The 64063-nt window shown below is 38.6% G+C and overlaps 2 protein-coding genes across 2 annotated transcripts; both read right to left on the bottom strand.

Moving 5' to 3' along the window:
- Positions 1-4426: 4426 nt before the first annotated feature.
- Positions 4427-12840, bottom strand: cpb1 (carboxypeptidase B1 (tissue)). The gene is made up of 11 exons (XM_062992032.1): positions 12714-12840; positions 12537-12612; positions 11904-12028; positions 11096-11195; positions 10910-11011; positions 8804-8908; positions 8588-8698; positions 8086-8176; positions 6950-7152; positions 5721-5805; positions 4427-4734 (listed from the first exon to the last, which is right to left on the bottom strand). Exons 1-11 carry the CDS (start codon positions 12776-12778, stop codon positions 4550-4552), a joined length of 1248 nt encoding a protein of 415 aa, XP_062848102.1. The 5' UTR covers positions 12779-12840; the 3' UTR covers positions 4427-4549.
- Positions 12841-15697: 2857 nt separating this feature from the next.
- agtr1b (angiotensin II receptor, type 1b) lies at positions 15698-33218 on the bottom strand. The gene is made up of 2 exons (XM_062992031.1): positions 33159-33218; positions 15698-17103 (listed from the first exon to the last, which is right to left on the bottom strand). Exon 2 carries the CDS (start codon positions 16983-16985, stop codon positions 15885-15887), a length of 1101 nt encoding a protein of 366 aa, XP_062848101.1. The 5' UTR covers positions 16986-17103; positions 33159-33218; the 3' UTR covers positions 15698-15884.
- Between the last annotated feature and the right edge of the window lie 30845 nt (positions 33219-64063).

Genomic DNA, 64063 nt, shown 5'->3' with positions numbered 1-64063 from the left:
GCCAGGGTCGACCAAAGAAGTTGAGTCCACGTGTTCGGCGTCATATCCAGAGGTTGGCTTTAAAAAATAGACACATGAGTGCTGCCAGCATTGCTGCAGAGGTTGAAGACGTGGGAGGTCAGCCTGTCAGTGCTCAGACCATACGCCGCACACTGCATCAACTCGGTCTGCATGGTCGTCATCCCAGAAGGAAGCTGACGCACAAGAAAGCCCGCAAACAGTTTGCTGAAGACAAGCAGTCCAAGAACATGGATTACTGGAATGCCCTGTGGTCTGACGAGACCAAGATAAACTTGTTTGGCTCAGATGGTGTCCAGCATGTGTGGCGGCGCCCTGGTGAGAAGTACCAAGACAACTGTATCTTGCCTACAGTCAAGCATGGTGGTGGTAGCATCATGGTCTTGGGCTGCATGAGTGTTGCTGGCACTGGGGAGCTGCAGTTCATTGAGGGAAACATAAATTCCAACATGTACTGTGACATTCTGAAACAGAGCATGATGCCCTCCCTTCGAAAACTGGGCCTCATGGCAGTTTTCCAACAGGATAACGACCCCAAACACAACCTCCAAGATGACAACTGCCTTGCTGAGGAAGCTGAAGGTAAAGGTGATGGACTAAACCCAATTGAGCACCTGTGGCGCATCCTCAAGTGGAAGGTGGAGGAGTTCAAGGTGTCTAACATCCACCAGCTTCGTGATGTCATCATGGAGGAGTGGAAGAGGATTCCAGTAGCAACCTGTGCAGCTCTGGTGAACTCCATGCCCAGGAGGGTTAAGGCAGTGCTGGATAATAATGGTGGTCACACAAAATATTGACACTTTGGGCACAATTTGGACATGTTCACTGTGGGGTGTACTCACTTATGTTGCCAGCCATTTAGACATTAATGGCTGTGTGTTGAGTTATTTTCAGAAGACAGTAAATCTACACTGCTATACAAGCTGTACACTGACTACTCTAAGTTATATCCAAGTTTTATTTCTATAGTGTTGTCCCATGAAAAGATATAATAAAATATTTGCAGAAATGTGAGGGGTGTACTCACTTTTGTGATACACTGTATATATTATTTGTGGTAATGAATGTCATAAGGTCAAGCCATATGTTTAACAACCTTACTAAAATGTGCACCACTAATAATGGTGTATCCTGTCTAATTGGGCGGCAGGGTTTGGAGGTTAAAGACCTGTTGGGTAAAAGAGGAGGAGGACTGTCTAATAGGTGAGTGAGCTATATGGTGTGATGTAGTCTCTGTGGTTTTGTAGCCCTAGACTAAAGCTGAGCTGACTGAAGCCTCATTTGTTTTCTATTTGAACTGTTTTTCTAGTTTTCCACAGAGACTCTATATACTGTTTGTGGTTCTGAACACTTTAATAAACAAAAAATCACTGGGATTCATTGCTAAGCTGTGGTGAACCCACGCTTCATATTTGTTCTTGGTCACGTGTCCATACTTACTAACAGTAAGTGTAGAGCAATGCCCTACAAAGACCAGTCACCACCACACCTGGACTTTGTGTGAGCAAAGAGCAATGCAGTGTGGGGCAAACACTGTTTTATCAAATTGTTGGATGATACTGAGGGCTGCTCCTGTTCAGTTTATAAATAAAGAGAAAGAAATAAAAGTAGGAAAGCACTAAAATCTCATACGACCAGCGTTGTTGGGTTTCCAGAAGGCGGTCATATTCTTTGGTAAACCTTATTATAATCCTCACGAATCAATAAGTCCATTCAGCTTTTGAAATCGATTGAGAATGACAAATTTAAAATGAGATCATCTTCCCATTCTTGTCTTTTTGACCCCTCTGCTACTGCTTTGCTCTTATTGTCTCCATTAGCCAAACTGATTAATCAGCTTTTGACATTGTAAAACATGACATACTTATTTCGAGACTTGCATCATTTGGTTTTGCACATCTAGCTCTTGATTGATTCTGGTCCCATATTTACAGGTATAAACAACTCATCTACCACTACAGTTGCTCAGCAAGTGACCCATCCTATTTATACTATATATACTATATATATACAGTGCCTTGCAAAAGTATTCAGCCCCCTTGAACTTTTCAACCTTTTGCCACATTTCAGGCTTCAAACATAACGATATGAAATTGTAATTTTTTGTGAAGAATCAACAACAAGTGGGACACAATCGTGAAGTAGAACGAAATGTATTGGATATTTTAAACTTTTTTTAGAAATAAAAAACTAAAAAGTGGGGCGTGCAATATTATTCAGCCCCTTTACTTTCAGTGCAGCAAACTCACTCCAGAAGTTCAGTGAGGATCTCTGAATGATCCAATGTTGACCTAAATGACTGATGGTGATAAATAGAATCCACCTGTGTGTAATCAAGTCTCCGTATAAATGCACCTGCTCTGTGACAGTCTCAGAGTTCTGTTTAAAGCGCAGAGAGCATTATGAAGACCAAGGAACACACCAGGCAGGTCCGAGATACTGTTGTGGAGAAGTTTAAAGCCGGATTTGGATACAAAAAGATTTCCCAAGCTTTAAACATCTCAAGGAGCACTGTGCAAGCGATCATATTGAAATGGAAGGAGTATCAGACCACTGCAAATCTACCAAGACCCGGCCGTCCCTCTAAACTTTCAGCTCAAACAAGGAGAAGACTGATCAGAGATGCAGCCAAGAGGCCCATGATCACTCTGAATGAACTGCAGAGATCTACAGCTGAGGTGGGAGACTCTGTCCATAGGACACAATCAGTCGTACACTGCACAAATCTGGCCTTTATGGAAGAGTGGCAAGAAGAAAGCCATTTCTCAAAGATATCTATAAAAAGTCACCTGGGAGACACACCAAACATGTGGAAGAAGGTGCTCTGGTCAGATGAAACCAAAATCGAACTTTTTGGCCACAATGCAAAACGTTATGTTTGGCGTAAAAGCAACACAGCTCATCACCCTGAACACACCATCCCCACTGTCAAACATGGTGGTGGCAGCATCATGGTTTGGGCCTGCTTTTCTTCAGCAGGGACAGGGAAGATGGTTAAAATTGATGGGAAGATGGATGGAGCCAAATACAGGACCATTCTGGAAGAAAACCTGTTGCAGTCTGCAAAAGACCTGAGACTGGGACGGAGATTTATCTTCCAACAAGACAATGATCCAAAACATAAAGCAAAATCTACAATGGAATGGTTCACAAATAAACGTATCCAGGTGTTAGAATGGCCAAGTCAAAGTCCAGACCTGAATCCCATCGAGAATCTGTGGAAAGAGCTGAAAACTGCTGTTCACAAACGCTCTCCATCCAACCTCACTGAGCTCGAGCTGTTTTGCAAGGAAGAATGGGCAAACATTTCTGTCTCTCGATGTGCAAAACTGATAGAGACATACCCCAAGCGACTTGCAGCTGTAATCGCAGCAAAAGGTGGCGCTACAAAGTATTAACGCAAGGGGGCTGAATAATATTGCACGCCCCACTTTTCAGTTTTTTATTTCTAAAAAAAGTTTAAAATATCCAATAAATTTCGTTCCACTTCACGATTGTGTCCCACTTGTTGTTGATTCTTCACAAAAAATTACAATTTCATATCGTTATGTTTGAAGCCTGAAATGTGGCAAAAGGTTGAAAAGTTCAAGGGGGCTGAATACTTTTGCAAGGCACTGTATATATATACACCGATCAGGCATAACATTCAGTGTTATTAACTTCACCTGTCAGTGGTCATAATGTTATGTATCTCTTCGCTAGGCCAGATCATGTGTAATCATGGCCTTAGGTTACACTGTTATGCAGATAATATACAGCTCAACATTAACACCATGTAATACGTTACCGATTTAAAACACTGGTTAACTAATAATTGCTTGCATCTCTTTGTGACTGCTCTTCTATCTCTTCCTTCAAAGTTCAACTAAATACATTTCTCTTTACTGCTCACTATTGTTCTTCTCCACAGTATTATTATTATTATTATTATTTGCCTCTACTGCACTGTGTCTTTGGATATGTCAAAAGGTGCTATATAAAAGGAACTTATTTTTATTAGGTTTGTGACCTGCTAGATTCATAGCATCACTTTTTGGGTGATAGAGCACAGCTAGTCTAGTGCTGACACACATGAGGCCTAAGTTTGAGCCCCACTCCAGGTGACTGTACAGAAAAGGTACTTCACCACCTAAGTAATTAGTACCCAAGTTCAGAAAATAAGAGCGAATCGACTACTATGCATGTTGTGCTTTAAAACCACCACCAACCATTACAGAAATAATTAGCCGCTCACAAATGGACCCAGCTTTTTTTTCTTGCCCTCTGTTTGTATGAGCTTCACTTTACCTGTAACAGACTAGTGTTGGCATTCTCTAGTCTCACATTGTTTACTCTTGGTCTTGATAAAAACATTAAGAAAACATGTAGGCAGGTTATAAAGCCAGTACTATAAATGGATATAAAATGCTTTTGACTTAAACATTATGTTTTATTATTCTTACTGATCATTATTACACATGCTCTTAACAATCTGTTAAATGCTTCTTACATTTTTATTGCTTTTTAGAATTTATTTTTAGGATGCTCCTTTTTAAAGGTTTTTCAAAACATGGGCGGCAATGTATTTGACAGCCAGCATGGTCTCCTCACAGGTGGGCTTGATCTGAGACTCAGGCAGCAGGAACCCATAGCGGCCAGTGTCCCGCAGCTCGAATGTGTATGAATACTTCACTCCCAGATCATACGCCCAATCATCAGATCCACCAGCAGCAGGGTCTGCGCAGAGAAAGTAATGAAGTAATGAAGCATGATACAATGTGTGTGGGGTGACTGTTGTACAAAATGCATTAACAGCACTTTTTCTCTGTAAGACTTTCAATAAGACTTTTGGTATATGTGTAAAAAGTTTTGCTGATTTAGTCAAAAATGAATTTGTAGTGTCAGACACTTTTATTAAATGAAAAGGGTTGGCTTACAATCAACAATCCACATTCCAGATGAGTTCAATATGACTGAGCACAGGGCTCTGTGCAGGACAACAAACTTATTCTCCACACCAACTAGTCAAGTCAAGTCAAGTCAACTTTATTTATATAGCGCTTTTTACAATAGACATTGTCTCAAAGCAACTTTACAAAATCCAGGACCAACAGATACAAAAACCCCTGTTGAGCAAGCCGAGGGCGACTAGTCAAACCATGTTTCTGTGGTCCTTGTGCATTGGGGCACAGTTATCATGCTGTCATGCTGTGCTAACTGTTGCCAAAAAGATGGAAGCATAACATTTTTTATGTTAACAATGGGTGTGTCTAAAACACCTGAACTCAATTTGAGGCATGTCCAAATACTTTTAAACATATAGTAAACTTAATGGTATCACATTAGGCCCCACATAATTCTGGGCCAGCAGAGGGCGTCATTGCATCAGTTATGATGAATCCCTGTCCGGCTCCCACCCTATATGAACAACAGCCAATTGTTGTTCATGTAAGCACCTAGCCTGCTGGATAGCAGAGCTAAGATTCAAAATGTCAGCTCTGCTGTGCTAGCATGTTTTACTGCTTTGCCTCTGTGATTTTTGAAAATATTAAGCACATTTTCCCGTGAATTTAGTGAATTTAGCCCTAATTATATATGATGGTAGATAAATGTTTAAAATAAGGACAAACCAAATTATATTGTCATGCAATGTCAGAATTGATGTATCCAAGGCTTTGGTTAATTGACACCATAACAATGAAAGCATTGTGTGTGATACTTACAGATAGTGGTAGCGCCGGGGCCGCTGGTGTAGCGGGTGCCATACAGACTGCGCAGGGCCTCTGAGGCTCCTTGTGCCACACTCATCTATCACAAACACACAAAGACACAAATGTAGAGGTGAAAACAGTAGCAATGCTACAAAACATGTAGAACATTGGCTATTGATAAATACAAAAATTAGCACAACTGGCAGTGTTGGTGCTGTGTTTAAGGACCTGGGTTAAATTTTTATTCCCAGTTAATCTCTGTGAGATGCTTTAGATGTTCTCACAGTGTCTATGTGGGTTTCTTTTGGGATCTACGGTTTCCACCAGGCTCTCAAAAACAAGCAGAAAGGGGAATGACTGACAAATTGTCTATTTGAATGTGAAGTAGGTGAATAAATGAGTGAATAAGTAAGTGAATAAATGAGTGATGCCCTTTGATAGACTGTTTTACTGTCCAAGCTTTATTCAGTTGGTGCTAGACACACCACCTTAATAAGGGGGTAGTAACTTAATAAGGTCTGTTAGTAAAAATGAATTAATTAATATTTTAACAGTCTTTAGGTGTAAAAAGAAGATTTTGTTTAGTGCATTCACACCTAGACTAGAGCAACAGTTCAGTTTTCTAATCTTAAGGTCAGGTCTCTAAATGCATTTGAGTGGCCCTGCAAAAGCCTATACATCAAACATCTCTAGAAAGGCCTAAATATGGTAGTTGAACGAGTTAGAGGGGCTCTGCCATTAAAAATGGGAAAAACTGCAGGACAAAAAGACTTGCAGCTGTAGCTGCTGCCAAAAGGGGCTTCTACAAAGTACCGTACTGAATAAAGTATCTGAATACTATTGTGAATAAGATTTTAGTTTTTGATTTGTCATTATTAGTAATTGAGTCTCAATTAGTGGGTATAAATGGCAATAATATCCATTTAAAATTAAATTCACAACACAAAAACATGCAAAAAAGTCAAGAGGTTTTAATTTCTGAATCTACTGAAACTAATGAGAAAAGCCCCGTTTGAAATTCCTTAGATGTTTTAGTGACATTATACACCCTGTGGAGTAATTTAAAGGTTTCATCAAAGCTAAATTTTAGACTGTGTGCACTTTCTTAATTCTAAAAGAAAATGTGAGATGAACCTCCTTTTTGTGACATGATGAATATATGCATATATGAGGAATTAATGACAACACTACTGGGAAATTTTTAGTTCATTAGCACGTATTATGCGTGTGTGGAGTAGTACCAGTTCAGCGTGGTCCTTGGCCAGGTCGTATTTGTAGGAGTAGGGGAAAAGGAGCAGCTGGGAGTACGAATGGACTGTCAGGTAGGCCTTAATGATGGACTTGTTGTTCCGGATAAAGTTTGCAACATTCTTCACCTCGATCTCAGACTCAACAGAAGCTCCACAGTATGTATCACTGCAGGGGTTACTGGATGCTCCCAAAGCTGTGGGTAAGAGACGGTGACAAATATATTTTATTGCTGAAATCCTTCTTCTAGTAGTAGTATTGTTCCATACATTCATTCATTTTTCTTTTATCCACTTATATTTAGTTACAACTTCACCTTAGTCAAAGAACACAATAAAAAGGGTATAAAGGAGAAAAACCCCTCAGCAGAATAACAGCCTATTGCAGGGCAACACATTCTAACTGACTTGCTGTTAACTGAGGGTAATTCAGGCTATTTGTTTATTTAATTTTTGATAATGTATTTATTTTTTAAATCACAGTCTTAACATCTAAAGAATATTTTCTAATACAGTACTATTTTCTACAACAGTTACAGTATGTAGTGTGTACATGAAACGGTATTACATTTTTTTAACACTAAGATGCATTTCAATTACACAATGTGTCATGATGTGTTCTCTTGTCCAAAACGTAATAATTAGACAAACTAAAATCAAGATTAATTAGTGGTCAGAAATCTCAAACTAATTATTCCATTCAATAGAGGCAATGTTTGTGGTTAAAGTAAACCAACCCACTAAGTTTGACCAACTTGACCAAGTTTATTGTGGCATTTCAGAAGATTTACTGAGTCAAAAAATACACATTTAGGTGCCCAGGTGGTGCGGCAGGATATTCCGCTAGCACACCAGCGCAGAGATTCTGAACACCCCGGTTCGAGTCTTGGCTCTGCTACCGGTCAGCTGGGCACCATCTAGCGGGCACAATTGGCAATGCCTGCAGCAGACAAAATTGGCCACCGAGTCTACTGTGTGGGAAAAGGGCCAGAATAAGTGAGTAGGGTCTTCAAACACTGTGAAAGCCCCCTGGTTAACAGACTGAGGTGCCTGTGAAGAGGTGGATGAGCCTTATGTGCAAATCCACCGAAGCACAGGCAAAAAATAAGGGGTTGAGGTAAAGTACTTACTGCACCAGCCAGCATCAAAGTTTCTGTTGGGGTCAGCACCGATGCAACTGGAGCCAGTCTTGCGAGAGCGTGTCTTCCTCCACATTCTGTCCTATAGATCCAAATAATACAAAATGTTTTATATGCTAAAACACTTTTCTTGTAACATTTAAAAAGTGTTATTATTTAAAACAAGTGAAGCTGTTATTGTTGTTAATTCCTATTTAACAAGCCCTATTTAACTGTGCACAGAAAAGTCACTAGCAATAAACTGCTCATAAACACTAATAAGAAATAAGGTGGCCATGCCACAAAGTTATCTACCAGTATTGAACCATTTCCACCAATTTATAAACTTGCAACATGTATACTTTTAACACTGCATATTTCTTCACTTTCCAGTATATCAAAATATATTTTTTAATAATTCCAATTCAAAGTATGTCTTTTTTAAAAATAGTTGAATTTGTTTAAATGATTTAATGTTTTACAATGTATGTAAACTTCTGACTTATAGACGTACACTCTTGACGGTGTGTTCGTAACCATCGATGTTGAACACAGGCAGCACAAAGACATCCATTGTGTTCAGCAGGTTGGTCATCTGAGTGTCTGTTCCATAGGTGGACACAGCCTTTAAAAGACATTGCAGTATCATCAATCACAATCACAATCACAGAAAATTGCATGCAGTGCATCAGCATGTTATAATCATTATCAAAACATAAGTTGGCTTTACCTCCTTGACAAACCACTGGCAGAAAGCAGGGGAGATCCACTCTCTGGCGTGGATACCACAGTCCATGAAGATGGCAGGCTTGGTGGAGCCAGTATTCTTTCCGATCTGTAAGTGGTGTATTTATTAGCCAGCATTCATTTCAATTAAATATAAGCAGAATGCATTTATCATATCAGAAAAATGAAAGCAGCATTGTGGCAAATCTGGCAAAGTGGGTGTCACACAGCAGCATGAGTACTGAGGACCTGGATTAAATCTTTGCTGTAAACATTTTAAACCCGGATACACCAACACATGGTGTATGCATTTCTCATGCAGAAATAAGGAGATTCTAACAAAAAAAGGTTCATAGTTGTGCTTTAAGTAGCAATTGGTTCACATTTGAGATGCAATGTTGATTCTCATCCAACATCAGTGCTTGTTTCACAAATCCTCTTTTTATTTTAGCATTTTTTTTTTCAATTTTCCTCCCATCTAGTCATATCCAATTACCCGAATGCATTACGCCTTCTCTCTACTGATGCTGATTCCCACTGCTGATTGAGGAGAGCAAGACGTCACACGCCCCCCTCCGACACGTGTACACTCGCCGACTGTATCTTTTCACCCTTCAAAATCTTCAAAAGCCTTCCCAAAAGAGTGGAGACTGTTATGTCTGAAAAGGGGTGCTAATTTTATACAAATGCCCTAATGTTTCAAGTTAGGATTTCCAACAAGTTAAGAGTTAGGTGATCAGATACTTTTGGTCATATAGTGTATATGACTGCTTATGTCAGTGTTATGTTGGAAAGTTTATTGCTACCCATCAATCTCTCCACATAAAAATGACTAATGATTAAAAAAATGATTAATTTTATGAACAGCTTTATCCTGGTCAGGGTCACGGCAGGTCCAGTTAAATTAGAAACACTGTGCACAAGGCGCTAATCCATCGATGGGCTTCAGCCATTCATCCCCCTCAGACATACCCAATCATGTCTGGGTTGATGCCCGACTGGCCGATACACAGCTGAGATTCGAGCCTGGATTGTGGGCTAGACTAATAGACCACTGCAGCACTATAAATATGACAGTATAAAATAAATAATAATGACTTAATCACACATTTGCTTTATGCTTTTCAGACTGTGTGCTTAATAAGATATGCCATTATTTACAGATTAAATGCAATCTGATCAAACTTGTTTTATACTGCCAGTTTTATTTGAGCTAAATGCTTGTTCTTAAAAAGAAGAGTCAAGGCCTGTGTAGAGAAAAATATTTTTTAATAGCTCTACTAAGCAAAAAGCTGGTAACCTTGGGGATGTAATACAGACGCAGGTAATTTCCATAAAGTGAATGGTGTGTCCACTATATAATAAATGTTTTCCAATTAAACCCTTGTTATAGCCCAGTATAAAAATGCAATTCACTTTTACTTAACAATCATTGTTGTTTGACATTCATATAGTTTTCCTTAAATGCTATAGTTATGCTATTCGTTTATGCATTTTTCCTAATTTTCCTCCCAATCTAGTCACATCCAATTACTCGATTGCATTACACTTCCTCTCTTCTAATGCTGATCTCCACCCTGGTTGAGGAGACACTCTCCCTCCGACACGTGTGCAGTAGCCGACTACATCTTTTCACCTGCACGAGGCGAGTTCATATGCGGATCAGCTTTGTGTACAGAGAGCCACACCCTGATCAACACATTATTCCTAGTCTCTGTGCAGGCACCATCAATCAGCCAGCAGAGGTCGTAATTGCATCAGTTTAGAGGTCCAGTCCGGCTCTCACCCTGTATGAACAACAGCCAATCGTTGTTCATGTAGACGCCCAGCCTGCCGAATGGCAGAGCTGAGTTTTAAAACGACGAGTTTGAAATGTCAGCTTTGGTGTGCTAGCGTGTTTTACTGCTGCGCCACCTAAGTACCCTAGTTATGTTATTTAAAAATTTTTTTTTATTTACTTTATAGTAAAAAGAAATCTGATATTTGATTCTGGATTGAATGCTGTTGCACATTATGTTTTCAACTTTTAACTTGTCGTGTGAAGTCCCGTTATGTGTCCAAGCTGGTTTATAGAAAAATCCCATAATAACATTATGGAGCATATTTTTACCTTGAGCAGGTGCATGGCTCGTCCCTCATATGTGTTCCCGATCACCATCTTGCTGATCAGAGCAGAGTTGGCTGAGGTTATAGAGGTGATCCAGCCCTCAATCTGTCCATCACATAAATAAGTCATCAGAACACACATGCACTCACAAACTGAGAAATTGTATTAGATGTTATAGTAAATTCTTACCGTGGCCCAGTTGTTGTACTTGGTGTAGTCATGGGCTCTGGGCTGAATCCCACTTTTCATCTGACCATAAACAGCACTTTGCAGATCCTCAATCAGCACCCTGTAAAACAAGACAAACAATAGAGTTAAAGTCAGAAGGGACAAGTATGACAACGTTTACGTCAATTGTATCACTTTGGAAGAAAGCACCTAAAAATGCTATAAATTTGAATGATATTAGCACAGACAAATCACCAGCTTTAGTCAATTGTAATTAATAATTATAATTAAAATGGTCATGTGTCAAAGTTAATAAAAAAAAAAAAAAACTTTTAAAGGGTCTTTTGTGTGATTTACTGTGGAAAAATATCTCTTACCTCAAGCAATTTACGTTCTTCTCTTTGTGATAGATTATGTGATGCATGTGTTCGCAGACTTGTTAGTAAATAATCCTATCATATAATCTGACACTGACTACACATGATATTGCACAGTGTGTCATATACAGACTTTTTGAATAATCTTATTTAGTGTGACCAATAATGATCTTATAAACCACTAAAAACCTACAGCCTACATATTTACACTATCTTTAGAATTAAAAAAATAATGATGTAGACTGTTCTAAAATGAACTTTGACAAGGGATGCAAATTTTGTCACAGCTTTTGAATAAATCTTTATCTTTATACAATGAAGATACAATACAATACTTTTTACAGAACTGTGCTTGATGCATCAGATGACCTAATGACATGCATTTTTTTCTCAAGGATATTTTACATTTGTTACGCCGCCAGTGTTGATGGGTGATATTTTGCAGTACTTACTCATATTGCATTCCACTCTGCTGCAGCTGTACTAAAACCATGTCATTGTGAGAAGCTGGAATATGAATATCGACATCAGAGTTAACCACCACCAGGCCAGCGCTGTCAGGACTCCAGAAGTCAATCTACAAACACACACACACACACACACACAGACAAACACTTGTAATGTGTTGTAACCATTGTGGGGTATTTCTATTGACATAATTACTGTATAACACTAATTCTCTGTTAACATTATCATGATGATTTCTACTACTACTAATTAGATAACACTTGATTTTATGGGTAAAGTCAGTTTGTCAATTTGTTGCATTAATCATTCATCAAAAACTCCAAGGTTGTCATGGCAACATTTTATATGCTATATACAAATTCCTTAACAAATGAAAGTGATACTGTGTCATCAGTTTGGAATAAGCTATTCATGTACCTGTTACACTTTGCTTTACCCCCCTACCCCAACGCTGACATAATAATGGCATAAATCTATCATGCAAGCTTTTGTTACACTGTTATGTTAACAGTAGCATTAAATGTCACAATAACGTGCACACCTTTAAAGAAAATTACAAATTATTTCAAAAGATTATTGAATAACAGATGACATTTGTTTAAAATAAATAATTGTACATTCATGCTGTTGGCCAGCTCCTGGATGAATACCACATGTTCATTGGTCTTAGGCAGCAGACGGAAAACTTTATCCCTGCAGAAAAACAGAGAAAAACTTGTTATATTTAGTTAAAACTAGCAATAAATAAATAAATAAATGCATTAATTAATTAATAAATAAAATAGTGAGATTACCCATCATAGCGGATTGGCTCACAGAGAGCCACTGCTACCAATCCCAAAAATATAAGGGCCTTCATGGTTCCTGATCTGGCTGTGATCAGGTATGTTACATCTCGGTCTTTATAAATCAAGGTTGTCAACGGCTGTCCAATCCCTGTGTGCTTTTCCATCTACATGTCAAGTTCCTAGTATTTGGTCAATTAATGATAAACTTTTAAAAATGTCTATTTATAAATGTTCCAAAAATACACAAAGATAGAAATAAAGTGCGTCAATCCAAGGCCACATCAAGCGTGAGAACAGACCTTGTTTTACAGCTTGCACTTTTAATATTTTACTATTAAACACCAGTGAATAAAAAAGCTAATGAAGATTTTTCACCTAAAACCCTTTATTTATTCTTTACAGTATATTCTCATCACAGATGTACATGTAATAAACATACATTTACATTCTATAAATAGGACACAACACAACAACATACAGCAACACAATTACACTACTTAAAAGTATATTAAATATCTAATCAAGATCCCACAGCCTTTTTTGAGATTGTCTCTGATAAAAATGCCTTTGCAGTTTTTTCCAGCATGATGTCCAGCAGTTATTAGATTTAAGCATTGACAATAACATAAGCTGTGGCTAGTGGCGGAAAGCTGATTTGTCCTGCTCTTTGAGAGAAATAATAGGATATTTTATTAATCATTCATGTGTTGCTGATCAATCTTAGTCTGTAAGCTCATGTGTATGGATAAAATGTAATATTTTCTTCCTGCATTAAGAGCTGTCAACTGAATTTAAAAGTATGAAGCAACACAATTGGAATGCTGTGGTTCTGTGTGGCAGCAAGGTCACCAACAACACTATTAAATATATCCTACCCGCTATTGTGGACCCATGTGGACCCATGATAACAGCACAGCAAAATATAATAGTGTATGCAACACTCCAAAATTTGGCAATCCTATATACACCGATCAGCCATAACATTAAAACCACCTCCTTGTTTCTACACTCACTGTCCATTTTATCAGCTCCACTTAGCATATAAAAGCACTTTGTAGTTCTACAATTACTGACTGTAGTCCATATGTTTCTCTGCATGCTTTGTTAGCCCTCTTTTAGGCTGTTCTTTAATGGTCAGGACTCTCCCAGGACCACCACTGAGTAGGTATTATTTGGGTGGTGGATCATTCTCAGCACTGCAGTGACACTGACATGGTGGTGGTGTGTTAGTGTGTGTTGTGCTGGTATGAGTGGATCAGACACAGCAGCGCTGCTGGAAATTTTAAATACCTCACTGTCACTGCTGGACTGAGAACAGTCCACCAACCAAAAATATATCCAGCCAACAGCGCCCTGTGGGCAGTGTCTTGTGACCACTGCTGAGGGTCTAGAAGATGACCAACTCAAACAGCATCAATAGATGAGTGATCGTCTCTGACTTTACATCTACGAGGTTGATCGACTGGGTAGGAGTGTCTAATAGAGTGGACAGTGAGTGGACGTGGTATTTAAAATCTCCAGCAGCGCTGCTGTGTCTGATCCACTCATACCAGCCTGGAAGCAGGCTTAAAAAGTATGTAGAGAAACAGATGGACTACAGTCAGTAATTGTAGAACTACAAAGTGCTTCTATATGGTACGTGGAGCTAATAAAATAAACAGTGAGTGTAGAAACAAGGAGGTGGTTTTTTTGGACCACTCAAATACAGTAAATCTGCTCATTATGTATGTATAATATTATACCCAAGTTTGCTTTACAAGGTCAAGGAAGATCATCATTGTAAAGCTTAGCTTACTCGGCTGCAGAGAACTATACTTGTGTTTCAGCAGCACTTAATTCATTGTAATTCTTTGAGTACATCTGACCATCTGTACATATTTCCTGACCAATATAATTGTTTAAGTGTTTGTACTGCTTATCTTAGCTGCTTAATCTAGCAACATTTTAGCAACATCAAGTTAGAAATAACTTCAGACATTCCTGGTATAGAATCTATGATCTTCTTTCGAAGATTTTTTTAAAATGTTCAATCTTCTCTGTATGGTTTATGATCTCCTTTCCAGGACCTTTTAAGAAATTTGCAAGCTTTCCAATTGTAATACTAATGACTTAAAATAATGAATGCAGCTGAACAAGCCCTTTTAACAGGGGACAGTGGTAGCCTAGAGGGTGAAGCTTTGGGCTGTCAACTGAAAGGTTGAGAGTTTGAATCCCAGCTCTGCCATGCAGCCACTGTTGGGCCCTTGAGCAAGACCCTTAACCCTCTCTGCTCCAGGGGTGCCATACGATGGCTGACCCTGCACTCTGACCCCAGCATCCAAACGAGCTGGGATATGTGGAAAAAGAATTTTGTTGTACTGTACATCTGTATATGTATAAATGACAAAGGCATTCAATTTTTCTATTGGCACAGTGACGTCTCTAGAAATTGAAGAGAATTGCTACAAAACTAATTATGTAATTAACACCTACAACAAACATTAAATGACAAAGAGATATGTGTCCCAATTAATGAAATTATTCAAATTCTCAACCACCATAACATGCATGTCTCTTACAGAGGTATATAAACTACATTATAATATGTTTTAAGGCACAAGTTAAGTCTGGCCAAATTGGCCAATCTAGTTCCCAGCATGGTTTACACCCTTCACATTTAGTATCTAGAGATCCTGATACTTGAAATGACCTTTTTTTAAAATACTCAACAGGCATTTTAGATTCTATGCCTATGTAAATCAGGACATGGAAATCTACAGTATATGTAATAGATTAACTTGACCATCATGTGTAATATAACATTTAATTTTGAATAAGTTTGGAATAATATATGTACAGTTGATGTTACAGTCTTACATGTGTAATTTAAGTAAATAAGGAAATCGATTTATATTTTGCTTTATTTGGATAAAGCCGATTGGAGATACATTTAGTAATTATGTAAATATGAATGGAGCCCCGTTCTACTCAGGGCTAGTAAAATAATCCTTATATTTCCTCCCTCTATGGCACCCATGCATACTAATTGCTTCTGCATGGTAGATGTACCCAATAAAATGGTTAATAACTCAATGTACAACATAAATAAACCAAAAAAATTAAGCTTAGCACAACACCGTGTAGGCCCCTTTGTGTACCATTTTCAAATGCAAAGGTGACAAAGCAAAGGTAATCATTTCATGTGGATTGAAGCTCTTTCAATGTGCAAGCATTATGTTCCAAGTCCTTCTTGCCTGAAATGTGCAGCACCTCAGAAGCTCTGTTGGACAAAGAAGTCATCTTAGTGCTGATATTGGAGCGATTTGTAACCTGATATGAACCACAGTTGAACAGCCTCAGCAAATTCTTGCGAAAGTTACGTCCTACAGAGCTATACAAAATAGGGTTGACAGAACTGTTAAAATAGGCCAAGCATATGCTAAATGGCATTGCAGTGTCAATGACATCCAGTTTGTGGCAGTCTTTTAACACCCCTAGCATTGCCAGAAGATTCATGAAGTGCAAGATTTGGTGAGGAGCCCAGCATACAAAAAAGGCCAGCACAGCAGCGGCTAGCATGCGCAGCGTTACATCTTCTCGGGAACGTGAACTTCTTCTCAACAGCCCTTTAGCTCTTAGCAGTGTGCGACCCATCAAACAATAGCACGTAATAATGACAAGAAAGGGCACAAGAAACCCTAGTACACTTTTAAGGATACTGAGAGACACCATAGTGACTTGAATCTGCTTGTTGTCCTGCCAGACACCACAGATTGTTGACTCATGGTCCTTGATCTTGAAGATGCTCCTGCTTAGGGCAGTGGGTATACTTAGAATAAAGGCAAAGATCCAAATCAGAACACAGGTAATTCGGGCATAGAGCAGTGTCCGATGGTGGCGTGACCCCACTGGGTGTACGATAGCCAGGTATCGATCCACACTCAGTGCTGTCAGGAAGAAGATGCTAGTGTAGAGGTTAAAGATAGCCAGGCCAGCACTGGCCTTACACAGGAAGCTTCCAAATGGCCAGTGGTAGCCCAAAGCAGTAAAAGTGGCCCACATGGGCACTGTTACCAGGAATGTGAGGTCCGACATGGCCAAATTGAGAACAAATACATTGGCTACAGTTGGCCTCATATACTTGTGGATAACAGCCACAACCATGCTGTTACCTACAATTCCAATAACAAAGTTGCAGACATAAACTACTGGGATGACGGTGAAGATAAATTCATGTGTGCCAGTCATGTTGCATTTCAGTACTGGAACCACAGTAGATTCTGCTGTTATGTTCTCCATTTCTACGTCTTTTCACCTGGCTTGGTTTCAAAGGTTACAAGATCCTAGGTTTGCTGACTGGGTCCTGAATCCATGGGGTACATCTGGCTGAATACTACTCTTCCACCTCTTCTTTCTCCTATAAAAAACCACATAAATGTAAATCACAGGCCAGGACAGAGGACACATCATTACAGCAATCCCTTCATGCTAATCATGGTTGATGGTTAAATGTAAAGTGTTTATGGACTGGATTGACCATGCGACCGGAAGGAAAAAGCTTTCATTTAGTGATTTGAGCTGCCATAATAAAGACAGCAGGCTACAAAGTATCCCCGAATGACTATGCTATTAAGCATTTAGAGGTTCAGGTAAAGTGATAGATACACAGAGTAATGTTTGTCGTTTATCAGGCTGAAGCTCAGCATGTGAACTTCTAATCAGGACACAGCTAAACAAACACCAGGAGTCACTAGGAGTCTAGACAGTGGAAACTTGTGAGTAATCGAAGATGTTTACTCGGAAGAATAAACCCACAGCTCTGGTTTGAAACCCTTATTATAGGAAATGATGGAAAATGTGGAACATTTGTGATCTTTTTTACTTTAGGACAGGATTAAACAGTGGTAGTTCAGTGGTTAAGGTACTGGACTAGCCACTGTTTGGCCCCTGGGCAAAGCCACAGGTTATTAGTGGGATTTTAACAAACTTAGTAGTTTACTGGCATGTTATTGGGAAATGATAGAAAACTACAACCCATGCAGATATAGGACGAATATGCCTATACAGACAGTGACTGAAGAATACATTTTAAGATAAGACCTTGTTGACAGTAGCAGAATGTTTTGGTGTGTACTGGCCATGCATAAGTGTGCGCTTAGGTGAAAGTAGTGGACTCGACGCATAAGATATAAAACCTTTTTGCAGTGTACTCAGTCACAACTGTAAGTATATGGTTAAAAGTGTTTGCTGAATGCTCTAAATAAAAGCATGGCATTCATCATGTGATAGTGACATTTTACAACTTGATTGACGTTCTGTACATATACATTTTAAGGTTATTTGAACTGAGGGTGATAAGATGTGTAACTTTGCACAATGGCTATTTTTGTTTTGAGAGCACTATAAAAATGACAAAAATAATGTTAAACAATTATATTAGTAAAAGATCAGTATTTATAATTGTAAAACTTTCTTGGGAAGAATGACAATCACTGATGACTTACCTACTACACAGTAGGTAGGTAGGTAGAAAGGTAGGAAGGAAGGAAGGAAGGAAGGAAGAAAGAAAGACTGTGTTCAGCTCTCTTTGTACCATTTCCAAGAGTGACAAGGCAAAAGTAATCATTTTATGTGGTTTAATTTTGTTAGGTCCTAATCTACTCCAGCGTGATAGCATTATGTTTTAAGCCCTTCTTGCCTGAAAGGTGCAGCACCTCAGAAGCTCTGTTGGACAATTAATCTTATTAGTGCTGATATTGGAGCAATTTGTAACCTGATATGAACCACAGTGGAGCAGCCTCAGCAAGGCACCACCACCGATCACTGGTGCACCTTTACTGATGACCATAATAAAGAAGACTTTTAAGAAATGCAATTTTGCAATAAAACACAGTAAACATAATTTTAAAATATCTAATAAAAACGTTGTCTTAGGTAAGCAGAATAATGTTCAAATCATTTTTTGTAATATTCATTGTCACACACAGGGAGACAATCTACAAATAAAAAATTCATTTACCCAGTCACTTACATATAAGGGCAATATAAAGTAATCATTGAGTGTCTCTATATGAAAACCATAGTACAATTACTGCAGGAAATCACATTATGACAATAATTTGATTATTGGGTTTACATGCACTTTAATTAGCCCATTAAGGGAAACCTCAAAGAGCAAGCTGCTCAGTACTTGGCTTACCAAATAAACTTTATATTTAAATGTACAGCAGTACATTAGTGGACAGATGTAGCAACTCATAATGTAATTACTACATGTAATGTAATAACTGAACAGAATGTAATAACACAAATGTAATAAAAGCTTATAATGTAATAAATTGCGTGTTTTAAATTAATGTCTGGAATATGTACATCTAATTGGATTGATTTGTCAAGCAAAGGTCTCAAACATTATATGGGGCACTATATATACAGTATGCAAAGAGAGAGAAAGAGGTAGATTGATAATTTGTATTATATTATAATATTATATATGGTTATATAATATATTACATTATAGTATATCGCCTACTATATACTTTATTGGAATGGAGCTTCATTTGTACTCATTATAAATATTCTTCATAAGCACTTCCAATTTTGAGTTAATTATGAGTTGAAGTATTACATTATTTTTTTATTTTATTGTAACTCAATTTATAATGTAATAATGACTTACAATTGTAACTGTATGCAGTTCAAGCATTTAAGGGTTAGAGGTCTTGCTCACAAGCTAAACGTGGCAACCGGGCAGATGTGGGGCCAGAACCAGCAACCTTTTAATTACTTATCCATATCCTTTGTTATTAGCAGTTTGGTCATGCAGTGTTTTTTCATAGCTTGACTTGTGTTGGTGGTTTTCTATTCAGTATCTGTGTGTTTTTGTATGTGTATTCACTTCTAGTGATCTATAACCAATGTCCAGTATTCTTCTTTTGTTACAATTGCTATTACTCAAAACCAAAACATTCGGACATATTATGTACCCACAAACAATAAATACAATCCCACACATTAATGCACAAAACATCCTAATTATTAAAGTGCAGTAGCGTTCTCTTATCAGGTAAACACAAAACTTTTCATTGCAAATATGTGGTGATAGTCAAGGTTTGGATGAACTTGTATGGATGTACTAATGATGTGGATTTAGACAACATTATAATGTAAATACCAGCCCATTAGCTCATAGTGTATGTCGTACACTGTTTACTTCTACACATAATGCAGTGTTTACTATATCCTGGAAAACCTCCATACAGATGGTAACTGAAGGAGAGTTTTTAGGATAGGTCCTTGATGACAGTAGCAGGATGTTTGGTGTGTACTGGCCATGCATAAGTGTGTGCTTTGGTGATACTAATTTGCTTAAATTGCATAGCTTATATCACCTTTTAATGGTTTCTTTTTAAACACAAAATTGATTGAAAAAAATGGTTATAAATTTTGGATATGAATAAGCTAATTGTGGATTAATAATGGATTAATTATGACAAACAACAAAAAAAAACAATTAAGCCTCAACACAAACAAAACAGATATTTTTTTATTTAAATAATATAAAGTCTAATAACGTAAAATGTTATTTAAAGTTTTTGTATAGAACTCACAAACACACTCATTTTTTAAAAGCTGGCAAAGATTTGGTTGGTTATTAGAAAGATAAGTTTTAGTACTTTAAAGCAGTATAAAAATCCATTGTACAGGGTACGTCGGAAAGAAGAGCAACAAATACAACATAAATAGTGATACCTGATCACATACTTTCTAGTAAATCAAAATAAAATGAACCTCAGATATCTGACACTATTTTCTTTTTTTGTAAATGTTACAGTATATGACAACAAGCAGGAACTGCCACTAAATTGCAGTGATGTTAAAGTAATTTACTGAGAAAAATAGCTAACGTCACAAAAAGGTAGAAGAAAAAAAAGTTCTTAGATGGTTATAGCATGAATCAAATATATACAAGGGATATTTAAAAAGTTTCCACACTTATATAACAGTGAGGGCGGAAGGCGTAGTAATTGGTCACATCTAAGAGACTGAGAGAGAGCTTATAGTCTGGATTTAGTGCCATCTGATTTCCACCTTTTTGGACCGCTCAAAGAAGCTTTAAGGGGAAGAAGATTTTCATGTGATGATGATGTGAAAGCAGCGGTGCATCAGTGGCTATGTGCTTAACCAAAAAATTTTTTTGCTGATGGCATTATAAAGTTGGTCAGCGATGGGAAAAGTGCATCAGAAGGTGACTATGTAGAAAAGTGATGTTGTTTGTTTTTGACATTCTTTATAAATAGAGTTAAAAAAGTGCAGAAACTTTTTGAAGAACCCTCGTAATTTTGCAGTCTCTTAATTTTTATATATATATAAATATATGCATATGCAATGTTACATGACACTAAATTACCTTTTTTGCTCATTTTTTCCCCCAACTGAAACACTTCTAAAATGCCTCCTTGTGCAAAAAAAACCCCTCAACTTTCTTATTGGATACAGATGTGGTGTTTGTTACAGGGGGAGAACATTGGGGTGGGGGGAAAAAACAACATAAATATGATATAACACTCTGAGTTTCCTGCACTAGACCCTGTATCCATGCAGATGTTCCAGGCCTGCTTCCAAACACAGAACAAGTGTTCACAACAAGGACATGCAATGTGCTCCGTCTGATTTCACAATGTGCTAGGGACATCTGTTGAGAGTAGCCAGACCACTATCCAAATGTTTTTGGGAGAAAGGAGGAATTATGAGGGCCAAAAAGACGAGGAACAACATGCCAAACGACTTACACACTGTAAGAGAGACAAAGGATCAAAATAAGGTCATCAGAACACCATCTTGCATGATACCATTCTGTGCCAATATGTCACCCCTGTTGGATATGCTGAGCCACTAACCACTTTACAACCACAGTAATCTCTCAGAATATATTATTTTTACTTTCTAGCTCAAAAATGTGTTTCACTTCTTTTAATTTAAAATTTAAGTGGTTATCTGCATCCCTGTAATTTGTTTTCATCTAAAAATGGATAAATCATATTATTATTATTATTATTATTATCAATATTGAAAGAAAGAAAGATATCCTTTATTTGTCATATATACAGTGTATCACAAAAGTAAGTACACCCCTCACATTTCTGCAGATATTTAAGTATATCTTTTCATGGGACAACACTGACAAAATGACACTTTGACACAATGAAAAGTAGTCTGTCTGCAGCTTATATAACAGTGTAAATTTATTCTTCCCTCAAAATAACTCAATATACAGCCATTAATGTCTAAACCACCGGCAACAAAAGTGAGTACACCCCTAAGAGACTACACCCCTAAATGTCCAAATTGAGCACTGCTTGTCATTTTCCCTCCAAAATGTCATGTGATTTGTTAGTGTTACTAGGTCTCAGGTGTGCATAGGGAGCAGGTGTGTTCAATTTAGTAGTACAGCTCTCACACTCTCTCATACTGGTCACTGAAAGTTCCAACATGGCACCTCATGGCAAAGAACTCTCTGAGGATCTTAAAAGACGAATTGTTGCGCTACATGAAGATGGCCAAGGCTACAAGAAGATTGCCAACACCCTGAAACTGAGCTGCAGCACAGTGGCCAAGATCATCCAGCGTTTTAAAAGAGCAGGGTCCACTCAGAACAGACCTCGCGTTGGTCGTCCAAAGAAGCTGAGTGCACGTGCTCAGCGTCACATCCAACTGCTGTCTTTGAAAGATAGGCGCAGGAGTGCTGTCAGCATTGCTGCAGAGATTGAAAAGGTGGGGGGTCAGCCTGTCAGTGCTCAGACCATACGCCGCACACTACATCAAATTGGTCTGCATGGCTGTCACCCCAGAAGGAAGCCTCTTCTGAAGTCTCTACACAAGAAAGCCCGCAAACAGTTTGTGAAGACATGTCAACAAAGGACATGGATTACTGGAACCATGTCCTATGGTCTGATGAGACCAAGATTAATTTGTTTGGTTCAGATGGTCTCAAGCATGTGTGACGGCAATCAGGTGAGGAGTACAAAGATAAGTGTGTCATGCCTACAGTCAAGCATGGTGGTGGGAATGCCATGGTCTGGGGCTGCATGAGTGCAGCAGGTGTTGGGGAGTTACATTTCATTGAGGGACACATGAACTCCAATATGTACTGTGAAATACTGAAGCAGAGCATGATCCCCTCCCTCCGGAAACTGGGTCGCAGGGCAGTGTTCCAGCATGATAATGACCCCAAACACACCTCTAAGACGACCACTGCTTTATTGAAGAGGCTGAGGGTAAAGGTGATGGACTGGCCAAGCATGTCTCCAGACCTAAACCCAATAGAACATCTTTGGGGCATTCTCAAGCGGAAGGTGGAGGAGCGCAAAGTCTCGAATATCCGCCAGCTCCGTGATGTCGTCATGGAGGAGTGGAAAAGCATTCCAGTGGCAACCTGTAAACCTCTGGTAAACTCCATGCCCAGGAGAGTTAAGGCAGTTCTGGGAAATAATGGTGGTCACACAAAATATTGACACTTCAGGAACTTTCACTAAGGGGTGTACTCACTTTTGTTGCCGGTGGTTTAGACATTAATGGCTGTATATTGAGTTATTTTGAGGGAAGAATAAATTTACACTGTTATATAAGCTGCACACAGACTACTTTTCATTGTGTCAAAGTGTCATTTTGTCAGTGTTGTCCCATGAAAAGATATACTTAAATATCTGCAGAAATGTGAGGGGTGTACTCACTTTTGTGATACACTGTACATATACAGATGTACAGTACAATGAAATTCTTTCTTCGCATATCCCAGCTGGTGTTGGAAGCTGATGTCAGAGCGCAGGGTCAGCCAACTTACGGCGCCCCTGCAGCAGACAGGGTTAAGGGCCTTGCTCAAGGACCCAACAGTGGCTACATAGCAGAACCTGGATTTGAACCGCCAATCTTCCGGTTGATAGCCCAAAGCCCTACCCACTAGGCTACCACAGGCCCCATGAAAAAGCTGTAGGACTAGTCACATTACAGTAATGACTTACATTGTGTGGGTAATTTTTTATTATTATTACCAAGCCCTCATGCTCTTCCATAAGTATATAACAATAATGCACTTACAAACTATTATAAATTTTGCCTGCCTGCCTGCCTGCCTGCCTGCCTGCCTGCCTGCCTGCCTGCCTGTCTGTCTGTCTGTCTGTCTGTCTGTCTGTCTGTCTGTCTGTCTGTCTGTCTGTCTGTCTGTCTGTCTGTCTGTCTGTCTGTCTGTCTGTCTGTCTGTCCGTCCGTCCGTCCGTCCGTCCGTCCGTCCGTCCGTCCGTCCGTCCGTCCGTCCGTCTATCTCTCCATCCATCGTCTGCCTGTCTGCCTGTCTGTCTGTCCATCCATCCATCCATCCATCCATGCATTTAAATATATGTAATAAAATGTAATATGCACAGGGTACATTAGAACAAAGGACAACAAATACATCATGAATAGTGATACCTGATCACAAATGTTTTAGTAAATCAACATACAATATGAACCTCAGAAATTTGACACTAATTCTATTTCTAATTTATTTTTGTAAATGGTAAATGACAACAAGCAGGAACTGTCACTTAAAAGTAATTTACTGAGAAAATGGATAGTGTCACAAAAGGGTTGAAGGGGAGAAATGTTCTTAGATGGTTAAAGCATGAATTGAATTTATAATTTTGCAGTTGTCTCTTTGTTTTTCCAGAGCTGTACATGCATTACTACATGAGGATTACCAAGGGCTGGCTCACTTTTCCCAAAGTGAAACGCTCTTAAAACGCCTCCTTATGCGAAATTGGTTACAGATGTGGTATTTGTAAATAATAAATCTAATATAAATCTTTCACGCAGAACTTTGTCTCAGCATCAGGATGGGAAGGATTTGTCATGGAAAAGATTTAGGATCAAAGGGTCATTAAACCTCAAGAGTCTTGTAGCATATGCAGCAGCAGCCTGGCAGCAACTATACATATTTATTTAACAACATTTTTATTTAACAATATATATATACTGTGTATATATATATATATATATATATATATATATATATATATATATACATATATATATATATGTATATAATGAAATATTTGAAATAATGAAATATTTGCAGAAATGTGAGGGGTGTACTCACTTTTGTGATACACTGTATATATATATATATATATATATATATATATATATATACAGTGTATCACAAAAGTGAGTACACCCCTCACATTTCTGCAAATATTTCATTATATCTTTTCATGGGACAACACTATAGACATGAAACTTGGATATAACTTAGAGTAGTCAGTGTACAGCTTGTATAGCAGTGTAGATTTACTGTCTTCTGAAAATAACTCAACACACAGCCATTAATGTCTAAATAGCTGGCAACATAAGTGAGTACACCCCACAGTGAACATGTCCAAATTGTGCCCAAATGTGTCGTTGTCCCTCCCTGGTGTCATGTGTCAAGGTCCCAGGTGTAAATGGGGAGCAGGGCTGTTAAATTTGGTGTTTTGGGTACAATTCTCTCATACTGGCCACTGGATATTCAACATGGCACCTCATGGCAAAGAACTCTCTGAGGATGTGAGAAATAGAATTGTTGCTCTCCACAAAGATGGCCTGGGCTATAAGAAGATTGCTAACACCATGAAACTGAGCTACAGCATGGTGGCCAAGGTCATACAGCGGTTTTCCAGGACAGGTTCCACTCGGAACAGGCTTCGCCAGGGTCGACCAAAGAAGTTGAGTCCACGTGTTCGGTGTCATATCCAGAGGTTGGCTTTAAAAAATAGACACATGAGTGCTGCCAGCATTGCTGCAGAGGTTGAAGACGTGGGAGGTCAGCCTGTCAGTGCTCAGACCATACGCCGCACACTGCATCAACTCGGTCTGCATGGTCGTCATCCCAGAAGGAAGCTGACGCACAAGAAAGCCCGCAAACAGTTTGCTGAAGACAAGCAGTCCAAGAACATGGATTACTGGAATGCCCTGTGGACTGACGAGACCAAGATAAACTTGTTTGGCTCAGATGGTGTCCAGCATGTGTGGCGGCGCCCTGGTGAGAAGTACCAAGACAACTGTATCTTGCCTACAGTCAAGCATGGTGGTGGTAGCATCATGGTCTTGGGCTGCATGAGTGTTGCTGGCACTGGGGAGCTGCAGTTCATTCAGGGAAACATGAATTCCAACATGTACTGTGACATTCTGAAACAGAGCATGATCCCCTCCCTTCGAAAACTGGGCCTCATGGCAGTTTTCCAACAGGATAACGACCCCAAACACAACCTCCAAGATGACAACTGCCTTGCTGAGGAAGCTGAAGGTAAAGGTGATGGACTAAACCCAATTGAGCACCTGTGGCGCATCCTCAAGTGGAAGGTGGAGGAGTTCAAGGTGTCTAACATCCACCAGCTCCGTGATGTCATCATGGAGGAGTGGAAGAGGATTCCAGTAGCAACCTGTGCAGCTCTGGTGAATTCCATGCCCAGGAGGGTTAAGGCAGTGCTGGATAATAATGGTGGTCACACAAAATATTGACACTTTGGGCACAATTTGGACATGTTCACTGTGGGGTGTACTCACTTATGTTGCCAGCCATTTAGACATTAATGGCTGTGTGTTGAGTTATTTTCAGAAGACAGTAAATCTACACTGCTATACAAGCTGTACACTGACTACTCTAAGTTATATCCAAGTTTTAGTTCTATAGTGTTGTCCCATGAAAAGATATAATAAAATATTTGCAGAAATTTGAGGGGTGTACTCACTTTTGTGATACACTGTATATATATTAGGGCTGTCGAAGTTAACGCGATAATAACGCATTAACGCGACCTCAATTTAACGCGATTAAAAAAATTAGTGCCATTAACGCAAATTCTAGTTCATGTTGACACTTGACTGGTAGAACAAACGTTTTAATGTCGGACTTGCCACCGTTTTTCATTTGCGGTTTGTTAACATAATGTAACCGATCGTGGTAGTGATGCACTTGCATAATAAAGAAATAAATACACGCTATATTCACAAGTTGTCGGGAGCAGAACACTTTATTACACTTAATTAACTTCTTCTTCTGTACCGAATACCGGAAAGCTGAGTCGAGCACGTTAGTTCATGAACTATGGAAGCCCCAAAGGGTCAAAACACACTCACTTCGTGTAGAAACGTCCATCAAACCATCGTCACGATACAACCACAGAAAAGTCTGTTACAATAACTACGCCTTATCCCACCTAAAGCACCGCTGATCTACAATGTTTGCTGATGGAGAAATTCTAACCTACAATCTGACATTTACTGCCTAGTATGTGAGTAAATAAACTCCCTTACAGTTTTCTCTTGTCCCAGCAGTTTTTAACATAAGTACATTTAGCATAAAATGTGTTCACCATTTTAATTGTAACATTTCACTTAAAAATCCTTGTTTTCTATAACATTTACACAGATTTTTTTTAATGCGATTAATCGTGATTAACTATATGAAATTCTGAGATTAATCGCGATTAAAAATTTTAATCGTTTGACAGCCCTAATATATATACATTTATGGCAAACCTGCTTTTTGGGTGGATGTTGGATTACATCTGACCAACCAGAAAAAAAATCCCTAGGAATAAGGGCATGGTTTTTTTTACCAAGGTTTGCTTCATAGTTGTTTAATTATGCTATCAATCTAGACCTATTTAATTAGTCATACTTAATTATAATAACAAATAAGGATATAGAAAGGTTTATTAATGGTCAATTTACATTGTAGGACTTTCTATACTACCAAATCAATGATCTGACATTTTGTATGTAACCTTGTGTAATTTATTTATTTATTTCCCCAATTCTTTCAGTGTTAGAGAACATTTAGCAAAATATGATTTCCCCAATAAGTCTCTGCAAATAAATATCCCATAGCTCCTGATATTTAACATTTAGGGTAAGGACCTGTAGACATACAATAAAAACAGATTTAACTTTTTATTATTTGAATATTTGAACAGTTTAAAATCAACATATCAGCTGCCCAGAAGCCAATTCAAAGTTTGCATAAAATATGTCATAGCTGGACAGTCGTATATGACTCCAGCTTGCAACTACACACCTCTGGCACTGACTGGGCAACCACTAATCACAAAGCCTCCAGTCAATCGAAGAACACTATGAGCTTCATAATTCCTCTTCAACATCTTAAAAATATTTATTAAATTCCTCAAACTCTACTAAGAACACAATGTGACTTTTCATCTGAGAGGTTTTATGTAGTTCAGATCTAAACAGTGACCAAACTATCCACGCTTCTCTTAAAAGCAACGGTTGTTAACACCATCTGGTGGAGAGAGGCGCCAGGCACAACAAAGTGCTTCATGGCCGAGTTAATGAGTCATTAAATCCCAAGTCTCCCACAGTGCAGAGAACTGGGCTCAAAATGCATCACATCAGCACAAATGTGACCAGTATGAAAACAATTATCTACTCCTGCATCATGATGAGGAATACACAGCACAGACCTGACATCTGTAGAATAACCACTTGCATTTAGCAGCAGATGTGATGCTGAGGACATCAGTGAGCACTGTAAAACCTTAATTTTCTCTTCACTACGGGTGTTACGGAATGATCACTTTGTTGATGTAGCAGTAAATTTACATTCACGTTTTACATTTACAGCACATATCAGAAGCTCCCCTCTAGAGTGACTTAAATAGATGCCTTTTTCAGTAAACATTTCTTCAGTTCAAATAGAAAACCAAAGATATACACCAATCAGCCATAACATTAAAACCACCTCCTTGTTTCTACACTCACTGCCCATTTTATCAGCTCCACTTACCATATAGGAGCACTTGGTAGTTCTACAATTACTGACTGAAGTCCATATGTTTCTCTGCATGCTTTGTTAGCCCCCTTTCATGCTGTTCTTCAATGGTCAGGACCCCCACAGGACCACTACAGAGTAGCTATTATTTGGGTGGTGGATCATTCTCAGCACTGCAGTGACACTGACATGGTGGTGGTGTGTTAGTAAGTGTTGTGCTGGTATGAGTGGATCAGACACAGCTACTAGATTTGTTTATTCCCCTCTAAACAGATGATTAAAAAATCTTAGACAGCATTAGTATCTAGTTTATCAGGTGATAAGTACAGAAATGATTTTGAGTTCTGTGCAGTATTGTACTCCTATGCCAACTTCACACTACATGACTTTCAGAGCTGTCAGATCACTGTACAGTTCACACTACACAACTTGATCTCTTGTAATCGGGAGTCTTTTAAGTTGACTGATCAGCGATAGGGGGTCACACACTACACGATCTATCACTGGGAGGAAACTCAGACGAGTCTGGTCTCCCAAACTATGTTTTGTCACAAAAACACACACAAGAAGTGACAAGGGGTTTAGTGATACCATGTCCAAAAATGCACGTCAACAAGTTTATGCACTGATGTGTAACGTAACAGCAAGTAGGAAAAATAAATGAATCTGGCTGAAGGAGTGGGTTTGGCTACACAGCCAGCGGGGATAGTCTGCTGGCTTGTCTGTCTCATTGTCTTTGGTTCTAACAGGGTTTTCAGCAGATTTGTATTCTTGAACTGTTGTTCACTTAAACTAGAGTAAGATAATGTTCACTATGGAAGCACTTTTGCATGTCACTCTGAATAAGAGTGTTTGCTAAATGTTGAAAATGTAAATATTCTGCAGAGAGAGTTGGAGGTCAAATAAACATTTTTTGCAATGCAACGTTGGTATTATGGTTTGGCGTGGACAATAAGGTCACAGATACTGTAAAGCTTGTGTGCCGATGTATTTTGATAAAAATGATATTATGCCCCTGTTCCACACATTTATAACTCCTCCCCAATATTTCCCTTCTGTATCTTGCGTTAGACAATTAGAACCTGCTTGCAACACCTTTCACGCTACATGATTTTAAGGCGCCGACAGGTCCAGATATTTAACATGCTAGATATTTTTCTTGAGTCTGCGAGCGATCGAGTCATTGAACAGTTGACACATAGCGATCGCGAGCCGATTTTCGAGCCCCGAGCAAACGCCGAGTTGCTTCCGAGCTGCCACATCTAGTGGCGACCTGACGACTAAAATCAGGGCAAAAATCGTGTAGTGTGAACTAGGCATTAGCTGTTTTTTATGTTTTGTAAATCATTCTGCTTACTGATTAGATGCCCTGTGAAAAAATTACAATTACTAACATAAGTACTATTTTGTAAATCTGTTGTAGGCTTTTACTGCTTTTAGAAATCAACAACGATCCAATTTTCTTTTGGAATCGTTTTTAATAGCTCAAGTTACTAGAGTTTTTCTAATAAACATCCTAGTTCAAGTGCTTCAGTGACATGTAATTTTACAGAGCAGTTTGCAGAGAAGCAGTCTCATGTAATGATACTCTAACCACTATACTTTTTACTGTGGTTATAATGTTACTGGGATCATACATTTAACACTTTCTCCCCAAATATGACTAGCTTGTTTCTATTTAACCATTGTTCTGATTTGTTCTAATGTTCATGTGTAAATTTTAGATGTTAAAAAAATTAAATAAATAAATAAAGTTAGTGAAGATTATAGTGAAGTTATTTTTCACAGATAGCAGCTATAGCAATCTTTAGGATATAATCTTTAAGCCAATGTCTGCAGAATTATTGAGTAAAATGATTATACAAAATAAAAAGAATGTTTTTTTTAATATTATTTTGCTACAAGAAAGCAAAATGTGCAAAACCTACATTGTTTTACAAAATACAAGATTATACCCTAAGAACTGTGCTTTAAGTTAGCAATAGGATAGAATGGGACAGTATAGTAAATGGTGCATAATGCAACTCAAGTACCTAGATTAGATGTTTATTCCAGTCACTGTCTGTTAGATTTTTTTAATGTTCTTTTCATGTATACAAGCATCTCCTCTGGGTTCGCTGGTATTTCTCATGCCTACCTAATACAGAAAGTAAATTGGCTGCTCAAAATTGCCCCTAAGTGGGAGTAAGGGAGTGACAGTGTTTCCCTGTAATGAATTGGCAGCCTGTCTAGCTTATATTTCTGCCCTGTGACCAGTGATCTGGGTGGTGATGTATACAGCATTTCTCTTCATCAGAATGGATCAGTTAGTAAAAACAAATGATGAATGAATAAGATTAAAAACTTGGAACAAGTAAAATATAGCAGCTTTAAATAATCTTTGGGCAGGGTATCACAACCCCAAATCAGAAAAAGTTGGGACAGTATAAAAAATGCAAATAAAATAAAAATGCAGTGTTCCTTACATTTACTTTGATGTTTGATTGATTGCAGACAGTTTGAACCCACAATATTTAATGTTTTGTCTGCTCAACTTCATTTCATTTATTAATTTACCTCCATTCCTGCATTCCAGGTCTGCAACACATTCCAAAAAAAGTTGGGACGGGGACAATTTAGGGCTAGTAATGAGGTGAAAAAACTGGGTCTGAGTTTTTGATGAGCAAAGATGATCAGAGGATCTCCAGTTTATCAACAAATGTGTGAAAAAATGATTGAAATGTTTAAAAACAATGTACCTCAAAGAAAGATTGGAAGGGATTTAAATATTTCTCCCTCTACAGTGCATAATATCATTAAACGGTTTAAGGAATTAGGAGTAATTTCAATGCGTAAAGGTCAAGGGTGCAAGCTTAAGCTGAATGCCCGTGATCTTCGAACCCTAAGATGGCACTGAATCCAGAACTGGCACTCAACAATAGCTGATATAACCACATGGGCAAGGGATTACTTTGGCAAACCTTTGTGAAGTACTACAATATGGAGTTACATGCACAAATGCCACTTAAAACTTTACTGTGAAAAAAGGAAACCTTATGTTAACCATGTCCAGAAGCGGCGACATGGCAACATTACAAAGAGGTAAATGCTTTACTGTCCCAAAGGCAGTTTTTATTTTATTTTTTGCATTTCCCATGCTGTCCCAACTTTGGGGTACTACAACACAGAGTTACATGCACCACTTAAATACCACTTAAAACTTAACCATGAGCCACTATGTTAACCATGTCCAGAAGCAGCATCGACTTCTCTGGGCTCTGAGGCATCTAGGATGGACCATCACACAGTGGAAACATGTATTGTGGTCAGATAAATCAGTATTCCAGGTCTTTTTTTTTGTAAAAATGGACGCTCTGTGCTCCGGACCAAAGACGAAAATGACCATCCAGACTGTTATCAGCAACAAGTCCAAAAGCCAGGGTCTGTCATGGTATGGGGCTGTGTCAGTGCCCTTGGCAAAGGTCATTTACACATCTGTGATGGCAGCATTAATGCAAAAAAGCACATTGAGATTATAGAGCAACGTTTGCTGCCTTCAAGACGTCATCTTTTTACAGGAACGTCCATGCATTTTTCAACAAGACGATGCAAAACCACATGCTGCACACATTACAAAGGCATGGCTGCGGAAGAATAGGGTACGGGTACTGGACTGGCCTGCCTGCAGTCCTGATCTGTCCCCAATAATGTGTGGAGAATTTTGAAACAAAAAATGCAACCACGACGACCCCGTACTATTGCACATCTTAAGATGTATTTGCAGGAAGAATGAGACAAAATAAAAGCTGAAACACTAAATCACTTGGTATCCTCGGTGCCAAAACTTATTTTAAGTGTGGTGAAAAGAAATAGCAACATTACAAAGAGGTAAATGCTTTACTGTCCCAACTTTTTTTGGAATGTGTTGCAGGTCTGAAATGCAGGAATGGATGTTTATTAATAAATGAAATGAAGTTGAGCAAATAAAACATGAAATATCTCAGGTTCATCCTGTCTGCAATCAAATAAAAGTCAAAGTAAATGTAATGTTTTTTTATTATTTGCATTTTCCATGCCGTCCCAACTTTTTCTGATTTGGGGTTGTAAATTATAAAAATGACCCAAAATTACATTTTGGTTGCAATAAAAAGCCCTAATGTATATAAAAAAAATATTTGACATTTTGAGTCAGATGTTATGACTCCACAAGTTTCACAGTATATAACAGTAGCAAATAACTTTTAGTACATGTGGATGCATTAGCTGACATTGCAATTTTAAAACTTTAAAACAGATATATGTACACTGAATATGTCACTGCAAATAAAACTAATCCAGAGCAGATTCACTTTAAAGCTGCAGTATGAAACTTTTCAGATGGAAACAGTAAATAGAACAATACTTTTAAACATTATATTTTGTGCTGCATGAGTTTTTTGAAAAAAAAAGGCATCAATGTAAAAATTTATGTTACAAAATATTTGGTATAATATATTTTTATCAAAAAGGTCTTTAAATCAAGACTTTATGCAAGTGTTTACATAATCATGAGGGTTATAAAAAAATTGTACCTCTACCTTCTGGTTACACACTATAAAAGACAGCAACAGACATGAAAAATATTTAGCATACAATAAAGTCCTTAAACTGTGCACCAACAAAAGTGATAAAACATAAACAGGTCTCACCTGCTACAAAAAGGAGCCACAGGTCGAGTGTCCAACTAAGAGCTTCAAATAAATATGTGCCCTTAAGCTAAATTGACACACAAAGCCCCTATAAACAATAAGGACACTCGATAAACCCACATGCACATGCACATGCGTGTCTATAATCCAGACCCACACACTCATAAATACAAGCCTCAAATTTATTCCAGTACCACCTCCATACGCGCGCGCGCGCGCGCGCGCACACACACACACACACACACACACACACACACACACACACACACACACACACACACACACACACACACACACACACACACACACACACACACACACACACACACACACACACACACACACACACACACACACACACACACACACACACACACACACGGAGCAATCTATACCCCTGAGGCATCAGACTGCTAAAACCAACCAACCTCTCCATACACCAAAAACGCACCCCTCCTATCTTACTGGCACCATTGTTTCTCACTCTCCCTCACTCACTGGTCATTTCCTGTCTTCTCTCCACCTCTCTTCTCTTCTGGTAATGTGAAAAGCATGAAGCGTCTCAAACTGAACTCATAAATCTTATTAGTGGATTTAGCACTGTCAAGGCCAAATACAGTGGACGTGGTGGAGCACAGAAAAACATCTGAGTCTGCTTTAGTATCACTGGGAATTTGGTTGTTTGTATTCAAAAGTCCTCCTAAGCTCAACATCATTTTTTTCAATTGGTTGTCTTACCCCAGTAATAACTGGGGTAATAAATACGCTTTTAAACCACTGTTATCCTGACCATGACAGTAGAAACAAAAACTTACATGTTACTAAACAATCAAAAAAGGGAATGTGTCACAACCTTAAAATGTGTGTTAGTGTCTTGCCTCCAGTGTTCTTCAGGGCTTTGGAGTCACTTCTGATCAGGATTGACTCACTTCTGATCAGGATGAAGCATTTACTGAAGGTCGAAGAGGGAGTCATTAACAGAGTTTCCTGGTAATGTGGCAAAAACAACTCTTCTAAATTACTTTAAGTCCATAAGGATCTGTTAATGTACATTTACTGTAATGAGTTTGTAATATTACTTCCGCTTCTAACAGCAACATTCTGTTTTATCATGATACCACATTGTAACAGGGTGGGTCATACTACCCTACTGAATCGCCTGGTGTAGCCACGCATCTGCAGGAATGAGAATGAATCCCGCAAGATGCTTACTATAGCTAAAAAGCCACTAACAAAAAATGGACAATAAAGAAAAAATGAAGTAGACAAAAGAAGAGAAACAAAGCAACAAAGGAATTAAAAGAAGAAACTTAGTTTGAGAGAAACTGAGAAACTGACTGATCAATCATCTGAGCCTCCTTACCCACTCTGCCAGCCATAACTAACATATGAAGCAAGATTCCGCCACTGTGCCCAGAAGGACCAGTTATACTAAATATACATTTATTTATTAATTTAAACAACACAACATGGGAGATTAATAGAAAAACTACTAAAAAGTAAATTAAAATTATTTAACCTCAAAATTGTTGATGACCAGTTTCTTTGGCTTAAGCAAAATAGCTTAATTTGACAACAAAACAAATGTTTAAGCATTTACTTTACCATTTACCATCCTTACAAATGATCTTACATTCCATATATTACAATTACAACCACAAATCCTTTAACAATCTACCAACTCCACCCAATATCTTTAATGTTTGGTAAAGTAGAAAGCGTCTCTTTTCTTGTTCTGTTAGATATAAGTGCAGCATTGTATACTGTATATCACAATATTTTACAGTAAAAGGACTGGCTCTCTCCTGGTTTAAATGCCACCTGACTCACCGCTACCAATTTGTTCATATAAATAATAAGTGTAAAAGATGGTGTTCCACAGGGGTCAGTGTCGGGACCTCTATTATTTACACTCTACATGCTTAGAAATTTTTTTTTCATAACCATGACATCAGTTTCCACTGTTAAGCAGATGAAACACATAGATATCAGCCAAACCCACAACTTTCACACTAAGATTGAGGATTGTGTAAATGACAAAAGCCTGAATGTCATGTAACTTTCTTCTACTAAATTCAACTAAAACTGAGGTAGTACTTGTCGGGACCCAAGGCTGCGAGGGATAAATTGTCTAATCTGGTGTTAAACCTTAATGCTAGGGCAGTTGTAGCCTAGTGGCTAAGATACTGGACTAATAAGCAGAAACTTACTGGTTGAAACCCCACCACTGCCAGGTTGCCATTGTTGGGCCCTTGTGCAAGGCCCTTAACCCTCAGTTGCTTAGACTGTATACTTTAAGTCGCTTTGGATAAAAGCATCTGCTAAATGCTAAAAATGTTAATGCTTTTTTTTTAGCTCAGTAGTAAAAACTTGGGCATCACAAAGGATTCAGATCACTCCTTTGACACACACATTAGTAATATTACTAAAATAGCCTAATAGTCTTTAAACCTAAATTTACACCCCCACCGAATACGTGCTTTCACATACACAATTACCTGTCTTAGTAAAAATATTTAGACCCCCACAACTGACACCTGTCTAAGCACACACACACACACACACACACACACACACACACACACACACACACACACACACACACACCTGACTAAGCAAAAGTAATTCCACTCCAACAAATACGTACTTGCTTGCACTCTCACAATCATATCACTGTGTAATATAATTTTTGTAATAAGTAATTAACACAATTTCAGTGTTACACTTGTTTTATTAATTATTAATTGAAATATTTAAGTAACAAATACTTAAGTAAGACGCTCAAATGGCACAGCAGTCTATTACAACCATTACAACTGGGTTTCAATCTCAGCATTGCCATCAGTCAGCCAGGTGTCTACACAAGCATTATCAACTATATGTAGGGAATGGGATGGTCAAAGCCCTGTGATGGATTGGCACCCTGTTCAGAGTATTTTTGCCTTGTGTTAAGTGTTTCCTGGTGGAAACAGACCCGCCTCAACCTGAAGAAAGAGAAAAAGATAATTGTCAATAACAGTTGCATTCATTACTTTATAGTAACCATTCTTATGTGTTTTAGTCATACAGTTCATGATCTCTTAAAAGTACTTATTATGAAGTTATTTCTTTACTGAGACCTCTTCACTGGGTCATAAATCCAAAAGAACTACGCACCATCATGCCAACTAAGGTCCTAAACTATCCTCTGTAGAGTTGTTGTGCAATAGTGCAGCCTTTTAAAAAGACATTTAGGACAGAAATAAGTGGGTTAAAAAACAACATGTACATTCTCAACAACATTCTCCACAGTACATCATAAATGCAGAATAAGTCCCTTCTGGATTTACTTAGAGTTAAAGTGCATTACTCAGAACTACAGTGACATTTCCCACCAAACTGAAACATGAACTGTTGATTCATCATACTGTCATTTATGCATTGATATTTATAGAAGAACAATCCAGTCAGCATACATGGAAATGTCAGTGTATCCCTCAACAGTGATTTGTGTCAATCTTGCAAGCTAATAATAATATTAATAATTAAAAACTTTTACTGTTTGTCAGGGGTGCTATGTAATGAATCAATGGCAAACGTTTGTATCTTCAGTATCAGGCTGCTTTCAAGGTTACCAAAATATTTACAGGACACTGTTGACATAGCCTCCATGTGGCAGATCATCTTTAAATACACCGTGCATCATGGGTGTTCGCTTGTTAACTTCGATGTTTCAGTGTAAGTATGTGTTTCACGGGATTTTGTGGTACACTTGTGGGAACCTTTTTTTAACAGCAGAGAGGAACTTTAGTCTGTTTGTGAATGACAAATATTAAAAGCCACTATGGATGAAAAATTATGATTCGTAGATGCCCATAATGATGAAAGGATTGTTGCAGTTCAGATTTAGACTGGAGCTGTCGTCTTCAGTGCATGATGGTTTGACAGCAAGTCAAAGATCAGATTAGTGTTTATTTGACCTTTTTGTCTTAAGGGACTTTTTCAATCTAGATGAACTCCCACTTACTGAGGAATGAGGAGTTTTGTCATCTCCCTATGGAAAACCCTAACCACAGAGTTCAGAATGTATTTGCTGTGCTTTCTTCATTTTGAATAGCAAAATACAACCCCAAATCAGAAAAAGTTAAGACTATATAGAAAATGCAAATGAAAAACAGTGTTTCTTACATTTATTTTAACATTTATAGTATGAACCAAACATAATTCATGACTTGTCTGGTCAGCATAATTTTATTTGTTAATATCCAACAAAATGCAAAAAAAAAAAAAAAAAAAAAAATACAGTGGCAATTTAGGGCTAGTAATAAGGTGAAAAAACTAAATAATTATGCAATTCTGAACAGGTGATGTCAACAGGTGATTGTAATCATGGTTTGGTACAAAAGCAGCATCCAGGAAAGGCTTTAATGAGCAAAGATGACCAGAGGATCTCCAACAAACATGTTAGAAAATGATTGAAATGTTTAAAAACAATGTACCTCAAAGAAAGATTGGAAGGGATTTGCATATTTCTCCCTCTACAGTGCATAATATCATTAAACAATTTATGAAATCAGGAGGAATTTCAGTGCGTAAAGGCCAAGGGTGCAAGCTTAAGCTAAACGCCCGTGATCTTCGATCCCTCAGATGGCACTGCATCAAGAACCACCACTGGCAAACCTTTGTCAAGCACTACAATATGAAGTTATGTGCACAAATGCCACTTAAAACTTTACTGTGCAAAAAAGAAGCCTTATGTTAACCATGTCCAGAAGTGGCGTCAACTTTTCTGGGCTCGGAGGCATCTGGGATGGATCTCACAATGAAAATGTTTATTATGGTCAGACGACTCAGTATTTCAGATCTTTTTTGAAGAAATGGACACCATGTGTTCCGGACCAAAAACAAAAATGGACCATCCAGACTGTTACCAGCAACAAGTCCAAAAGCCAAGGTCTGTCATGGTATGAGGTTGTGTCAGTGCCCTGTGATGGCAGCATTAATGCAGAAAAGTACATTGAGATTATAGAGCAACATATGCTGCCTTCAAGACGTCATCTTTTCCAGGGACGTCCATGCATTTTTCAACAAGACAATGCAAAACCACATGCTGCACACATTACAAAGGCATGATTATAGAAAAAAGGGTACAGGTACTGGCCTGGCCTGCCTGTAGTCCTGAACTGTCTACAACAAAATGTGACAACAACAACCATGTACTACAGGGCAGTTGTAGCCTAGTGGTTAAGGTACTGAACCATTAACCAAAAGGTCTCTGGTTCAAGCCCCACCACTGCCAGGTTGTCACTGTTGGGCACTTGAGCAAGGTCCTTAACCCTCAATTGCTTAGACAATATACTGTCATAGCACTGTAAGTCACATTGGGCAAAAGTGTCTGCTAAATGCTGAAAATGTAAATGCACAACTTTCAAGTGGTAATTTGTATATTGATTTGTATATGAGTTAAACTCAGCATAGAACGTTCTAGAAGAGTTAGACCAGACAAGGACATCGGTAGAGAGTGTAAGTAATAGGTCTACCTATTGAGACCTCATTGTCGATTTTTTTAATTGTATTCTTGTACCTGGTATATTTGTGTATTTGCTAAACTTCAAAATTTTTTTTTTTAATTACTCAATTTTATATAAACTTAATACACTGCGTAGTGTATTGCACTTCTAAAAACATCTCACTTTGTCCCGTGCATAGCAAATAGTATTTAATTTCCACCCCTTTCACCATTCAACCAAAGTCAACTGTGATGTACTTTCTAGTTGTTGTCGCAGTTCTAAATTCCATTTGTCCACCTCCAGGTCTAACATTAAATCCTAAACTATAATCTATTTCTTAAAATAACAGATATATCTAAAATGGGCATGGATGTTTGTCTTAACCTAATTACCAACAGGAAAAACACAGTCTGCTTCTTGCAAGAATTTTACCCATTCTGGAGCCGAGTGTTCTTCTGTATGTTCAGACCTTCAGACCTCAGGCCTGCTTCTCATGACGTTACATGGTTGCTGATTTAGCAGGGTCACTCTGCCATGTCATGGGGGCAGGGGTTATTGTTAGGGAAAATATGACTTGCCCCTTGACTTTGTGGTTGCTCAAGTCCTGTGACACAGCTAGCTGAAAGCAACAAGAAGCAAATGTTGTTAACCACATTGATGGTCCCATATTTGTCAATTTCCTGCTCCATATGCAATTTAAGCTAATTTCTGTATTATTAACATTTACAATCTTGGTAAACAAGGTACCATTTCAGCAATATAAATAATTACACACACACACACACACACACACACACACACACACATTTCATTTCATACAGTTAATTTACATTCTACTCTGGTAATTACGTATGTACAAATATTTTATAGAGAAAAAGCAATTAAAATGTCACAGCAACTTTTCATGGAATCTGGCTCTGAGGAAAATTCTCACCTTCAGCTCTGCCCAGTTGCCAAGTCAGTACTGCCGCTCCCATGCATGCAGTAATATATGGTAATTATAGGCCTATAATATAGGAATGCAAGCAAAGTCTTACAGTCAAGTCGAAAAGTCTGCACACCCCTTTCACCTTCTCCACGTTTAATTACGTTACAGACTCATTATATAATAGATTAAGTTCTTTTTTTTGCCTCAAACATCTACACACAATCACCAACAATTACGAAGTGAAAACAGGGTTTAGAAAATATGCAATTTTATTTTACTGTTTATTTAGGTTTTACATATCTGTACACACCCTTAGCCTAATATTTGCTTGATGCACCTTTGGCAGCAATTACAGCTTCAAGGCATCTTGAGAAAGAAGCTACAAGCTTGGCACACTTGTTTCTGGATATTTCTGCCCATTCCTCTTGGCATATCCTTGCAAGCTCCGTCAGGTTGGATGTTCAATTTTGGTTTCTTGTTTCTCATGGTTTGAGAGTTCTCTAGATGCCTTTTGGCAAACTCCAAGTGGGCTGTCATGTGCCTTTTACTAAGGAGTGGCTTCCGTCTGGCCACTCTACCATAAAGGCGTGATTTGTGGAGTGCTGCCTGGATAGTTGATCTTCTCCCATCTCCACAAGGAAACGCTGGAGTGACCCTCGGGTTCCTGCTCACCTCTCTGGCCAAGACCCGTCTTCCCCAATCATTCAGTTTGGCCGGTTGGGCAGGTCTAGGAAGATTTTTGGTGGTTCCAAACTTCTTCCATTTACAAATGATGGTGTCCACTGTGCTCTTTGGGACCTGTAAAGATGCAGCAATTTTTCTGTACCCTTCTCCAGATCTATGCCTTGACTCAATCCTGTTTCTGAGGTGCTCTGATATGAACTATCAACTGTGGGAGCATATATAGGCAGGTTTTGGCAATTCCCAATCACGTCCAAGCGATTGAATTTACCACAGGTGGACTCCAATTAAATTGTAGAAACATCTCAAGCAGTATCAGTGAAAACAAAATGCACCTCAGCTCACTTTTGGGTGTCATATCAAAAGGTGTGCACACTTGTGTACATATGATATTTTACATTTTGATTTGTAATAAATTAGCACAAATGTCTAAAAACCTGCTTTCACTTTGTCATTGTGGGCTATTTAGTGTAGAATTTAGTGACAAAAAATGATGAACTCAATCTATTATAGAATAAGTCTGTAATGTAATAAAATGTGGAGAAGGTGAAAGGGGTGTGCAGACTTTCCGGTTTGACTGTATGTTACTCTGCAGCTTGATAATTTGTTTGACTCAAAAGCCATCCAAAAATGTAACTAATAAAAAAAGGTGCTTTGGTGGTGCAGTGTTAAATTACACTAGCACTACTGCGGGGATCCAGGGTCCAAACAAGCTTTTCTGAGCATGTTTTATATTTAAGCTTTGTAAAATGTACAGTTCTACAGCTCAAATGGAGTGCACCCCAAACACTTTCCATTAGTGCGATAAAGTGCATTTGGAGTGCACTATGAGGTACATAATTAGGAACTGTTCTTATGAAGACCTTGCCAACTATGTGAGCTGGCATGGATTGATTGCAGACAACTAAGTAGCTGAATGATAACTGACTCCTTAATGTCCTTATAAGAAATCTGCTGTCTAAATTTAGCACAAACCTCTTTATGTTCTATAGTGATACTAAACTTATCATCATTCATATATAACAGTGACTATGATTTAAAACAAAATCACTATAAAGAAATCAAAACATTTAGTGAGACAAAGTTTGTTATGAACTCCTAGAGCACTGGGGATAAGGTTTTTTTTTCTTTTACCTCTTGGTTATTAATGAATCTGATGTCTTCTTGGTTAGCTCCTGCTGTGTAATAAGGCTGTTGAAAGAATGAAAGGTAATTACAGAGCTAGGGGTGTCAAACACTTATCAGTCAGGGTCATGATGATCCAGAAAGACTATTTTTATGGCCCAGACACGTGGCCCCACCAGATTTCATTTTTATAAGTTTAAAAGTTTATTAAAATATGCTGGTTAAGACTAAATTGTACAACCTCGTTTTATGAACACACAGACAGCACCCCCTACACACCTATACTTCAACCTGCTGAGATGAGACACCAAGGGAAGATGTTAAATCTTTAATTACTGTTACTTATTATTAGGGCAATCCAGATTCATTTATTTTAATGACTTGTGCCACCAGACCAATAAATCTTTAAATGTGCTCGGCCAGGCAGCATAATGTAGCATTATGTTAATTTAACCAATTGTCCCTGCTAACAGGTTTATAACATTAAATAGGGTGGCTCAGTGGGTAGCAATGTTGCCTCACAGCAAGAAGGTCCTGAATTCGATCCCCAGGTGGGGCAGTACGGGTGCTTTCTGTGTGGAGTTTGCATGTTCTCTCCATGTCCGCGTGGGTTTACTCCGGGTGCTCTGGTTTCCTCCCACAATCCAAAGACATGCAAGTGAGGTGAATTGGAAATATAAAATTGTCCATGATGTGTTTGATATTAAACTTGTGAACTGATGAATCTTGTGTAATAAGTAATTACCGTTTCTGTCATGAATGTAACCAAAGTGTAAAACATGACGTTAAAATCCTAATAAATAAATATTTATTTAAATAATTATGTAAAATAAATAATACGCTTTTAATGTTGTGGCAACAGCTTGGAAAAGCCCCCATCCTGTTCCAACATGCCCAAAATAATGTCCATTATGGATTGACAAGATTTTTGTAAAGGAATTCCAGTGGCATCCACAGAGCCCTGCTCTCAACCTCACTAAACTGAATCTCAGAAATGAAATCTGTGTGGAGTTTGCATGTTCTCCCCGTGTCTGCGTGGGTTTACTCCGGGTTTCCTCCCGTCTAAAGACATGCAAGTGAGGTGAATTGGAGACACCAAATTGTCCATGACTGTGTTCGATATAACCTTGTGTGAACTGATGAACCTTGTGTGTAATGAGTAACTACCGTTCCTGTCATGAATGTAACCAAAGTGTAAAACATGATGTTAAAATCCTAATAAACAAACAAACAAACAAACACATAGTCTTATGTCTTTAGTCTACCCAATAGCTGCTACATTACTCCACTGCTGCTTTCTCCCTACTGGCTGCCTGCATTACATTTAAAACAATGATGCTCGCAAAAAAGAACCCTCAGGACTCAAAGAAGACATGCATTCAGATTTTAAAATCTGTATAATCTGTATCTGCATTAAAATAAACTGTCTTCAAGTGATTGATTATGCACCTTTCAATTAGGCCTACTTGAGTTAAACTAACCTTGGGCACAGCTGTAATTAACAACATTGTGTCCTTAAAAACAGTTGTTCCTAAAGAAAACAGTTCAGCTATACAGCGCCAAAGTTGGGACAACATGGGAAATGCAAATAATAAAATAAAAATGCAGTGTTCCTTTGGGACAGTAAAGCATTTACCACTTTGTAATGTTGCCATGTCGCCGCTTCTGGACATGGTTAACATAAGGTTTCCTTTTTTCACAGTAAAGTTTTAAGTGGCATTTGTGCATGTAACTCCATATTGTAGTACTTCACAAAGGTTTACCAAAGTAATCCCTTGCCCATGTGCTTATATCAGCTATTGTTGAGTGGCAGTTCTTGACGCAGTGCCGTCTGAGGGATCGAAGATCATGGACGTTCAGCTTAAGCTTGCACTCGACCTTTATACACTGAAATTCCTCTCGATTTGTTGAATGGTTTAATGATATTATGCACTGTAGAGAAAGAAATATGCAAATCCCTTCCAATCTTTCTTTGAGGTACATTGTTTTTAAACATTTAAATAATTTTCTCATGCATTTGTTGACAAACTGGAGATCCTCTGTCCATCTTTGCTCATCAAAGACTCAGCCTTTTCCTGGATGCTGCTTTTGTACCAAACCATGATTACAATCACCTGTTGACATCGCCTGTTTGGAATCACATTATTATTATTATTATTATATTTTTTTTACCTCATTATTAGCCCTAAATTGCCCCCGTGTTGCAGGCCTGAAATGCAGGAATGGATGTATATTAATAAATGAAATGAAGTTGGGCAGATAAAACATGAAATATCTTGAGTTCAAACTGTCTGCAATCAAACACAAGTCAAAGTAAATGTAAGGAACACTGCAGTTTTATTTTATTTACATTTTCCATACTGTCCCTGATTTGGGGTTGTAAAATGACCTGTTAAATGATGTATATGCACAGTAAAGCAACCTGAACATATCCACATATATTTGATTAATGACATATCATTTATGATATGTTGCAATCAGCATGGAAAGGGACTAAAACGTCATTTAACACTGAACATTTAACATAGCAATCAGATACAATTACAATAGATAACCGATAATATGTGAGCACCCCGATCATGCATCCATATGATTCATTTCAGGTGTTTCAGCCAAGGAGATTTAAAGGCCTAATTATATAAACTAAATTAACTGTTCAAACTTTGTGGAAACAGTTTGGGAAAGCATGATTGTGCCCCTGTGCAGGTCCATGCCGAGCAAGGGCCATAAAGCAATGGTTTGACAAGTATGGTGTAAAGCCCTGATTTATATTAGCAAAAATTTCCACAGACACATGTAACAATCTTGTGGAAAGCCTTCCCAGTGAAGTGAATGACTTTATTATCTCCTTTTTAAGTGGCATAATGATTATGCATCATTATTGGAATCCTTTAGCTTTATAATGCATTTTTGTTAAACAACCTGTTCCATTAGTAAATAGCAGGAGAAGCAGTGCATGCTGTACAATATTACACTATGCTGTCGTGTACAAATAGAAATACTATTACTATCTGTGTGCAAATATCCAGGCATATATGGGTTCACATGATTTCTATCATTTATGTTGTCATTATAATGTGGGTATAAATAGAAGCATTGTATTAAAAAGCCTGTGTTCTTACTCTTGCAAATAATAACAGCCTTCAGATTTCATTCTTTTAAAACAGATTTACCAAGTACTTAAATAAATAAATATTCATTTCTGCTTTATTATTCTTTTTGAAATGAGTTGATGATAATTACGTTACTCAAACATTTTCCAATTTGAGTTGGTCTGAATCATATCCTGCTTCCCTATTTCTTTAAGGTAGTTGTACAGGGATGAAGGTGTTAGTTAACAATCAAATAGTTAACAATCAAATAGTTAACAATCAAATAGTTAACAATAATTTCTAACAATTTTCAGACCAGTTACTCGGTAAGCTTTAAACCCACCCAAAACAAGCATTGGGAAACACAAAATACCTTATTTTGCATAATCGGCACCAAACCTTACTTGTTGAAGGATGGGCACAGAGACTGAGGTTACCCCTTGAACTTGCTTTTAAGTAAGCATTTGGAATTTAAATCCTCATTGAGACTAATTAAAGGATGTGCCTGATAAAGCATTTGCTCTAACCTCAAACACAGGCTCCTGTAGATGTATTGGAACTGGCTTCTATAACTGAATAGAATTTTAATTCTCACATGGTTGTGGGACATTGTCCCATGTACTGTACACACGTACACGGACCAGGCATAACATTATGACCACTGACAGGTGAAGTGAATAACACTGATTATCTCTTCATCACAGCACCTGTTAGTGGGTGGGATATATTACACAGCAAGTGAACATTTTATCCTCAAAGTTGATGTGTTAGAAGCAGGAAAAATGGGCAAGCGTAAGGATTTGAGCGAGTTTGACAAGGGCCAAATTGTGATGGCTAGACGACTGGGTCGGAGCATCTCCAAAACTGCAGCTCTTGTGGGGTGTTCCTGGTCTGCTGTGGTCAGTATCTATCAAAAGTGGTCCAAGGAAGGAACAGTGGTAAACCGGCGACAGGGTCATGGGTGGCCAAGGCTCACTGATGCACGTGGGGAGCGAAGGCTGGCCTGTGTGGTCCAATCCAACAGACGATCTACTGTAGCTCAAATTTCTGAAGAGGTTAATGCTGGTTCTGATAGAAAGGTGTCAGAATACACAGTGCATCGCAGTTTGTTGTGTATGGGGCTGCATAACCACAGACCAGTCAGGGTGCCCATGCTGACCCCTGTCCACCGCACTGGACCAAGAAGCAATGGAACAAGGTGGCCTGGTCTGATGAATCACATTTTCTTTTACATTACGTGGATGGCCGGGTGCGTGTGCATTGCTTACCTAGGGAACACATGGCACCAGGATGCACTATGGGAAGAAGGCAAGCCGGCAGAGGCAGTGTGATGCTTTGGGCAATGTTCTGCTGGAAAACCTTGGCTCCTGCCATTCATGTGGATGTTACTTGACACGTATCACCACCTACCTAAGCATTGTTGCAGACTAGGCTGTGGCCTCTTTCAGCAGGATAATGCGCCCTGCCACAATGCAAAAATGGTTCAGGAATGGTTTGAGGAGCACAACAACGAGTTTGAGGTGTTGACTTGGCCTCCAAATTCCCCAGATCTCAATCCAGTCGGGCATCTACTGCTCTTACTTATGAGTTAATAGGAAATACTTATATACAGTGTATCACAAAAGTGAGTACACCCCTCACATTTCTGCAAATATTTCATTATATCTTTTCATGGGACAACACTATAGACATGAAACTTGGATATAACTTAGAGTAGTCAGTGTACAGCTTGTATAGCAGTGTAGATTTACTGTCTTCTGAAAATAACTCAACACACAGCCATTAATGTCTAAATAGCTGGCAACATAAGTGAGTACACCCCACAGTGAACATGTCCAAATTGTGCCCAAATGTGTCGTTGTCCCTCCCTGGTGTCATGTGTCAAGGTCCCAGGTGTAAATGGGGAGCAGGGCTGTTAAATTTGGTGTTTTGGGTACAATTCTCTCATACTGGCCACTGGATATTCAACATGGCACCTCATGGCAAAGAACTCTCTGAGGATGTGAGAAATAGAATTGTTGCTCTCCACAAAGATGGCCTGGGCTATAAGAAGATTGCTAACACCCTGAAACTGAGCTACAGCATGGTGGCCAAGGTCATACAGCGGTTTTCCAGGACAGGTTCCACTCGGAACAGGCTTCGCCAGGGTCGACCAAAGAAGTTGAGTCCACGTGTTCGGTGTCATATCCAGAGGTTGGCTTTAAAAAATAGACACATGAGTGCTGCCAGCATTGCTGCAGAGGTTGAAGACGTGGGAGGTCAGCCTGTCAGTGCTCAGACCATACGCCGCACACTGCATCAACTCGGTCTGCATGGTCGTCATCCCAGAAGGAAGCTGACGCATGGTGGTGGTAGCATCATGGTCTTGGGCTGCATGAGTGTTGCTGGCACTGGGGAGCTGCAGTTCATGGGAGTTTTCCAACAGGATAACGACCCCAAACACAACCTCCAAGATGACAACTGCCTTGCTGAGGAAGCTGAAGGTAAAGGTGATGGACTAAACCCAATTGAGCACCTGTGGCGCATCCTCAAGTGGAAGGTGGAGGAGTTCAAGGTGTCTAACATCCACCAGCTCCGTGATGTCATCATGGAGGAGTGGAAGAGGATTCCAGTAGCAACCTGTGCAGCTCTGGTGAATTCCATGCCCAGGAGGGTTAAGGCAGTGCTGGATAATAATGGTGGTCACACAAAATATTGACACTTTGGGCACAATTTGGACATGTTCACTGTGGGGTGTACTCACTTATGTTGCCAGCCATTTAGACATTAATGGCTGTGTGTTGAGTTATTTTCAGAAGACAGTAAATCTACACTGCTATACAAGTTGTACACCGACTACTCTAAGTTATATCCAAGTTTCATGTCTATAGTGTTGTCCCATGAAAAGATATAATGAAATATTTGCAGAAATGTGAGGGGTGTACTCACTTTTGTGATACACTGTAAGACAGTTTAATTACTTTATTTTATTACCAGCACTCATCACACTCATGGAAGCTCTGCTATATCTGTAAGAGCTCAATAAACGATGTTACAACTTAATGTTTTGTTCAATATCACTGTATTGTACTGACTTACAGCGCTTTCAGATAATTAATGCTGTTCAGACACCAACAGTCACTAACAGTGCTTAATGCAGCCACAAATGTTTCAGAGAAACAAATATCGATCCACTTCTCATCTGCTCCTCATAGTTCACATCCTGACTTATAATGTCTAATCCTAACATCTAATTAAAGCTAGTCGTCATGTTGAAGTGCCTGCAGCGACACTGGTGTGTCTGTGCAAGAAACAGATCGTTTCCAAATCACATTAGCTTACACTTCTGTGTACCGAGCTCTTTCCTGTCCTCACAGCCCTGCAGGTCCTAACCATATTAAAACTACATATTCATTTATCACACGGATAAGTGATCTTAACCCTTATTCTGGATCAAAGATGCACCTGCACATAAATGCTCTTCCAATAAACTATTCATCTTTTGCTCTCTAATCACTGATACATTAAAACAAGACATAAGGCACTAATGTGTTTTATGATAGCAAATAATCCAAGACTCAATCAATATCATTATAGCAACAATAAACAGAATGCATTATAGCATTAAAAAAGTGTTAAAGGGACTTAGTAAAACAGGGAAAAATGCTGAGCTTTAAAGTGCTTTAAGCAGGGCAAACATTAGCTTCAATTAATTTATGGCATGCATTTCTGTCCAATATTGTTGTTTAAAAATAAATCTTTGTTTTAGATAATATGTCTTCTGAAGTGGATTAGTGTAATTCTATTTTACTACACTTGTTCAAGGATCTCTCTAGAGGTCTGCACAATAATTTTGAGTACCCACTTTATATTGACCATTATCTGGACACGCTGGTCTAGCCAATGTCCTCACTTAAATGAGATCAGAAAGATAGAACCTTCTTTGGATTGCCAAAAGACATGGGCTTAAATAGTACCACAATACTATAATACGAGGGTTCTTCAAAAAGTTTCCGCACTTTTTTTTAAACTCTATATATTAAGAATTTTAAAAACAAACAACATCACTTTTCCACATAATCACCTTCCAGTGCATTTTTCCCAGCGTTGTACGAATGTTTTAATGCCATCAGCAAAAAATGTGTTTTGACTGAGCGCATACCCACTGATGCACCGCTGCTTTCACATCATCATCACATGAAAATCGTCTTCCCCTTAAAACTTCTTTGAACATCCAAAAAGATCAGATGGTGCTAAATCCGGACTATAAGCGTCTCTCAGTCTCTCAGACACGACCAGTTACTACTCCTCCCACCCTCACTGTTTCCAACCAAAATCTAAAAGTGCGAAAACCTTTTGAAGATCCCTCACATTATTTACATGTCTCAAACCGGTATTTCCTGACAGTGGCTTTGTAAAAAAAAAAAAAAAAAAAAAAAAAAAGCTTAACAAATAGCTCAACATATATTTATTTGTGAGCTTTTTTTTCTTCTCATTTTTCTTGACATATGACATTTGAAGTGAATACATTAAAAAGTATATTATATTAATAATTGTATTTTGCTTGTATTTAACATCATGTTCTACACATACTTATGCAATTAATGGGAAAGTATATTAAATGTCTAGGCCAGGGGTGTCAAACTAATTTTCACCGAGGGCCACATCTGCATTATGGTGGCCCTCAAAGGGCCAACTGTAATGTATCCTGCTGTGATTGCAATCCGCTATTTAACTCTTGGATTTAATGTTTTTCTTAAAGGCTAAATTCTGTGTTTGGTGTCAAAATGCCAAATTTACTTTAATGTATATCTACATTTATATTGTACTCCTTTACCACAGACGCAGCCTCATAACACAAGAGACGTACCGGTTTTTCTTCTTGAAGCACAAACTTGTATTCACTTTCCTATCTTTCATTAAATTACTTCCTTCTGCTTTAATTTTCTTTTCTTGTACATTTTGAGATTATTTATAAATATTTCTCAACATCACTTGTTAGAAAACCGCCTCAGTTAAACACCAATGTGGAAACACTGCTTTCCAGTGGCAGGATGCGGTCAATTCGTGGCATGCTTTGTGGGAGATGCAGTTTATGTTTGATTTTACAGTGTATTTTAAGACAATCATACGTCTTTTAAGCTCTCGCGGGCCACATAAAATGACGTGGCGGACGGATTTGGCCTGCGGACCCTAAATTTGACACATGTGGTCTAGGCGATAACATTGTTTGAAACTTAAGGCCAGTGGAAGTTTGCATTTTTGTTGAGCAAGTTGGTTCTGGACCAGTGTCAACTTCCATCAGGATCTAAACACAATATTATCAGACCACAAAGATATCTAGGGTGGTTCTGGATTGGGACCTAGGAAGTTTTGAGACAGCTATGACACCCTTCTCCACCACTTAACTGTTGCCGTTTTTAATTCATGTATTCACTACATCACTTTATTATCACTTCACTTACTGCTTTATCCTGGTCAAGGTTGGTGGGGGGGGGAAATAAACCTAAATATGTTAAAGTATTTTAAACTCAAGTATGTCTTGGTATTATTTGTTTGCCTGACCAGTTCACCAGTTAACATTTGCCATGCTGTAGTTACCAAGCCCTTGGGGAAAGCTGGCTACTGCTATAGTTGGCAGTAGTTTGGATATTGTCATGTTACTGACTTACATAATGTGGAAAACGTAACTATGAGAAGCTCTTTTTGAGTGAAAGTCATTAATTGGAAGGTTGTTAAACTTAATTTTTCCTTTGGAATGAGTCACTTTCTAGATCTGATCTGGTATTTTATGCTGTCATCAGTTATAACATATTACATTGTGCCTTGATATACTTAATATAGTAAAGAGCTCTAGTTACTCAAATTCCCTTCTATTAGTCACTGTCTTTTATGTACTCCCGCCCAAAGGTGGATTGTTTACTTTAAGTTGACACTAAATGTGAATCAGTGAGTGGTGCACTTTATTAAACTGGTTCAGGTTGTATTTCTCCGCTATGCAGGGTTATTTTTTAGAAAAGGTTCTATGGCTCTATTAGTTAATGAATGAACAAAATGATACTGCTTTAAAAGCAGAATAATATTTGTTTGTTTATTAGGACTGTTATTCAATGGTCGGGACCCCAACAGGACCACCACAGAGCAGGTATTACCTAGGTGGTGGATCATTATCAGCACTGCAGTGACAATGACATGATGGTGGTGTGTTAGTGTGTTGTGCTGGTATGAGTGGAGCAGATCAAATGGACAGTGAGTGTAGAAACAAGGAGGTGGTTTTAATGTTATGGCTGATCAGTGTATTTTACACAGGTTACACATGATTCATCAGTTTAATATCACCTTGGAATCAAACCTTATTGCTGTGAGGTGACAGTGCTACCCACCAACCCACCACGCCTCCCAAAAAGAGTATAATGCACTCACTGGCCACTTTGTAGTAAGACCTGGACATCTTCTCATTCATGCAATTTTCTAATCAGCCAGTCAACAATTACCTTGATGCAACAGTGCAATGCACTCAAACACCAAAATGATGACTGATGTAACTTTATTGATTGTGACATAGTTGTTGGTGCTAGGCGGGTTGGTTTCAGAAGCCATGACAGAAGTCAAAGGAGAATGGCCAGACTGTTTGATTTAAAACTAAAGGCTATGGTATCTCAAATAACTACTATTTAATACTGTTTTTTTACTATTGCCTGATAAATCTCAAATTCCACTGTGACATTAAGATTGTTGGATCAGAATTTGTCATGAAGCTATGAGACCAAACTCTTTTTCTTAACAGTTTAGATGCAGTGCTGTAAGAAACAGGTTTTTGGCACACCATGAGCTCTCTAAAACCAGTTGAGCATTGTTGAAATACCACAGTCTTTCTGAATATTATAGTAGAATATGTTTTTTTTTTTCTTTTATGGCCATCTAATTATCTTTAATGGCCTCTAATATCTACTTTCATTATAATAATGCACCATGTCCCAAAAGGTGATCTAAAAGCACTTTAATGAATTTCCTAAATTAGGATTGCTTTACAGTTATGTCTAAATTCAATAAAGAATCTTTGAGGTCTGGTAGAACAGGAGATTCGCTGCATAAATGAGCAGCTAACAAATCAGCAGAAATTCAAGATGCAATCATATGAGCATTGTCCAAAATGTCAAAGAAAGATTTGTCATAACTAAAATGTATTATTTAATTTAGATTTTCTTTGCACCTAATATCATCAGTATATTTATGTTCAGATATGTGACTTACCATGGTGGTGCAGATGGAGGTTGGTAGCTACTGTGTCCCTTGGCACCATCATGCATTTTTGCAAGAGAAAAATCTCAGCAAGAAAAACTAAAAGAAACAATGATAGAGGATGTTGAGATAACGGTCAGCTGTTCAATTTAACTTCCTGAACAGAAAACATACCAAATGCAACTTACACCTAAATCAAAGTGTATAGAAACAAAGAGCTCACATGAAATTTCTCCAAGAGCTTAGCAAAACATATCAAAGAAGTCATAAGATAATCCTAAAAACCTTCTAAAGAACTGCAGGAGTCTGACATTTGCATAATATCGCCTGACTCATTCTGTTTTATTCCAAACCTTCTGAAATAACATTCTATGAACATACCAGACTAAATAGAACATTTTCAAATACTAATACAGCCTTGCACAACATCATAACATAGTCTGTTTTTCACACCAGTGCCGAGATTCTGAACTCCTCGGCTGGGCGCCATTTAGCGGGCATTATTGTCAGTGCCTGCAGCAGACACATTTCTGCTAGGGTGGGATGACTGGACAATGTGGGTGGGGTCTTCAAACGCTGTGTAAGGACCCTGATTAGGTGCCCGTGCAGAGTGCATGGGTGAAAAAGGGCTGCGTGCAAGTCATAGGAGGCAGCAATATATCCACCTCAACTGCAATCAAGGATCCCCCAGCAGCGGAAATTTTTTTTTTTATAAATAAAATAGAAAAAAAAAAACATAGTCTGTTTTTGCCAAAGGAATGACCCTTATCACTTATGACAATACAGACCTTCTTTATAAGAAGTGGAGTATGTTGAGGTGTAGTTATACTTAAGTCTTTGTGTAGATACAGTGGGGCCAAAAAGTATTTAGTCAGCCACTGATTGTGCAAGTTCTCCTACTTAGAAAGATGAGAGAGGTCTGTAATTTTCATCATAGGTACACTTCAACTATGAGAGACAAAATGAGAAAAAAAAAATCCAGGAAATCACATTGTAGGATTTTTAAAGAATTTATTTGTAAATTATGGTGGAAAATAAGTATTTGGTCAATAACAAAAGTTCAACTCAATACTTTGTAACATAACCTTTGTTGGCAATGACAGAGGTCAAACGTTTCCTGTAAGTCTTCACCAGGTTTGCACACACTGTAGCTGGTATTTTGGCCCATTCCTCCATGCAGATCTCCTCTAGAGGAGTGATGTTTTGGGGCTGTCGCTGGGCAACACGGACTTTCAACTCCCTCCACAAATTTTCTATGGGGTTGAGGTCTGGTGACTGGCTAGGCCACTCCAGGACCTTGAAATGCTTTTTACGGAGCCACTCCTTCGTTGCCCGAGTGGTGTGTTTGGGATCATTGTCATGCTGGAAGACCCAGCCACGTTCCATCTTCAATGCTCTCACTGATGGAAGGAGGTTTTGGCTTAAAATCTCACGATACATGGCCCCGTTCATTCTTTCCTTAACACGGATCAGTCGTCCTGTCCCCTTTGCAGAAAAACTGCCCCAAAGCATGATGTTTCTACCCCCATGCTTCACAGTAGGTATGGTGTTTACTCAGCATTCTTCTTCCTCCAAACACGACGAGTTGAGTTTTTACCAAAAAGTTCCATTTTGGTTTCATCTGACCACATAATATTCTCCCAATCCTCTTCTGGATCATCCATATGCTCTCTGGCAAACATCAGACGAGCCTGGACATGTACTGGCTTAAGCAGGGGGACACGCCTGGCACTGCAGGATTTGAGTCCCTCTCGGCGCAGTGTGTTACTGATGGTAGCCTTTGTTACTTTGGTCCCAGCTCTCTGCAGGTCATTCATCAGGTCCCTCCGTGTAGTTCTGGGATTTTTGCTCACTGTTCTCATGATCATTTTGACCCCACGGGATGAGATCTTGCGTGGGGCACCAGATCGAGGGAGATTATCAATGGTCTTGTATGTCTTCCATTTTCTTACAATTGCTCCCACAGTTGATTTATTCACACCAACCTGCTTGTCTATTGTAGATTCACTCTTCCCAGCCTGGTGCAGGTCTACAATTTTCTTCCTGGTGTCCTTCGACAGCTCTTTGGTCTTGGCCATGGTTGAGTTTGGAGTCTGACTGTTTGAGGCTGTGGACAGGTGTCTTTTATACAGATAACGAGGTCAAACAGGTGCCATTAATACAGGTAATGAGTGGAGGACAGAAGAGCTTCTTAAAGAACAAGTTACAGGTCTGTGAGAGCCAGAAATCTTGCTTGTTTGTGGGTGACCAAATACTTATTTTCCACCATAATTTACAAATAAATTCTTTAAGAATCCTACAATGTGATTTCCTGGATTTTTTTTTCTCATTTTGTCTCTCATAGTTGAAGTGTACCTATGATGAAAATTACAGACCTCTCTCATCTTTCTAAGTAGGAGAACTTGCACAATCAGTGGCTGACTAAATAATTTTTGGCCCCACTGTATGTCCAGAAGAAGAAAGAACACTAGCTATCTGCATGTACTTACACAGAGCAAAGAATGCAGAGGTTATGGAGTTCTTGGAAAGTGGAGTAAACAATCCATATCCAATCCAATTCTCATGCAGTGCCTTTCCCACTGCATTTTAAAGGTACTTCTTCTGTGCTGCATTATCATGCACTTAGTGTTACTGCCCCCTACAAATTGGAGCTCTTTAAGTCATAGTGACATCGATGTCACATTTACCACACTTGTAGAGTTCCTGAGCTTCACAATACACATTTAAAAATACACTTGTACACTTGTTTGTTATTTGTACAAATAACAAACTTAAAAATTAAAATCACTGTTGTACCAATAAATGGAACAAACAGTTTTATCTGGATTTACTAATCATAAAAAAACCTGATTCCATACAACTGAGTAGCTTGTACCTCCTACCATGGATCATACCATTTTAAAACTAGTTGTATTTTGTGTTTATTGGGTAAATTGTGCAAAATTATAGTTTTTTTATGTAAACATGTTTCTAAAGACTGTGGCTTATTTTCTCAAATATCTTAATACAAAATGAAAACTGTCAAAACTCCTTGAATCTCTTGAAAAACGAACCACAAAACTTTTTTTCCTCTCAAAACTGATTCCTTCCACTAAAAATTAATAAATAAGTAAAAAATACACATAGCTATTATATGCTTATCTCTTACAGAGCATTAAAAACATTGATGTGATACATTTAAAATGGGTCATTTATTACCGGGCCGCACAGAAAGTTATATTTCCAACACTCTTTGGGTGTTAATGTCCCCAATCACCACTAGGTGGGGAGCACTCTTATATGAAGATATAATTTCATAGGTGCTTAAGCGTCTTTGAGTATCTTGGGAAGCGCTGTATAAATAAAATGTATTATTATTATTATTATGATTATGAAACCGGTCAGTGGTGCAAAAAAGTTTGGGGACCGCTGATTTAAAACACTACCATAAAAACGTCCATGTAGTTTTTAGCTTCATGAGGCCATGTTACATATTTATATGCATACAAGTGTTGCAGAAATAAGTTTCCCTTTTCTTGTTTTGGTGGAGTGTAGGGATTTTTGGCACAAAATAGCACTTGTATACTACATGTACAGTATCTCACAAAAGTGAGTACACCCCTCACATTTTTGCAAATATTTTATTATATCTTTTCATGGGACAACACTATAGAAATAAAACTTGGATATAACTTAAAGTAGTCAGTGTACAGCTTGTATAGCAGTGTAGATTTACATAAGTGAGTACACCCCACAGTGAACATGTCCAAATTGTGCCCAAATGTGTCGTTGTCCCTCCCTGGTGTCATGTGTCAAGGTCCCAGGTGTAAATGGGGAGCAGGGCTGCTAAATTTGGTGGGTACAATTCTCTCATACCCAGTGTGTCCAGGTTTCTAGACCAAAGTGTGCTAATTGATGCAATTTGTTTTCAGCGATTTGCAAAACTGTGATTTGGAATGATATTTGAATGACAACAAATTAAATTGTGCTTAGACTTTAGCAGCTTGAAGTCATGATGTAGATATCTGACCTCACATTTTTAGAACTGTGCATAGTTCTATTTTTATCTGAGTTTTAACAGGATGTTTATGCTTAAGCAACATCTGCACGGTTTCCATCCCAAAGTTGTGATCTATCACAAAAATGAACATGACGTCTGATGTTTCGTTAGTCAGGAACGAGGTATCAAATGTAGAAAATATTTTAAGCTCAAAGCCACTACAGAAACTTCAAGCCATCGGATGCTGCCCTCTAGTGTTTGTACATACAAAGTGCAGCTAAGTGCAGACACCTCAACTAAAGCTGCATTTCAATGCAAGGTTGTAAAGCCAGTTTGTGCAATTGTCAGTTAGCCTTGTCGTTGTTTCTCATTGCTTCTTTTTCCTGTTGTCTTGCAAGAAAAGTAAACGATGAGAGAGAACCTAAGCCAAGTGAAAGCTGCTTGCTCAATGTAGTGTCCATTTAAAATCTTGCCACAGTACTAAATAATATGAATCAAAATATTACTGCTAGTAACGTTTTACTGGTTCCTACTGGAATGGGCAGTGGTATGTCAGACATCACCTGGAAACACTGGGTCCAGGGCCAGAACGCAGTCTGGATAGAGTTCTAATTCACTGCCAGGTAACACATACATAAACATTAATGCAATTACTCACACCTATAGTAGACAATGTACATTTTACCTGTTTTTGAGAGGTAGGAGAAAAAACAAGTAAAAACCCTAAATAAAGACAGAACATGCACAATTTCTTACAGTGATCTAGAAATGAATGTGAACATCACATTCCTAAGTAGTTAGTGTGGGTGCCACACAGCACCTGTTACTGTCTGTGAGGGGCTTAGATATGTGAACATGCATTTCCACCAAGACCTTCACTTTTGTCCCACCTCCTAAAACATGCTGATGGCTAATCTTAATTGTCTGTAGGTGCTAGTGAGTGAATGTGCGGTGTCCTGCAGTGGGTCCAAGATGTGTTAATGAGTTTATTTAGGTGGTGTTTGACCCATTGCAACCCAGTTAGTATTAATAAATAAATAAGTACATTAAATTAAACTAAAGCCTTATACACTGCTAAACAGACCTGATTTATGAAAATAAAAGAAAATTTTACCCACCAGTGATCTACATTAATGGGCCTCAGACACAAGTACCCTGGGGACATGAGGTCTTAAAAACACTTTGTTGATTTTTATTTATTTATTTGTTGTTGTGAGCTTAGGTTTCATAAGGTAAGAGTCATGCTGCTGGTAACAGTTCCAGGGGTGCAAATCCTGGGCTGAGCTCATAAATACAGAAGGCACATGTTGATACAGTGTCAAACCTCTAAGTGGATTGAATTGTAGTAGTGAGTGAATTTTAGTAGTAAATTACTATATACATAATTGGAACATTAACAATCCCAAAAACATAACCTAGTCACCTATTACATTTCTTTAATTCAACACTTCATCACATACAAAGGACATGTAACATGCTTGGGTATGACAAGCCTTTTTGTTCTGTCCTGTACTTTTACACTATGATTTTTGTGGGGTTTTTTTTCTTTTAATGCATTTTCTCCCCTTTTTCTCCCTTTTAGCGCATCCAATTGCCCGATTGCGTCATGCTTCCTCTCCACCAATGCCGATCCCTGCTCTGATTGAGGAGGACATAGCTAACCCCAGCCCCCTCCGACACGTGGGCAGCATGCCGTATGCATCTTATCACCTGCACTTTGACGAGTGCAATGCAGCTCAGCATTGTGTACGGAGAGACACACCCTGAGAGCACTCTTTTTTCATCTCTGTGCAGGCACCATCAATCAGCCAGCAGAGGTCGAAATTGCACCAGTCATGGGAGAGAGACTTAGTCCCGCCCATATCTGAACAACAGGCCAATCGTTGTTCATGTGGCTGCTCAGTCTTAGCCGGCAGGCAGAGCTGAGATTCGATACGATGTATTCGAGATCCCAGCTCTGGTTCCAGCGTGTGTTTTTAATGCTGCACCACCTGAGTGGCCTATTATTTTTGTGTTTGACTGAAATCTACACTGATGAAGATTGGAACTGTGAGTTTCCCGAGTGGTCATCCTGTACTGGAGCACTAGTTCCTATAAGGCACATGTGCATAGCTTACATGATCCTTTTTACTGTAACTTGTACATCTATTAAACTAAATCACTAATAAAAATAATAATAATAATGATAATATGCAGAATAAATATGCAGCAAAGATGCACCAATGGTTGAGGTCATGTTGCTCTGTAATACATTGGCATAAATTAGGATGTATTCTTGCCTTTGCCCAGTGTAAATAACCTGATTACTATAGAGGAATTAATAAATTACTGGTTGATTTAACAATAAGTGTTTTTACAGCCTTTGTGTCAGAGGTAGTCATGTTAAGGTAAAATTGAGATTTCTTTTTTAATAAGAACTATGTTGAAAATAACACTCTCTAGCACACCAGAGCTGACATCTTGAACTCGTCGGTTTGAAACTCAGCTCTGCCATCCGGCAGGCTGGGCGTCTACATGAACAACGATTGGCTGTTGTTCAAGGGGGGTGCCGAACGGGATCTCATAACTGATGCAGTTATGACCTCTGCTAGCTGATTGATGGCGTCTGCACAGAGTCGAAGGTTAATGCATTAATCAGGGTGTGGCTCTCTGTACGCGAAGCTGATCCATATATGAACTCGCCTCATACAAGTGAAAAGATGCATTGGGCTACTGCACACGTGTCGGAGGGAGCGTTTGTTCACAGATCTCCTCAGTCAGAGTGGATGTCAACCTCAGTAGAGAGGAGCGTAATCAGGTAATTGGATATGACTAGATTGGGAGGAAAATTGGGGGAAAGTGCAAAAAGAACTGGCTTTCACACATTCAGTTAAACAAGTTTCTGGTATTCAACTCATAGAAAAGTCCTTTAAATGGAAGCCATTCCTCAAATTTAAATTTTTTAAGGTTTTGAAATGTTTATGTTTGAAAAGTTTGGGTTTTCTTTGGCTCTGATGAGGGTAGAAGTGGATATTATGTCATTGGCAAATGCTGGAAGCAAGGCAGTAGTATATCTTGGTGAGGTCACCAATTTATTGCAGATTAACACAATTACACATCTATTTAAACACTTACACCCTTAGGACCCATAATGCAGTATGACACACACGGCACCAGCTGAGCCACTGTACCACTCGTCCCCAAAATATGTTGCCTTTATGTTTCACAAGTGCGTTTCCACACAACAAACCACAGGTTAAACCAATGTTAATGTAGTGTGGCATAGTGTGCTGATCTCCAGCGCTACAAACTGATGTTCTGATCAAGTCAGGGCATGTAAACTTGCTGTGGTGTGTTTTTTCTGAATACTGAATATCTCTTTCTGTCAGAGCCGGCCTTGGGCTAAGCGATGCACCACAATCAGTTTGCATCCCTAATGCGTGCCGTCTGAAATAGCGGCCCGGCGGTAACACTCATTGCGTTGTTACTTTGTTTATTTAGTTCTGTGCTCTTTCTAATCTCCTGTTCCAGAATTAATTACTTAATTAGCATAGTGAATTAACAAATGATTATGATGCATGGAAAAGTTCCAGCAACACCCGGTGCAATTCAGTTGCACATGCTTAAACTACACACAACATACACACACAGATACACACAGCATGGTTGCGGGGCCTGTAGCCAGAAAATTAGTGTGTCTCTAATAAAATAAACCATTTTAACAAACAGTCTGGCAAAGTGCAAGTGATATCATTCCACTGTGCATGAGAAGTAATAAAGTCTTAGTGCTAATTTATTAGCAAAATATAATTGTCAATAAATTAATTTATTCTTCTAAAGTAGTTTTAATTAGACCAGAACTATAGGGTACAGGAACGAGTCAAAGCAGACATATTATTATTATTGTAATTATCGTTAGGATGATATAATATGTATATATATATATATATATATATATATATATATATATATATATATATATATATATATATATATATATATATATAAACAACATATATATATATATATATATATATATATATATATATATATATAAACAACATATATATATATAATTAATATATATATATATATATATATATATATATATATATATATATATATATATATATATAGATAAATAGATAGATAGATACAGTAGATAGATAGATAGATAGATACTTTATTAATCCCAAAGGAAATTAAGGATTAATCCAGAAGGAAATTGAGTAAGCTTGTTTCTTTTATATATATACTGTATATATATATATATATATATATATATATATATATATATATATATATACTGTATATATTCCTTGATATATATATATATATATATATATATATATATATATATACTGTATATATTCCTTGATATATATATATATATCAAGGAAGGGACACTTTTTCCATTTCTACAGGGTGATATCCAAGGATAATGGTAAGTGGGTTTTCATCTGCTACCCATAGTCAAATGGCTTGTGCATACTACTCTGAAAGTGTAATGTGCAATTACGTATATTACAATATCATTATAACAATATAAATTTTACACAGAGTAAACGAACAATCCTGTAATAACTGTGATATAAAGTGTTTTGCCACAGAGATAATTCAGACATTGCAGAAGAAGCATGCTAATATTGCAAAACTAGTGATATTAGTGCAGAAAAAACATGCTAATATTGCAGGTTGGCACTGCCTGGACAGACAAGATCACATATGGTGTACGTTATGAAATATGTCAATATTAGCCTCAGAGCTACATGAATCACTATAGACCATTACCCTGACCATGCATTAACAGTGCAGAAAAAGCACAGAACAAGCATGCTAATATTGCAGAACTGGTGCACATATGGTGTATGTAATGAAATATGTGCACTGAACAGCTATGGGTAGGTGCATGGGTAATACACTATATGACCAAAATATTTGGACAACTGATCATGAGCTTGTTGGACATCCTATTTCAAAACAAATTGTATTAAAATAGAGTGATTCTATGTATTCATTTTAGCTATAACAACAGCCACACATATGAGAAGGCTTCTCACAGGACTTTGAAGTATGTATGTGAGAATTTGTGCACATTCAGTCAAAATACCGTGTGTATGGTTGGGCACTGACGTTGGTGAAGGAAGCCTTGGTTGATATTCCAGTTCATTCCAAAGCTGTTTAGTAGGGATGGGTTCAAGGCTCTGTGCAGGCCACTGGAGTTTCTTTAAACTGAGCTTTTCATCAAGTCTTTAAAAATTTGCTTTGTCCACAGGGGTGGGAAATGCCAAAGCTGGAAGCATGTCATTTATTACACCTTGTAATCGTTGTGGCTGAAACACATAAACTTAAGAATTGGAAGGGGTGGCCGAGAACACACTGGAACCAGAGCTGGGATCTCGAATACAGCATATCGAATCTCAGCTCTGCCTACTGGCTAAGACTGAGCGGCCACATGAACAACGATTGGCCTGTTGTTCAGATTTGGGCGGGACTAAGCCGGATAGGGTCTGTCTCCTATGACTGATGCAATTATGACTGCTGGCTGATTGATGGCGCCTGCACAGAGATGAGAAAAGAGTGCTCTCAGGGTGTGTCCTCTCTCTACACAACGCTGAGCTGCACTGCACTCGTCAAAGTGCAGGTGATAAAATGCATATGGCATGCTGCCCATGTGTCGGAGGGGGCATGGGTTAGCTTCGTTCTCCTCAATCAGAGCAGAGATTGGCATTGGTGGAGTGGAAGCATGATGCAATCGGGTAATTGGATGCACTTAAAGGGAGAAAAAGGGGAGAAAATGCATAAACAAAAACAAAAACAAAAGAATTAGAAGGGGTGTCCCAATATATTTGTCCATATACTGTATGTGAAAAATCACCTGAAACATGTAACTACACACAGTCTATCAAACTGTGTAAAATTAGTGCTTCACACTAAGCAAATTAGCACTTCCAATTTTACATTTTAATACATCATACCATACCAATTAAATAATAAAGAAAGAAATAAATTAATGTTGGATGCATCTGTTAGCACTTAAGTGAATTCCTGTCACTCCTTAAGCACCACCTAGTCCTAGTAAAGACAAGACACACAGAGCTACATGACATGAACACATCATCAAAGGCGTCTTCAACACAGTTGGCTTCATTAGCCTAATAAGCATTGCATGCCAGGTTTATGTTGCAGGAGCTTTTCTGATTGGCAGCTCGGGGCCCCAAAAGACTGCAGAGTCTTACAAAAACCATAGCTGTATTAGCAGCTACAGTATAATTTTTTTTTTTAAATAATCAGAACTTCAGCTCTTACGGACATATTATATTACAAATATTAGGTTGCAGTCTAATAAAAATAAATAAAATAAATGAATATATGCTGGGTGAATATTGCCACTTACCGGAGCACTTAAGCCTTTCTCATGTGTGTCAAAACCACTTTCTGCAGATTGTGCCACTAAGCGGCAGGCATGAAAACAATAGACAGTATTGACAGTTTATTCACATGCATTTTGCTGACAGTGGTTGTCATTTGAAAATGTGAGCAGTAAAAATGCTGTATTTTCTTACAATTGTCACAATGATTTTTTTATGATTGAATTAAATAGTTCAGGGTTTTGTGAAACAGTCAGAATCAGTTGCACTATGCCATGTCTGTGCGGTGCTTTTGTCTACATCATAGAAACAATTTGTTTCATTTGTATTGGTGCATAAAAAAAGATTAGACTGGTCTAAATGCACCAAAGTTTAATCAAAGGTTGACCACAGTGATACTGGGGTGGAAAAAAAAGCTAAATCTCAACGCCCAGCACACCAGCACTGACATTCTGAACACCCAGGTTCGAATCTCGGCTCTGCTACCTGTCGGCTGGGCGGCATTTAGCGGGCACAATTGGCAGTGCCTGCAGCAGGCACAATTTGGCCACCGAGTCTGCTGGGTGGGAAAAAGCCAGAATAAGTGGGTGGGGTCTTTAAATGCTGTGCAAGACTCTGGTTTGCAGACCGAGGCGCCTGTGCAGAAGTGGATGAGCCTCATGTGCAAATCCACCCAAGCACGGGCGAAAAAGAATTGGTTTAGGGACTGCGCACGTGTAGAGGGGTGTGGAGCAGGTTAATATACCCTCCTCGAACGCAGTCGGGGATCCCCAGCAGCGGAAGACTATGCTAAAATCCAGAGAAAAAGGGAGAAAATGCAACAATAAATAGAAAAAAGCTAAATCTGCTTTGTGCCAAATGCTCAAGGTAGTGCAGCAGCGAGTTAAGCAACACCGACTCACTCTGTATAGGAAACAGTGGCACAGCCAGAGCAAAAGCAGTTTTGCTGTGTTTCAGGTGAACGCAGTTAACCATCCTTGCATACAGCCAGATGAAAATTTAACCTGTGCTAAGCTAGCTTATAGACTCACCATAGAACTCACTTTTTGCGATTCATTTTGGTTGCTCTGTACCAGGCCTTGCCAACAGTCTCGAAACCTCTTAATGCCATAAGTATGGAGTCTGAATGCATGTAAGCAACTGCAACTCTGCACATGTGGATCTGTGTGGAATGATGTGGAGATTTGGCATCATAAGTTCATGAGTGTTTTACCGCTGCGCCACCTGAGTGGCCTGAAGGAAGAATTCTTAAAAGTAATTGTCAAAATTCATATCCCTATTTTAAGTACAGGTAAAAGTTAACTTAACCATCTGGAAGCTGATGCAGCACTACGGGATTCCGCCCAAGTTCATCAGCATCATCCAGCAGATGTACAAGGACTCCACCTGCCAGATCATCCACAGTGGAAAGCTGACCAGCCCATTCGCAGTGAAGACCGGAGTAAGCAAGGCTGCATGCTCTCGCCAGCAATCTTCCTGATCGTCATTGACTGGATCATGAGAAGAACAACTGATGGCACCAGTACGGGCATCCAGTGGACCTTTACCAAGCAACTCGAAGACCTAGACTTTGCTGATGACATAACTCTTTTGTCCCATAAACAACAACATGCACAGGCCAAACTCACACGACTGTCTGAAGAAGCAAGCAAAAGACTGGCCTAAAGATAATCACCAGGAAGATTGAAGTGATGAGGATCAACAGCAAGCAGGAATTCCCACTCCAACTGCAGGGAGAGAGCATCCCGGAGATCGACCACTTCACATACCTGGGGTGAGATTAAGACGTTCAAAGTCGAGTCAACAAAGCCAGGCTCGTGTTCAACACCCTGCGATCCATCTGGAACTCTAAGGCACTGTCCTTGTGCGGCAAGATCCACATCTTCAACACCAACGTGAAGGCAGTCCTCCTGTACGGGTCCGAGAAGTGGCGAGTGACAAACACCATCACCAACAAGCTTCAGACCTTCAGTAACAGATGCCTGCGCCACATCCTCAACATCAAGTGGCCTGAAAAGATCTCCAACGCCGACCTGTGTG

This window comes from Trichomycterus rosablanca, chromosome 3, assembly GCF_030014385.1.
Source record: "Trichomycterus rosablanca isolate fTriRos1 chromosome 3, fTriRos1.hap1, whole genome shotgun sequence".
Classification (NCBI taxonomy): domain Eukaryota; kingdom Metazoa; phylum Chordata; class Actinopteri; order Siluriformes; family Trichomycteridae; genus Trichomycterus; species Trichomycterus rosablanca.
Note: the sequence above shows the minus strand (reverse complement) of the source record. Positions and strands in the feature narration are given on the sequence as shown.

What these genes read in the sequence shown, in the direction of transcription:
- cpb1 (XM_062992032.1), bottom strand. Translation starts at nt 12,778, where the DNA reads ATGAAGGCCCTTATATTTTTGGGATTGGTAGCAGTGGCTCTCTGTGAG. An exon ending in ACGAACACACCGTCAAGAGT is followed by an intron (nt 8,177 to 8,587) that starts GTACGTCTATAA and finishes TTGGATCTATAG; the next exon opens with GACAGAATGTGGAGGAAGAC. An exon ending in CCAAGGACCACGCTGAACTG is followed by an intron (nt 5,806 to 6,949) that starts GTACTACTCCAC and finishes TGTTTGTGATAG; the next exon opens with ATGAGTGTGGCACAAGGAGC.
- agtr1b (XM_062992031.1), bottom strand. Translation starts at nt 16,985, where the DNA reads ATGGAGAACATAACAGCAGAATCTACTGTGGTTCCAGTACTGAAATGC.